Raw genomic sequence first — 72,089 nt, 5'->3', positions numbered from 1 at the left:
GTTCCAGGAGGGCCACTGGAGCTACAGAAAAACAAAAAGAAAATGATATTCTCTACAATAATGTCACAGCCTTGAGTTGGTCAGCAGTCAGGGCTTAGTTAAAATGAACTTCTTCTGGTCCTTCATAGAAGAATTTGTGGTCTTCTGAGGCAGCTTACTTGTAGGCAAAAGAAGCCTTATTCTCAGGTTAGAATAGCTCAGAATAGCTGTTCATGTGAGACCTCCATTCACAGTATGAATAAGTGACTTTCCCATGCCTGTGTTTGTACTTGTGTTCTATGTCCTTTGTGTGAGAATTGTGGCATTGATACATTCTTTAAATATAGCTTTTAAGTTATACATTGTGACCTGTTTCTCTTTTAAATCATGCATCATGATATATTTATATTTAGATCATACTGCAACATCTAAAAATAATTTTGCTCCATAAATCTCCATCTGCCTAAGTGGCTAAACTTGCATTCCCCTGGCCCTATTTAAATTGTTCAATGGGCTACCTCAGGCCAGACTTATGAGAGACTTAAGGATGACAGCACAAGTGGCATGCAAAATCTGTTCCAGACTGGCTTCTCTTTTGACATTAACCACCACTTGATGCATGTTGTTATTTAAGATATTCATGTTCATTACACTTTTAGGTGTGCAGAATAATTTATGCTAGGGGAAGCATATTCTCTAAGAGTAGTACCTCCAGCCTTGTAGAAAAAAAAAATTCTGAGACGCACTTTCTTATGTTGGATCAGGTAGCCATGAACACAATCAATTTCACTGTGTTGTCCTTGTGATTGAACTAACTACAATTTTAGATTAAAGAACTCAATTACCACTGATATTTTAAATTAAAAATTTGGGTTATGTAGTCAACTGTCCATTTGAGTAACAGGAAAAGAATTTTTGTGTGCTTGGAGACTAGAATAGAAAGAGTAGTGTACTGTTTGCACTGATGTTGGAAACAGGGTAGGCAAACAGCTGCAGAAGTCACCATTATGAAATAGGACCTGATTGTGGCAGGATCATTGACTTTGTAATTCCCCAGCATGTATTGATCCATGTCATGTGAGTGAAAGCAGGCTAGATTTTGGGTGGACAATTTGGGAAGGTTAGCTTGAGCCCATGAATATTGAATTTCAAACAAAGAACTCTCCTTTGCATATGCAGATATTTTCAATCCTGCTTGTCATGGTTATTTTCATTAGCTGTAGCTGTGTATGCCAGGTCACAGGTCTCAGCAGCTAACTTTGCACATAGGGGCATGGTGATATGATATCTTATTAATACCATTCCCTCTACCAGAGAATGGTGTTCTCTTTTTGAACACCAATAGAGCCATGTGTTTTTTCAATTCTATTCAAAATTTTGGTCTAATGAGATATCTCAGTGTGTGGGTAAAGGTGCTTGGCCCCCAATCCTGGATCTGCAGGGACAGTGTGGTGGAGGGTAAGAACCAATTTCCATAAGTTGTCCTCTGACAGCTTTATGGACATGTTGACTTGAACCCTGACCCTAATAAAATAAAAATGTCATGTGTTAAAATGTCACCACAAAACTCAGTATTTACACAATCAATGCTAATCAAAATGGTTCAGCCAGGTGATGGTGGCACATGCCTTTAATTCCAGCTCAGGAGGCAGAGGCAGACAGATCTCTTGGTATACAGTCCAAGTACCAGGACAGTCAGGGATACATATAGATACTCTGTCTTTAAAAAAACCAAACCCAACCAAAAATTAAATAAATAAAAGTAAATGTTTCCAAAGTAATAATTTCAGAGTGAAAATGCCATGTTTTGTAACCAGATACCACCCCTAAATATTATGCATGAAGCCCTTTAGGAAACTGGAGAATAGCCACATAGTAAAGCAGGACATGGTGTTCAGGGCCTTGATGAACCTCAACATCAGCACAACCTTGACACTGACTCATGATTCCACAAAGTCAAACCATGGAAAGGTTCTGAACTCTCACCTGGAATACGAAAAGCCTGGGTTACATCTCCACAGGCCTGTGAACACACATGACCAACAAACAGGGTTGGATACAGTAGCCCAAGACCATAATCCCAGCCTTCAGGCAGAAAGAAGGAGGTGGATCTCTGAGTTCCAGGCCTGTAAGGACTATGTTGAAAGACCCTGTCTGGAAAAGAAAAAGAAAACTGCATAATGGAATAATGGTCTTTTTGAAAGCAAATCAAGAAATTCTGCTCATCAAGAAAAAACTGCTGGTTGCAGATGCTGGCAATGGCTGTAAATAAATGCTCAGACAGTAGTGAGAAAATGTCCAACTTAGAAAATATTTGAACAGAAAAGTCAGATATGAGAATATAATGACCAATGATTGGGGCTGTGGAGACACTCGGAGGGTTTGAGCAGTCACTCTGCAATCCTGAGGACCTGAGTCTGAATCCTCAGCACCTACATAAAAACAAATCCTGGATTGTCATGGAAGCCTCTAACCCCAGCAAGGGATGAAGGACATAAAAGTATCCTGAGAGCATGTGGTTCAGTGAAACCCTGTCACAATGAAGATACATGTTATTTCTCTCTGGTATCCATGTTTGCACATAGGGTTATACAATCTGTCATGGTCACACCTGTGTCACACACACACACACACACACACACACACACACACACACACACACAAGATAAGCAATGGGTAGAGGGCAATGCCCACAATCAACTGATGTGGCGATTGAAATTAGAGGAGAAACTGGAGCACCTGACCAAAAGGACTGCTCCAGTGTGCCTAAGGGAAACGGGAAATGGTGTGGCAGTTTGAATAACCACTGGGTAGGTTTGGTGGCAGCCAAACATGGGTCCCTATGAGGCAGCTTCTGGGAGAAATGGAAACACAATACAACCTGAGCACCCTTAATCCAAAACCTGAAATCTGAATTTCAGATCCAGGTGTCCCTGTGCCTCATTATAGGAAGTGCTGCTCAACTGGAAGTGGCTTTACTGAGGGCATGGAGATCAGATCCTCCAAGAATCCTCAACCAGTCAGAGGACTCCACCCTGGGCCAAACCATCTGAGATCCACTCAGCCTCAGGAGAAAGCTGCAGGCATTATCATGACAACATAGACACTCAAGACTCCAGTCAGATCTAGTGGCCACCATCTGGGGCCTGGATGAAACTCAGCTGCAGGGTTCTGTTGATGCACCAGACCCAAAACACTTGCCAGCCAAGCCTTCAAGGCAGCATCAGCAACATGAATAGAAGCAAAGATAATCTTTGCTTTGGGGAAGCTGTCTGCTGAGTGATGTGAAATTGTTTTTCCTCAAGGCAGACATCCAGTCACAACACCACCCTCCCCAAGGCACAGTCTAGGCAGAGGCAAACATAACATTTGGATTATCATAAACCAAGATTCGAGCAGGGGATGATCTTGCCTGTGCTCGGCAGTGAGCCCTAACTTTGCCAGACAACAAGAAAGCCTATGCTCCAGGGGTGAAGTGTCACCATAGGAATACACTTGCAGCTGACTGATCTCTCCAGGACACTCCCTAACCTGAATATGTGTTCCCTATTCTTTCTAAGCATTTCAGCTGAAAATATCATACAGGAAGTTCCAGAAATGAACACAACCAAAGTTGTACATTTTACACCATTCTGGTTGGGATAGCTAAATCTCCCATGCCAGATGTGCTTGTAACCTACACCAAATGCCCACTCTCAGTGCCCATCACTAAGGAGCCTCTTGAGTTACCCAAGAGATGGTGCTGGAGGACAGACTTAACAGAATAGAGGCCCAAAAACCACAGGGCCCACAAATGAGATGCTAGCATACACCATGGAGACTGCCTAATGCTGAGACTCATGACTATGCCCAAACCTGGAGGCCACAGGTTCTTGGTAAAGGTCCAAACAATGTCCTTCTGGATGTGGCTGTGTCTGTCCATGTGCCCTCGACCCCCACCCACTCACAGTGCCATTAGGAGTAAAGGACTCCATTACGTTCTTTGTTTTCCTCTCGTGTTGCCGGAATCTGGACTCAACACAGTGTTTGCCCTAGAACATGCATACTGCACCCTGAAGACACAGAACATGACCAGGATCACAATGGAGAGCTAGGGCCACTGGCTCTTCATGCTCAATGACAGGAAAAGCATCAATCCTTCTGTTACCTGCAGACCGGCTCCTTCAATCTTCCCAGGTATACACAGGGAAGCTACTGTATGTAGTAACCTTTATATGATATTTAGTGTTTACAAGACATCGATAGAATGCCTCTTGTATGCAGGTGCTTGGAGAAAGAGCAAACATCAAGTAAAAGATAGAAACATCCTAGAAAGTGAAAGCTAGGGCCACTGGGATGGCTCATTGAGTAGAGGGATTGATTGGGATGGCTCATTGGGTAGAAGACCTGCCATCAAACCTGACATCCTCAGTTAAATCCCAAGTGGAAGGAAAGAAACAACTACCAACAGCTGTCCTCTGACTTCCACATGTGTTCCCATGGCATCTCCGCAGCACATCACTTCATGTAAATTGGTGTAATTGTTAAAAAGGGGACAGGAGAGATGGCGTGGTGGTTGAGTGCTTGTTGCTCCTGCAGAGGACTGGAATTCAGTTCCCAGCACCCGCATTGAAGCCCACAACCATTTCAGTTCTAAGGGATTGAATGCCCTCTCTGGCATCCAGAAGCATCTTCATTCATGTGCACATTCCCTCACCTTCCACCAAACAACAACAACCAAAAAAACCAAACAACAAAAACTCCACACTATCTCATGTTGACTTCTCCCTGGTAGAGTCCATCTCTATTTTGTGCTTCACCCCTTGTCCTGGTCAGGGTTATTATTGCTGTGATGAAACACAATGAGTGAAAAAACCAAATTGGGGAGAAAAAGGTTTTTGTCCTATACACCTATATCACTGTTTATTATTGAAGGAAGTCAGGACAGGAACTCAAACAGGGAAGGAATCTAGAAGCAGGAGCTGATCCTGAGTCTATAGAGGGGTGCTGCATACTGGCTTGCTTCCTCTGTGGTGACTCTAGCTTTTCTCAACTTGACATAAATCCAGCTAGTGTATCCCTAGTAAAGCTTGGCTGACTGCTGAGATCTTGAATTTCCTGACTTCTTATTCTTTAAATCATCAGAGAAAAAAAGATCTCTTCCTGTCACCATCTGGCCTGGCCCAGCTTGAGGCCAGCAAGACCTAACTATAGCACAGCCTCACCCATGGCCCTTGGATGGCCCTGCTTCACTCATGGTTGCATTCTTCCCCCAACTCTGCAGTCTCTCCCTCATTCCTATTTTCCCTCATCTCTTAAGCTCAGCCCTTCATTCTTCATCAGAATGGAGACTGTCTTGGAAAAAAAGGACTCCCTGCCCTGGGAGACTCTACAGCCCCATTATGCTTAACCCCTGCATGGCCCCTGGGCTCTGGGAAGTCTTGGGCTGCCCCAGCTCCACAGACACTGCTTGCTGCTCTCTTTCACCTGCACCCTACTTCCCTGCTGTGCTTCATATAAGCACTGTAAGATCTCTGCACTCATTGCCTGTTCTCCTATAGCCATTTGCTGCACATCAGATATTATGTTGAACTTTCTGATTATAGCAGGCCCCACCATGGTCCTTCTCCTGAATCCACCAGCCACCAGCAGCATAGATCATGGGGCCACTGGCAACTTTGCCCCAGGACTCAGCACCCCTGCCTCCTTAAATGGTCACTCCAGGCTGAGACACACTGGTTTGCTGCTGGGTCTTTCAAACCCTAGCCCTCAATGTGTCTGAACAATCCTTGGTCCTGCCCCTCGATTCAAACCAGTACCTTCTACTGCCATTCTTGCCCTGCCTCTTCAGGCATAAATGCCCCATCAGAGCAAGCTGGGTCTCTCTGGGTTTCCTCAGATGGATGGGGATGTCTGAAAGCATGATTTTTGGCTGCAGCTAGACATGGATGCAGTGCCTGACTGTGTTGCCCAGGCTGGCCTCACACTCCTGGTTTCAGGTGATTCTCCTGCCTCTCAAGTGCTTGGATGGCAGATATGTGCCACCATGCTAGCTAGAAAATAGGTGTGATCAAAGACGTACCCGATGTTCTCACTACTTCCAACAGTCAGGACCCAACATTCTGAGTGTATAGACATCTTGGACTATGTCTAACAGTGGAGGACTTCATGAAGACATTGTCACCCTGAGAACATGGATGTGTTAAGTAAACCAGGCAACATACATACATGTCAGAGGTTACAAACAAGAATGTCAGGCTGACATCACTCAATGACATGGTCCTCACTTGGCATGGTAAAGGCCCTAGTTTCTTCCCTGCCATCACTGTAAACAAACATCTGCTGGGGATGTAGCTCTGTTAGCATCCTGGAGAAGTCCCATATAAGACCACCATCAATGTATGCAATCATCAAGAATGCTTATTATCTCAAGAAAGTTTCCAGGATGCTGGGGCCTGCCATCCCATGCAAAGGCAAGATGGCAAATATTGTGAGAGAGATGTATTCGCTCCTTTTAATCACAGCTGAAGGTGAGTGTCCAAAGAAGTCATCTCATCTTAGATATGATTGACTCATGCTAGTGGCAATCATGTTAGTAACTTTTAATTTGCCAGGGCTAGTTAGTTGTTGATCAGGCTATAGTTTTCCATTTTGATACAAGCCTGGACAAGTTCTAGGCTTTGTCATTCATCTTCTGTTGAGGATGGCTGGCCTAGTATGCACTGACCATAGGAGCTAGCTCAGTGACCCAGGCCTGATGTGTCCTATCTCCCTTGTCTTTGTGGTCAGAGTCACTAGTAATTAATTGTCCTTTGTTTATGACTTCTCGTCAGAAACTGCCTGCCCAGTCTCAGGAAACTGAAATTAAGGTCTCATCTCTGAGAGGAGATTGATCAGCCTGTTATAGCATCTTCTTGCTCCTCTGATTCCCCCCTTGAGTAGTGCATGAACTCAAATCTTGGAGATGTTTCTAATTGGTAAAAAAAAAAAACAAAAAAAACTTTATTATCAGGGTAGGAGACTATCATGGAGACTCATTGGACCAGGATGCAAGAGTCTTTTGTGTGATTTAAAATCTTAACATTAACATAGGGGGTTTAAGCCAGAAGTATAGCTCATCTGGTATCTTCTAGTGGGATCAGAAAGCTGGATCCCATTGGCCTCTAAGTAAGGTTGCAGAGTTGGGAATAGCCATGCAGACATTGTTCTAAACAAATACCATTTTCCCATTACCAGTGGCAAGATGAGCCTCCCCTTATTTGGTTGTGATGACCTGCAAGCTTGTCATGGGTTTGGTCCAAGGGCTGACATTGGCACTTTAGCATCATCAGTTTGGTGGTACCCAGACAGGAATTATCATTGAGTTAAGGCATCAGTGATGCAAGATCCAAAAGCAATTAACAGAAGTAGAAGGGCCAAAATCCTTTGATGGTTAACAGACTTCCTTATTGAGAAGGAACTTGGAAATGAGAATGAACATCAGTAATTATTATTATTATTATTATTATTATTATTATTATTATTGGTTTTTCAAGACAAGGTTTCTCTTTACTTTTTGTGCCTGTCTTGAATATTGCTCTGTAGATCACGCTGTCCTTGAACTCACAGAAATCTGCCTGGCTCTGCCTCCTGAGTTCCAGCATTAAAGGTAACCACCACTGCTCCATTTCTAAGCATCAGTAATTATTTTATCTCAGGTTCCATATGACAAGAAATTACCTTTTAATGTAACATTCCAAGTGGGGGGGGGAGGTGGAACAAGGGCGATGTATTGGCTTCTGTATTTACTTGCTGCTGACATTGGCACATTATTGTCATGCCCCGCCTGCAGGGCTTCAACAGGTTCTCAACCACCCTAAGGACGGAATGATAGGGATAGGAGATACAAAGGAAATACACTAAGTCTAGATTCTGATCAAGGTGCCACTTTATTTTTCTCCAAGAGGGTTTATATAGTTCCTGCAGGGTGGGGGGAGCAAGAAGCTGTTATTTGCATAAGGTGGGGCAGGCTAACAGGATGTTTGTGTAGGATGTTTACAGGGTGAAAGGGTCAAGGGCTCTGCCTCAATGTCCTGTTGCTAGGCAACCTGACTGTAAGATGATCCAGTTGCCTGTCCTTAGAGATTCTGTCCTTGTCCCTGACATCTCCCCCTTCTTAGTAATAAATCTAAGGGCCAACATAAACCAGGTTTGAATGGTCTATAAGTAGGACTCTGAAAGAGGCTTTGCATGGAGGATTACAGAGGCCCTATCCCTCTAAAGGATGTTATAAAGGGTCCGAGAGGGAATGTTCTCCAGATTCAAGCACCAAAGGCATCCCCATAGTGCAGGAATCAATGGACCGTGCAGTTTATTGAGGGAACGGAAATGGATAAGCGCAAGGCTGTTACTGCACAACCACTATGCAATGGGGCATTTAATCCAGGCTCTCAGGATTTTGGGGTACCATGGTCCCCAGCCTGTGCAGTCCCAGCTGCACTCCAATCATGCCTTGAGTGAGCCTTTTTCCCACACACAGGTGCAGCCTCCCCCGAGTGAAGGGGTTTGTGTGGGGCATCTCTCATCAGGGGAAATTTCAACCCTGGAGTCCTGCATATCAAAGCAGTGGTAATGAACCTGGATCTGCCTGGCCCGCAGGTCTATAATTTGGCTTCAGATTAACCGAGTGAGCCAAGAAAGTGCCCATGGCCCAAAGGCAAGGACCAGGAGCAGGCCAACAATAGGTCCTAGGAGGGAGGAAAGAAGGGTCATTAGCCAAGGGGAGTTGGAAAACCAATTCTGGAACCACCCAAGCTCTTGTTCACCTTTTCTTTTTTTCTTTTTCTAGTCCTTTTCTAATCTACCATACTGTCCCTAACTACCCCGGTGTGGTCTGTAAAGAAGCAACATTCTTCTTTGAGCCCAGTACAAAGGCCACCTTGTTGTAGAAAGAGGAGATCCAGGCCTCTCCTGTTCTGTAAAACTACCTCAGATAGGGAGGAAAGGGATGACTCAAGGGCAGAAATTCCCTGTTCAAATTGGGCAATATCCTCGTCTATGGACAGTCGAAGTTCAGAGTAATGATGGTTGGACAGGACCAGAGAGGCAATTCCTGTGCTTGTTCCCAATACTCCAACCCCCAGAAGGACTGCTAAGGTGATAGCAGTAACAGGCTCCCGTCAAGGCAGTCGTCTCAGAATGCTTCTCTTCCTAGAGGTCTAGGAATTGATCTGAGGAATAATAGGTTAATCTAGGTGGAAGGGACCTAAATGCCCTGAGTGACATCTCTGGTGCTACCCTGTTTGCTGTGCTACCTACCAGCCACAGGCTGTGTCAAGCTGGTCCAACGTGACAACAAGGCCAGCAGGTCCGACAAGCCTTTCTTACACCTTGGATGAAAATTCAGCACTGCCTTTGGAAACATGACCCCTGCTGTCAGACTGGATTTGTGACAAGCAGTGTCCCTGCTCAGCCCAGAACGTAATTGACTATGGAACGTGTATACTGTGTGAAAGGTCTCAAACACAGTTTGCTGTAAAGTTCCCACTGTCCCCCCACAGGAACTCTGAGCAGAGTGATAACAGAGCTAAAGGGCTGGTGGGTGTTGCTGTTGTCAAGGACAACAGCCAGGAGGGCTTGCCTGAGGGACAGCATTTGAAACAGAAGAAGTTTCCTCAGGAGAGGAGTTATCTCTCCTGGGCATATCAGGTATATTTACAGCTCTAACCAGGTGTTCTGGTAACCATCTGGGAGCAGAGTGTATCTGGTCAAGAATGCAGGCTGAACCTCGTCTCCAAATAAGGACCAGATCGGGACCCTTCCAACGCCCCATGAGGAAATCTCGCCACATGGCTGGTGGCCAGATGGCATCTGGAGAAGTGTGCCAGTGCCTGTCAGCAGCAGAGTGCCCTGCAGCATCTAATGTGAGGAAGTTGAGAACAAACAGAGCATGACTTAATTGATTTCTGGGGGAGGTAAAATGAAGGTTAGAAGACTTGAGGCGAGCCAACCAGGTCTTTAGGGTCTGGTGGGCTCGTTCTATTATGCCCTGTCCCTGGGAATTGTAAGGTATCCATGTGGTATGAATAATTTGTAGACTCTCACAAAATTTTTTGAAGCCTGTGCTGGTATAAGCAGGGCCATTGTCTGTCTGTCTTTATCTAAACTGGTTTTCCCAAGGCAGAAAAGGCAAGAATCAGGTGAGAAAAAAACATCCTTTTTGGCTTCCCCAGCATGAGGAGAGGCGAAGATAAAGCCACTAAAGGTATTTATAGAGACATGGATAAATTTTTGTCTGCCGAAATTGGGGCAATGAGTAACATCTGTCTGCCAGATTTGGTTGGGAAGGAGGCCTCGAGGGTTGACTCCCAAGTGTGGGGCAGGGTGAGAACCAACACAAGAGGGACATTGTTTGACAATTTCTTGGGCCTGTTGTTTAGAGATCTTAAAAAGAAGATGGAGTGTCTGAGAATTTAAATGGTGGATCTTATGGGCAGTTTGGGCCTGTAGGACTAAGCCGACCATAACAGGGAAAGTTGGCCTGCTGGTGGCATCGGCCTGTGTATTGCCATTGGTTAACGGTCCAGAAAGATCACTATGGGCTCTAATATGGCCTATAAAAAATTGGTGTTGGTGAGTCAGGACAAGCTGTTGAATCTGGGAGAAAAGTGGAGTGGCGTTGGAGGTAGGCCTTATGGCTGGAGAGGTTTCTAACAAGGGGATGGAAAAGGCAATATACGCACTATCTGTTTAGATATTAATAGGTTGATCAGAATAGGTCTGAAAAACCTTTAAAATTGCTGAAAGTTCAACCAACTGTGCTGATCGGAAAGGCATTAGGAAGGAGGTAGGGTGGCCTTGGGCCACAAAGGCTGCAACACCATTAGCGGAACCATTGGTAAAGACTGTAAGTGCACGAGAAATGGGACCAGGTTTGTAATTTTTGGAAAGATGAAGGGATGTAGCCGGGCAAAATGGAGCAAGGGGTCACCTGGGAGGTGATTATCCAAGGTCCCCATAAACCCTACCAAGGCAACCCCCCACTTATCTAAGGTTTGGAACAAAAACTGGGTTTGATTTTTGGAATAGGGTGTGAGTATGATATCAGGGTCCTTACCAAAATATTGGTGAGAGGTCTGTCGTCCTTTCATAATGAGTGAGGCCACCTGTTCATGGTAGACGGAAATGACTCTCGAAAGGGCAGCGGGCATGTGGACCCAGAGGAGTATCTTGCCTTTAAGTTTTGGTTCTTGAGCATGTTGTAAAAAGACTCCTGTGGGTGTGTGTGGTGTGGGCAGAACTATAAAATATAGAGGTATGGCATAGGAAATCTGAAAGCAAGACTGTTGGTTAATGGCAATGGCTATCTGAATCAAAGCCTCGTTGGCTGCAGGGGAAAGCACACAGGGTGATGAGGGGTCAGGGTTGCCCCAGAGGATCTCGTACAGGGGAAGGAGAGAATCCGTAGGAAGTTTAAGATAAGGCCTAAGCCATTGGATATGGCCGAGCAATTGTTGGAAATCATTTAGGGTATGGAGATGGTCAGTGCATAACTGGACTCGAGGGATGAGGACCCGGTTTGAATGGAGTTCCAATCCCAGGTAACTAAAAGGATCCTGGGTTTGAACCTTATCTGGAGCAATCTGTACTCCCAATCCATTAAGGGCTCTACTGAGTTCTGAAAAACATCACTCAAGGGAGATGTGGTCAGGTGCAGCGAGGAGAAGGTCATCCATGTAATGTAAGATATATATCTGGGGCCAATTAAGTCTGACAGGGTCCACAGCCTGAGCCACGAAATTCTGGCAGAGAGTAGGACTGTTGGCCATGCCCTGGGGTAATACCTTCCATTGCTAGCGAAGCATGGGTCCCTGAAAATTGGGGCGGGGAAGGCTGAATGCAAAGTAGGCTCTGCCCTCGGGTTGCAAGGGAATAGTAAAGAAACAATCTTTAAGGTCAATGACCATCTTGTAAAATTTAGCAGGAATAGTCACAGGCGAAGGCAATCCAGGCTGAAGTGCCCCCATAGGCCTCATTACCTTATTTACTGCCCTTAAGTCTTGAAGGAGCCTCCATTTTCCTGACTTTTTTTTGATAACAAATATAGGTGTATTCCAAGGAGAGTTGGAAGGCTCAATGTGGCCAGCCATAACCTGCTCCTGTACAAGCATAGTGGTGGCCTGTAGCTTTTCTTGAGTAAGGGGCCACTGATCCACCCAGACAGGTGTCTGGGTCATCCAGGTAATTTTGTCTGCATGGGGTACAGGAGGGTCAGTGGCCGATACTAAAAACCCGAATGTCCCAGCCCATGTCTATCCTCCTTGGGAATGGGCTGAATTGGTTGGACTCTCCCCTGAGCTGCCTTGCTCAAGCCTGTGCCAGGGATATAATTCATCCATAGCATTTGTTGTATGACTGTAGAGTTTGGGCTATATAAGATTACTTGCATTTGTGAAAGTATATCCCTTCCCCAAAGATTAACAGGCAGGCCCGGAACCACAAAAAGAGTGACAGTCCCCTGGTTTCCTTCCTCATCCTTCCAGAAAAGTGTCCTTGAACTAATTAAAGGATTATTAGACTGACCGATTCCTTTTAAATCGGTGAGGAATGGAACCAGTGGCCAAGCAGACAGCCAGTGAGACTGTGAAATGACTGTGGTATCTGCCCCTGTATCCAAGATACCCTGAAACTTCTTTCCCTCTACAGTAAGGCTGAGAGTAGGGTGATCCTGAGTAACAGGCTGGACCCAGTAGGCGTCCGAGGAGCCCAATCCAGCTGACCCCCGAGGGGTGTTTGTAATTGAGGGGTTATCAGAGACAGAGGAGGGTAGAGGAACTAGCTGTGCCAAGCACGTACCTTGAGGAATCGTGACCATGACATTTCAGCAGTGGCCAGAATCTTAATTTCACCTGTGAAATCACTATCTATTATGCCAGGGTAGACCTGGACCCCTCGGAGGGCCGCAGAAGCATGGCCAAGGACAAGCGTGCAACATTAGGAGGTAAGGGACCTGTCACCCCTGTAGGGATGACCTAAGCCCCTTAAAGGGAGTTTAATACTGTTTCAGTGATGGTGGCACACAAGTCCAATCCGGCACTGCCTGGAGTTGCTCTCCAGACAAAGGAGAATGGAACTGGGGCGGGAGAATTTGTTGAGGCTGGGGAGGCAGGAGGTGAGTGGACCTCAAGGCTCCAGGGTGCACTCTTGGAGGCATTGGGGCCGGCTGGGCTAAGGGCGGGAGGCTGTGACATTTCTGGGGACATTCCCTAGCAAAATGTCTGGGTTGTTTACAGAAATAACAGGTGCAGGTTCCGGGCTGTTGTAAAGCCCTGAGGGCAGCACCTACAGCTGATCCCATGGCATGGGTGGCGCCAACACCTGAACAGAGTCTCACATATTCAGACAGGTCCGCTCTGTTTTTATGAGGGCGGAGGACTTCCTGGCAGGCAGGGTTTGCATTTTCAAAGGCCAAGTGTTTTACAAAGGTGCTTTCGTGTTCGTTAGGCCCAAAAAGTCTCTCAGCTGCATCATTTAAGCGAGAGACAAATTCACTAAAAGGTTCATCAGGGCCCTGAGGAATCTTTGTTAATGAGGTGGTAGCTGAGCCCTTTTGGGGCAGGCATTTCCAGGCCCGGACCCCCGCATTTTAAATCTGGGCCAGGAGGCCAGGAGGGAATTTTGCCTGTGCTGCATTTGTATCATAAGGGGGTTTGCCGAGGAGTTTCTTTAGTTTCCAAGTTTTTGAAGACGGCTGTTCAATATTTTTTTGAGCAACTTCTTGACAATTTTCTGTAAATTCTATTTTCCAGAGGATAAAGTCACCCCCAGAAAGAGCTGCACAGGCAAGAAAATACCAGTCATTAGGGGTCAACAAATGTTCGCTCTGGTTTTCCACCAAGGCTAAGGTAAAAGGAGCCATAGGACCATACTGAGCACAGGCGGATTTCAGCTTTTCAACAAGGCAGAAATTTAATTTGTAATAAGTCTGTCCTGGCGGGGATCCTCTGGTGAAGGCTTCTCCTCCTCCTCCACCTCCCCTCCTCCCCCTCCTCATTTTGATCTTCCAAACCTCCTGAGGGGCCGCTCTAGGCTGCAGCCTTGGATGAGTCCCCAGATGTCTAGCTTCTGGTAACAGGAAATGCCAGGACAGGCTGAGGCTTACTCTTCGATTTACTAGATTTTTGAGATGGTTTTCGCGGACCAGGAGCCACCACTTCAAGGGCAAGATCTTAAAATTCTTTGTCAAGAGTTTTCAATTCCCTTAAAAGCTCAACATGTTCCCTACGAGCCTGGAGGGCCCATTGCAGTGAGCTGAGATCTGGGAAGGGTGAGTCAACCCATCATGAATGGGCCCGCAAAAATGGGAAGACAGAGAAACATAGGCAGGGGGCATTGCGGAAGGGGGAACTGCTGAAGATTTTTGAGGTGGTAAAAAAGGGCCCAAGACTCCTGTGTTAAAGGGAGATTTTTGCAGGGGGGTCAGTCTGGATTATGGTAACAGGCCACCCCTTTCTCTAGGGAAGCCTCCTCGGTGGGTTCTAGAGTGGAGATAGAGGTCAAATTAACAGAGGGATGAGGATGGGCAGGAGCAGACTCCTGGGGATTGTTAGGTTTAAAAGTCTTGAGATTCCCCTCTTCCATAGAGCTCAGGTCATGAACCAAGGGACAGACTGAAGGCAGACCAGAAAGCACTGGGGGGGGGGGAGTCTTAGGGCAGGTAGAGGGGGAGCAAAAGGCTTCTTTGAAGATTTTTTCTCCTATATTAATAAGCTTTTGTATGTCAGGGGAATATTTATAGATCCTGAGAATGTCATTAATAATCAACAAAGGCTTTAAGGTCTTTTTTTTTTTTTACCCTAGTTCCTTGTATCTTGAGGGGCTCATTTAGTCCTACATATTGAAACTGCAGAATTTATCTCTGATGAGTCAGAATTAACTTTGTTATTTATTCATTTACAAGACATAATCAGAAACAGGAATTATCCCTTATATATAACTCACATCCAATACCATATGAGTCTGTCAGGCCCTTTAGCACAAGAAAATGAGGAGATTGATCAACTATTGATAAGAAATGTACAGGAGGCCTCAGAGTTTCATAAAAAAATCATGTCAATAGTGAGGGTTTTAAAAAAGGATTTTTTCATAACCTGGAAACAAGCTAAGGAATTTATATGGAAATATCCTACTTGTTCATTTTACAATCAGACTCCACTACCCAAAGAATGTAACCCAAAGGGCACTCAGAGGAATGAAATCTGGCAGATGGATGCATTTCATTTTGTAGAATTTGGAAAATTGAAACATGTGCACCACACCATTGATACCTACTCAGGATTTCCATGAGCAACTGCTCTGAGTTTCAAAAAGGTTGATTCTGTAATCCAGAAATTGCTATAAGTTATGGCCATCATGGGTATACCTATATATGTTAAACCTAACAATATCTAGCCTATGTCTCTGGTAAAATGAAACAGTTTTTTGCTTATTATGATATAAAACATATTACAGGTATACCACACAATGCTACAGGGGAAACAGTCATAGAAACATCAAATTGAACTCTAAATGGTATGCTAAATAAACAAAAAGGAGCAACAAAATCCCCCAGAAATAGATTACATAATACTTTATTGACTTTGTCTCAAAGAAAACCAAAAAAAAAAAAAAATTATGGGCTTAGGGATTTAGCTCAGTGGTAGAGTGCTTGCCTAGCATGCACAAGGCCCTGGGTTTGATCCTCAGCTCCAGAAAAAAAAAATTGATAAAAGTTCGATTTGAACAAGACAGACCTCTTAATTAGAACAGGTGATAATTCCTCAACCAGCATGACCATCCAATTTAAAGAAACTTGGCCTATTGGTATTACATCACAAATAAAATTCATAAGTCTTCCTAAATGTTTGTTTTTGTTCTTCTCTACAAACAGTTATCACAAATGATGTTTATGTAGTCCCAGATCAATTAAAAATTAAAGCTGGCTTTGGAGTTGGAAAATGACTCTCTATTTCTTTAAAGCCAAGCATGTTGTTAAAAAGAAAATGCATAATCTCTGTATCATGTCAGAAGAATCAACTGATATTGGGCAGAAGAAAGCCAAAATTAAGGGACGATTCTATTGCCACTGTTCTCATAATACTTTGATGCTATTTTGATTCTTTAAACTTTCCGTAAAGTATGAATTTTATATCAATATATATATATATATGTATATATATATACATATATATATATATATATTTGTAACTCAACATAAATCCAGTTACTCTGATCCTGATTGAAAAGTAAGTAGGAAGTAGTCTTGAATGCATTGCCATAGGAGATCACTTCCTGAATATAACACCAGTATCACAGTCATTGAGAGAATCAATCAATGGGACCTCTTATACCAGAGAAGCTTTTGTAGAGAAAAGGACATGGTCAACAAGACAAAGTGACAGCCTACAGAATAGGAAAAAATCTTCACCAACCCCACATCTGACAGAGGGCTGATATCCAGAATATATAAAGAACTCAAGAAATTAGACATCAAAATGCCCAACAGTCCAATTAAAAAATGGGCTACAGAGCTAAACAGAGAATTCCCAACAGAGGAAGCTCAAATGGCTGAAAGGCATTTAAGGAATTGCTCAACCTCCCTAATCAGCAGGGAAATGCCAATCAAAAGGACTGTGAGATACCACCTTACACCCATCAGAATGGCTAAGATCAAAAACACTGGAGAGAATGTGAAGCAAGGGAAACACTCCTACATTGTTGGTGGGAATGCAAGCTTGTACTTTTCCACTTTGGAAATGAATATGGTGATTTCTTAGAAAATTGGGAATCAATCTCCCCCAAACACAGCTATACCACTCTTGGGCATATACCCAAGGAATGCTCAATCATACCACAAGGGCACATGCTCAGCTATGTTCATAGCAGTATTATTTGTAATAGCCAGAACCTGGAAACAACCTAGATGCCCTTCAACTGAAGAATGGACAAATAAAATGTGGTACATATACACAATGGAGTACTACTCAACAGAGAAAAACAATGACATCATGAGGTTTGCACACAAATGGATAGAGCTAGAAAAAATCATCCTGAGTGAGGTAACCCAGACTCAAAAAGACAAACATGGTATGTATTCACTCATAGAAGCATAACAGATATAAAACGAAGGATGACTAGAGTGCTACTCACAACTCAAGGGAGGCTACCTAGAAAACAGGACCCTAAGAAAGACACAGGGATCACCCAACAGCAGAGAAAGGAATGAGGTCTACATGAGCAAACTAGACATGAGGGTAGTTAATGAAGTGCAAGTTTTGGGAGAAAGAAAGCTTAGGGGAACAGGAGGTCTCAGCTGGATCAGGAACAGAGAGGAAGAACAAGGAAAAAGAGACCAAGATAAATGAAGACCCCATGGGAATAGGAAGAAGAAAAGTGCTAGAGAAGTCTCCAGAAATCAACAAAGATACCTCCACAATAGACTACTGGCAATGGTCAAGAGAAAGCCCGAACTGACCTTCTCTGGTGATCAGATGGCTAAACACCCTAACTGTCGTGCTAGAACTCTCCTCCAATGACTGATGGAAGTGGATGCAGACATCCACGGCCAGGCCCCAGGTGGAGCTCCAGGAGTCCAATCAGTGAGAGAGAAGAGGGATTGTATGAGCAAGAGATATTGAGACCATCATTGGAAAAAGCACAGGGACAAATAGCCAAACTAGGGGAAACACATGAACTATGAACCAATAGCTGAGGAGCCCTCAACTGGATCAGGCCCTCTGGATAAGTGAGACAGTTGATTAGCTTGAACTATTTAGGAGGCCCCCAGGCAGTGGGACCAGAACCTGTCCTTAATGCATGAGCTGTTTTTTTTGGAGCCCAGAGCCTATGCTTGGACTCTTTGCTCAGCCTGGGTGAAGGGAGGAGGGGACTGGACCTGCCTCCACTGAATCTACCAGGCTGAGCTGAATCCTCAGGGGAGTCCTTGCACTGGAGCAGATGGGAATGGGGGGTGGATTGGGGGGAGAGAGGGGGGGTTGCGTAATAGGGAGGATAGGGGAATACATGGCTGATACGTAAAATTAAATTAATTATAAAATTAAAGAAAATGAAGTGCTTCTTCCATCAAAGTGCTAAAAGAAAAAAAATCTGTTTTTGCAAGCTTTGCTAACTCTGATGTCTGCCCCCAGCATGTAACAGGATTCTCTTAAATTCTGATTTTTTTTCCTGTGGAAAAACTTTTACAACTCCCAAACATATTCTGTTACAGTAGTTTATTTAAAATTTTTTCTCCCATTTAAATTGGGGTGGTTCACTTCCACTCAAACAAACAAATGTTCCAAATAAGAATAGCAAGACAGAGAAGAAAATATTAATAGCTGGACTCAATACATACTACATGAGTTATAGTAAGTCACCAAAATTGTTTATGTGCTTTTATTAAAATACAACAATGGGCACAGGTGGCAATTATTTCTTATTAGATTAGCCAGATAAGAATTAGAATTCTGAGATTGGAACAGGCAAACACAACTCTATATTTAGGATCAAACATGTTGATTTCTACCTTCCCTCTCCATCTTCTTTACTTTTAGCATCTGAAAGTGGCTAATCAATAAAGAATAGCTAGCTGGTGAGTCTTTCCAAATGGCAAAGGACAGGAGCCACGCACAATATTTGCTAATGGTCATGAAAAGAAGTGTTATTTTTTTTCAACCAAATGAAGAGATTCTCTGCTCTAAAGCATAATTTTCAGCATTTTTGTAAGTTTAATATCTGATTCTTTTGTTCCCAGAAAGAGATGTTCTCCAGAAATAGATGTGCAGCTTAGGTCATATAAATGCTAGCTTGTAACCCCACACACAAAAAGAAACATGAAAAAAAACAAAGTCCCACTTATGAAGGAAGTGATTTTGTAAGTCATGCCTTGTGACAGCACCCATCTCCATGGTGTATCCCAAACCATCTTTTTCCAGGTAGAAGAAACTGGCATGCAGGGAGGCTAAACTGCCAAGACATAACCAAGAATTTCCTGAGTGTGCCTGCTGTCCTGCCCTTGTTTTGCACTCTGTTCCTCAGACCTGCACTCTAAAGCTTTACCTGTGGCTATTTCAGACCTTATTCTCCTTGGATAACCTTTCATGTAGCTCAAAAGGGCCTGTCCTAGGAAGAGAAGGACAAAATCAAAGTGACTTTCCACATCTGATAAGGTCTATTTACTTTCAAAGGAAGAAATTTGTCAAAGATCCGTTCACAGAAACCTTGTTGAAGAGGCACAGAAGTTAGAGTGATACCAACAAGTTTTCACAGGGATCTACGTACATCAGCCCTGGAGTGAATCTCCAACATAAGGTAACTAGTGGACACATTGCCAGTCATTACTTACACCCCCACTTACCTGGAATTTATGGTGTTACATTGCTCTCAGCTTTAAGGAGCCTCTTCTGACCTTCAAGGAAGGACATAGCATAAGATTGAAATTCATTGTCAAGGCAGTGAATTTAGACCCAGTTCCCCATATCTGAAAGTTCCAATGGTCAGGAAATTCAAGGAAAAATACATTCGTTGAAGTGAAGCTTGTATATAATCCATTAGAAGAATTTAGCATGGTACTTGTTATGGCAAGACAATATCAGGGGACACTTATTGACAGGGTGAAGTGGTTTGTGAGTCTTTGGGTGTCTCGGGGTCTTTGTAAAACTGTGACAGGGAAACACAGGTTGGGTTCAGGAGGAAGTAGAATCTCTTCTTCTGAGACAGATAAGCTGCTGTTGAGCATTTCATGAAACACACATCTCACTGACTTGTGAAAACCCCTCTGTCATATAGTGCTTTCTTAATATCTTTATTGCACTGAATTATCAGGCACAGCAACTTAGAATGGGAGAAATTGATCATTGCCCACAATTCCAGGTAATAGTTCCATTTTTTGAAAATCAGGATAGGAACTCAGCTAATCATATCACATCCACAGCCAAGAGCAGAGATAAACAAATGTACTCATGCTACCTGTTTGCTTATGCTTATGCTCTAGCTTCTTCATACTTACACAGTACAGGTTACAGACAATGAAATGATTCTGCCAATTTTAGGGAGTCTTATCTCAATTAAAAATTAATAAAATCCCACAGAGACAAGTTCAAAGAAAAATCTGATCTATATAATTCCTCACTGAGGGTCCCTCTTCCCAGGTGACTAGTTTGATTCAGTCTGATAATAAGAACTAAGAATCACACTGCCCCAGCATCACTGCCAGGATTTGAGGAGATTTCTGCCTGCATTTAGAGCTGTGGTACTCAACCTGTGTGGGTCAACACCCCATTTGGGGTCACATATCAGATATACTGCACATCAAATATTTGAATTACAATTCATAACAGTAGCAAAAGAGAGATGGAGAGATGGCTCAGAGGTTAAAAGCACTGCTCACTCTTCCAAAGATCCTGAGTTCAATTCCCAGCAACCACATGGTGGCTCCCAACTATCTGTAATGAGATCTGGTTCCCTCTTCTGGCCTGCAGGGATATGTGTATACAGAATACTGTGTACATAATAAATAAATAAATCTTTAAAAAAAGGTAGCAAAATTAAAGTTAAGAAACAACGAAAGAGTTATGTTTAGGGCTCACCATAATTCGAGGAACTAATGTTCATGCTACTTAAAGATTAAAAGGGTCAGAAAATTGGAAAAAAAATAACCATTGATCTAGAGTGTCCAGTGGAACCCAAGTGTCTATGTTGCTAACTATGAAGGGGCTTGCAAAGGATTTTCCTGAATATCCTTTGCTCGACAGGAAACTCATGTTCTGTGTGGAAGACTCCAGCTATCTGGCAATCTTTAGAACCCAGTAATAGCAGACCACTTTGAGCTACTGAACAGAGGGTACAACACCCACTACACACTTGCTGATAACACAGATTTTAGTCACACTGGGCTCCATGACCAAATCACGCTCCTATGAGTGCTTGTTCCTGGACGGTATCAGCCTCTTCCTCTAGCATAACTCTGCCTAGCTGTTTCCTGTAGACTCTTTACCAGGAAGTTGTTCAACAAGTGTCCTTCTCAGTCAGCATTAAGTCTATAATGTCTTGTGGCTAAGGAGATAAAGAGATGTAGGTACTTTTTTTTGATTTTACATCTTTTTAGTATTGTTTTGTTTTTTTTTTCATTTTTCATTATTAAGAAATTTTCTCCTCTCCCCACATACTGTCCACAAAGCCCCCTTCCTCCCTCTACCCACCGCCATCCCTCTCTCCCAAGCCACTCCACATTCCCACATCCCCCAAATTGAGGTCTCCCATGGGCAATCAGCAAAGCCCAGCAAACTGAGCCTAGGCAGGTCCAAACCCCTCCACACTAAACCAAGACTGTTCAAGGTGTCACACCACAGGCACTGGGTTCCAAAAGCCTGCCCATTGACCATGGATAGATCCCTATCTCCTGCCTAGGTGTCTCTCTAACAGTTCGAGCAAAACAACCATCTTCTGTATCCAGAGGACCTAGTCCAGTCTCATGGGGGCTCCACAGCCACCAGTCCACAGTTCATGGGCTTCCACTAGTGTAGCCAGTCACCTCAGTTGCAGGTACTTAGGAAGAACTTCAGCATATATTAATTTCTGTGATATTATTACCTTGTGTACATAAAATTTCAGTAGGAGATAAATATTCAGTTCTACACTGAGAAAGAACTGGAGGATGTTCAATCAATCAGGGAGGGATCTCTGGCTTTGGATCAAGGGGGTGCTGAAGGGCTTCTCTTGTATCCCAGCAGAGGCTCCTGCAAAGGTCAACTTGACTTCTAGTGTAAGGAAAGATCATTAGCAGGGAAGCAATGTCAGTTCCCATGACATCTGAAGCTCTTCCCTAGACATTCTATTGTATCCTGGAGAGCCCTGGCATCCTCTGTGATGTCACTATGTTGTGACAACACCCACTGTCCTTGGGAAGTTTATTCAGTGCCTTCACCATTTACTGATGAACATGATGGCATACTGAAGAGTTTAAATTGGAAAGAAAATGGAGAGGGTAGAGAGAACAGAGAGTGACAGAAGAAAGCTGACCTTCAGCCTCAGTGTAAAACATCAAGGAAGAAATGATCAAGAGAATGGTGCAATGAGTTCTGTACAGGAAAAGGGAAGCTTCCTGGAGGAAGTGGGCTTGAGCTGAATCTTCCAGTAATGGGGAAAAGAAAGTTGGAGTCTCTGGAAACCAACAGAACTTCCCTGCTTGTCATGGCTCTTGAAATTCCAGGATTCCAGGATATAAATTGTTTTCCTTCAGAAGTCAGGAACTGGTAAGATCAGAGCTTTATGCTGGGAACTCTTGGCGTTCATTCCTTTTGGAGGATAGGCATTGGTGAGTCAACATGAGACCAACATTAAAGAGGGAGGGATTAATGAGGTGTGCCCATTTCAAGGCAGGACATCACTCTACTTCAACCACACTGGCTAACTTTAAGTACTTCCCAGCTGCTCTGTGTTCCTGAGTTGTCAGTGAGGAGACTTGTTGAGTTTGGTGACCATGTTCTGCCCTTATATGTCTTCTCCATAAATAGTTATATGGTTAGAGTGACCTGTCAAGATATTTGGGGAACCTCTAAATGACTGGGGTGATTATGAACTATGGCAATTTTTTCCTGACTTGTAAACCCACAGGCTTGTGGACTCTGCAGCCAAGTTGAATTCTGAGTCTACAGCTGTGAATGAGCCTGAAGAGGCTATCTCCTAGGTTACTTGGAGAATGTGCTATGAGGGCAGAGAAAACCAGATAGCTGGGGTAACCACTTCCCTTCAAATAGAGGAGACAGCTGAGTTCCTCAGAGGGGTCATCTGAAGCACAGGACAAAATAATTTGGGGTGTCACCGAGTCACTGGTAAACAAGCTTTCTTAAACATTTGATTAGGACTCAGTGTGGTCTGTCCATTATCTTTGCCTTGTGATACTGCAAGTTTATTTATGTTCATCTACCCACAAGGAGCACCAGAGTGCCACCATCCCACCAAACCTTCCTCACCAAGATACAGGTGAAGCAGAAGGTGCAGACTGACCACTCAACTACAGGAAATGACCATTGAAAGAACGTAACAGTGAGATCGCCTGATCTTTATCACAGAAGAGAGCATGAAGAATAGGTATTCATTCTTTCAAACCGTGTTTTCAATCTCAGGTTCATTCTGTCATCATTACTTAGTTTTATATAAGGTCTGTGTTTCTGGTGGGCTGCATCTTCAGGGTATGCCTTCAGGGTATGCCAAAATCATGTCTCTGAACTTCTCACAAAGGCAGAACCTCAAATGTGGACAGGAATGACATGAGGACAAAGACTATTCTGCTTCCACTAAAAAGAAACAAAAACAGAGCCTGTGGCATGAGTCATAGTACTCACGGACTGAGGCAGTAGTATGAATTCCCAGCATGACTTTGAAAAGATTCTATCAAGTGCTGTCTAGTATGAGATGTTAGTTGCTGTGAGTTTGAGTTAATTTTTTTGTTACTTACTTTAAAAGGCCTTGTGCATTTGATTCTCCAAGCAGCAGTTGGAGAGGCCTGGTCACACATCTAAATGTGTCCATACAGGGACTCAGGCTGATCCCTGGTCCTTTTGTTCCCCTCTGAGAGGACACACCTGCATTCATTTGTTCAGCATCCAATTGATAGAGTTCTCCCACTCTCACTCAGTCTCTCTTTCTCTGCAACCAGAATTAAAGATGACTGTGTGCTTTTATGTGTATGCTGGAAATCAAATTCTTGCCTAGGTCCTCTTTACTAGCTAGCCTCTCTGGAGCTGAGTTGCAACCTGGTTACCCTTTGCTTTACATCTAGTATCCACCTATGAGTGAGGACATACTGTAGATTAACCAACCATCTTATTAAATAAGAAACACAGAGCCAATACAGAGATGAAGCCAAGAGGTCAGAGCAATAGCTAAGAGCTAAAAACCTTACCCTTCACTGTTGCTTTTGTTGTACCTCTCTGAAAAAGAGACCTACTTCCTGTGTCTGTCTTTTTTATAGAGTTTCTGTTCTGCCTTCTCATTGGTTGTAAACCCAAACACATGACCACCTAGTCACTGCCTGCCTATGCAGACCTCCAGGTCTTCTATGGTTGGTATTGAGATTAAAGGCGTGTGTCTCCAATGCTGGCTGTATCTTTGAACACACAGAGATCTTCCTAGCTCTGCCTACCAAGTGCTGGAATTAAAGGCATGTACCACCACCGCCCAGCTCTCGCTATGGCTTGCTAATACCTCTGACCCCCAGGCAACTTTATTAACATACAAATTACATTTCAGCACAAATAAAATACTGTTATAACATACCATGTTTGTCTTTCTGAGTCTGGGTTACCTCACTCAGGATAATATTTTCTAGTTCCATCCATTTGCCTGTAAACTTCATGATGTCATAGTTTTTCTCTGATGAAGAGTACTCCATTATGTATATGTACCACATTTTCTTCATCCATTTTTCAGTTGAAGGGCATCTAGGCTGTTTCCAGGTTCTGGCTATTACAAATAATGCTGCTCTGTTCAAACATGTGTCCTTGTGGTATGATTGAGCATTCCTTGGGTATATGCCCAAGAGTTGTATAGCTGGGTCTTTAGGGAGATTGATTTCCAATTTTCTGAGAAAGCACCATACTGATTTCCAAAGCGGCTCTACAAGTTTGCACTCCCACCAACAGTATAGGAGTGTCCCCCTTGTTCCACATCCTCTCCAACATAATCTGTCTTCAGTGTTTTTGATCTTAGCCATATTTATTTTTGAAAATGATTCTATGGGACCAGTGGCAGACACTTGAAATGACTTTAAGAGGTATTGTATAGTTCTAATTCTCCAGTGCTCATTTCTTTTCTTTTTTTTAAATTATTAATTTATTTATTATGTATACAGTGTTCTGTCTACATGGCCAGAAGAGGGCACCAGATCTCATTACAGATGGTTGTGAACCACCATGTGGTTGCTGGGAACTGAACTCAGAACCTCTGGAAGAACTGCCAGTGCTCTTAACCTCTGAGGTACCTTTCCAGCCCTGCTCCTTTTCTTATATGTAATTCAGTTTTATTCTTTTTGTGTGTGTATGTGTGAGTGTGTGTGTATGTGTGTGTGTGTGTGTGTGTGTGTGTGCATGTGTTTGTGCAGACTGTGGCATAGGCTTTAAAATTCGCAGTGATCTTCCTGCCTCTGAGTTCAGTTTGCTGGCATTATAAGAATGCACTGCTGCTTCCAGCTCAAAAAATAATTTTTATGATCTAAGTCGCCTTTTCTTATGGTGGACAGGGAGGCAAGGAGATGGTGTCAGGACCCCTGATACTGGCGTTGCAGATATTAGTGACCATCTAAATGTACTGGGAATGGAAGCTGGATGCTCTGAAAGAATCTTCAGTGCTCTTAACTGGTGATTCATTTTCCTACTTATGTTTTCTATTCTTGATTATGTTTCCTATCCAAGGTAAACCAGTCAGGGTTACATACTAGATGCTGATGAAAGTGTGGAATTCTCCAGAGAGAATTAACCTCAGGCGAAGATGAGATTGCTAATTGTTTATCCATTACAACATGGTCAGCCCATTCTCTGTCTCTCTCCCTCTCATATATACATATCCAGCAAAAATGGATGCAGCAGGTGCTACTAATGTATTTCAGCCTAATTCACCTAACTTAATAAGTGAGAAATTGGAAAGGACTTGGGAAGTGATAGAATGAAGAGATAAAAGAGGAAAGTGATGTAATTGTTCTTGCGTATTAATTTACGGAAAGAAATTTTAAATTAAAAAGGGGCTAGATTGACCACTCACCAATTGAGAGAACTGAGTGTTTTTATAGAGGACCCAGGTTCCATTCCCAGAACCCACTTGGTAGCTAACCATTTGTTATAATTTTAGTCCCAGGTAAATTCTTCCTTCTTCTGGTCTTGTTAGACACTACGCACAGACACATGCAGGCAAAACATTGTATACATAATTTTTTAAAAAGATAGAAAAAGGAAAGAATAAAATTTTTTACAGTGATGTCATAGCCCTTAGCCATAAAATAAGCCAGGGCTCATTCAAATGAAGTCCTGCTGGTGTAGCATGGAAGCAGCTGTGACCCCCTGGTATGTCAGCCTGCTCAGAGGAAAAACAGGTTTGATCTAAGGTTGATAGAGATCATTATAATCGTCTATCAAGGAGCAAAGTAAACAGTGCTGTTAGGTGACTTTTCCATGAAGATATCTGTATTTGTGTTCTCTATCTTTTGTATCTGTGAGAATTGTGGCAATGGTACAGTTATCTTTTAGATCAAACATCAAGATTGACAGGTCACATTGGCCCCAAAGCAATCTACTTTTTACTGGGTCATTTCCTTCATTTTCATCTAAGACCTTGTGGTACAAGATGAACATGCCAGAGACATTTCTTTCCATCATTTATATATGTTCCTGCACAACTTTGAGGTAGGAATATCCATAAATGTCTCTGCTTTTATATTGTGATCATGATCAGAAGTGGATTTGTTAACTTAGCAAGCTTAAGAATATGCAGAGTGCTACAGGAATGTGTCCAGACTTCCTAATCAAAATCCACATGCTTCCTTTGTTAAGGAATAGCATTGTTTTGGAAATAACTCCCATGCTCTCCTTGCCTCCTGAAGTTAAGAAATCTTTCTCATTTTATCTGTCTTGTCTGGAGTGATTGCTATTCTTAATAGTCAAGCTGACTACCTCTTTAATTAATTAAAACCCAAAATATTTGTGTAAACATGTGAGGAATTTTTTTAAAGGTTTTGAAGTTAAAGACACTTCTTTAATTTGGATCATTTTAGGTGATAGGATCCACTTTTAGCTGCTTGGTGGCAGTGCACACTTTTAACCCCCGGAAGCAGAAGCATTTGGATTTTTTGAGTTTGAGGCCAGCCTGCTCAACAGAATGAGTTTCAGGGATACAATGATAAAACCTTTCTTGAAATCACCAAAATCCCAAAGAATAAGATCCAACTTTAATCTGGGTAGCAACTCTTGGTGTCAGCCTACATATATAAAGGATATTGAAGAAGGAAGTTCTTTCTTCACCTGCTTGCCCTAGCTCTGGTTACCAATTATTTACTTTACTAGCAGTAGAGCCTACTTCCTTAAAATTGTGGTGTATACTCAAGACCAGCCCAGCTGAGATGTCCAGCCTCATGTCCTGAACCACTACTGGACTTTTCAATTTTCCATTGGTAGACAGCCATTGTTAGACTACTCTACCACAGCTTGTGAGACATTCTAATAAATCCACTTTGTACACACATGGAGAGATTCATTCTACCAGTCCTGTTTGTTAATATTCTGATCCTGCCCCTTGTCGGCATTCAATGTCCTGACATAAAAGCTTATTCTTAAGGGAAATTTCCACCCATTTCCCTCTCTCTCTCTCCTGCTTTCCTCCCAGGAAGTGTGTGGACCCTTGGACTCCTCCCTCTCTTTCTCCCCCCACCCTTTTTTCCTCTTTCTCTTCCCCTTCTCTCTTCCTCCACTAAATAGACCTCTTCACTCAGTGCTGTCTGAATGTCATCTTTGTCTGTCACCAGCAGCAGGGCACCTTGGCTCTCTACCTGCCAGAGCCTTCTTTATACAATTCATAACACTGTTCATGTACAGAAGCTTGAATAATGCAGTGGGTTTTTTTGTTTTGTTTCTTCAACTGCCCTAGGAGTAAGATATGCTGACTATTAACAGTGCTTGCAAGCATATTCTTCCTAGCTTCATTATGCTTTAAATATTCAACTTTCCTTGAAGTCTACCCCTCATTATTATTCATTTGCCAAAAGTGTGCTCTAATTTTCAAGAATAAAAATCCTCTAGCAATGAAGCTATTACTGATGGGAGAAAGACCTATTATCTTGTTTGTGATCTACTTTCTGCATTTCTTTCCTGGTTGTATGAAGTCCCTGTGACAACTAGGTAAAAAGAGGGTTCAGTTCACCTGACCTCAACTTGAAGTCACAAAACAAACATCTCCTTTTTTGTCTTTTAATTTCTTTTTAGTTGTTAATATTCTGAGCACCCTTCCACCTGTGTGACATGGAATCACTCCACCCTGACATAGTATAGTGGGCTGTACATGCTAGCCACACTGTGTCCAGGATGAAGAAGGGGAAGTGCCTATCAAGAGCAGAAAGATAGCAGGATCTGCTATTGGAACCAGGGGCAAGTGCTATTGAAATGCAAATGTTTAGAAAAGGTCTGGGTCTCTGGTGGAAGGCAGGATCAGGAACCATTGTGCTGTGACTTTAAGCACAGTGTAACCCTATGGGAGGTGCTCTTGTCACTCAGGCCTCAATAGCTAATCAAGCCCTCCTGGTGACCTGCCAGTCAGAAGTGGTACAGGGTTCTTCCAGCTGCTAGCTTCAAGCTTGACTTTGAAGAGAAGCTGGCAGCAGCAGTTTTGTGTTGTGTGCTGTGCTGTGTGTGCTGGTGCAGAGAGCTGAGCAGAGAACCTGGGAGAGCTGGGAAACCACAGCATTGTGAGTAAGGTTCAGGAGCCAGAGTGGTGGGTCCTTCTCAGATCTGGATGGGAAACTTAAGCCAGAATCCCTGTCTTGTGAGGTCCCAAATGGTCCTTGAAACTTCCTATTCTCAGGGCAGGCCTCTGGATATCTTTGCTCTGTGGGCCGAATCTGTTCACAGAATTGGGAGTAGGGAGGTGTGTATAGAAACATCTTTGTAGTCAACTTCAACATGCTTTTGGTGCACTCATTGAAAGCAGGCCTACTTTGTCCAGTACCTTCTAGAGGTGCAGCACTTTGTATTTAACTTTCATGTGTAAAATCCATTTATAGTTAATTTTGTGGAGGTTGTAAAAGGCCTCTCGTGTGTTGGGTAGCACTCTACAACTAAGGTGTAAGAGAGGAGTTGAAATAATGACATAAAGCATTTACTAATTCTTAAGACATAGTAAGTCTCACAAAATAGAATTTAACTGAGGGAGTTCTGCCTGGAAAAAAAAAAACCTACCAGGCAGTGGTTGCATACACCTTAAATGCCAGGACTCAGGAGGCAGAGCCAGGCAGATCTCTGTGAGTTTTAGACCAACCTGGTCCAGCAAGATCCAAGACAGGCTCCAAAACTACATGGAGAAACCTTGTCTTAACAAACAAAACAAAACAAAACAAAACCACTGAAAGATTTGTATTGTAGCCAGGCCTGTTAGAGATTAGGACAATAGGATACACATTAGTTCACCAGGATTGTCCAGTCATTTGGCTGTAAATCATGACAAAGGAGCCACCTCTGATTTACAAAAAGCCACTAGGCCTAACACTATATCAAAGGATGGGAATCTAACAAGCTGCTCATTGAGGCATTACATGGTCATAACAACCTTAAGTCCTGGCATGCCATAAAGTTCCAGTTTTCTTCTTGAGAAAATCCTAGTTCTGACAGATGGGCAATATGACACCAGTTGACTACTACTTGAAAATTAAAACACTAGCAGTTCAGTGGTGGTGGTGCTCGACTTTGCTTAGCACAAACTCAAGAGGCTCATCTCTGAGAGTTTGGGGCCGGCCTGGTCTACAGAGTTATGTCCAGGAAAGGATCCAAAACTACACAGTGAAAACCTGTCTCAATGAAAAAAAAAAGAAAGAAAAGAAAAAAAGGAAAGTAGAACAACACTCTTATATTAAGTTCTGTACTGATCAAGCAATGCTTTCCTTCAAGCCCTCAGGCAGGGATTAGGAAAATTCTTGGGAGAGCTAGAAACAGCCTGGGGCCTAGACCTTGGGAGCTTTCCCTAAAGGCATAACATATTGACAATGAAACAGCGTTCCTTCCCTAAAACCAGGAACATGCTTTGAAGAGCTGGCAATGGTCTTAAATCAGGGCCTTTGTAGTGGGGTTGCTTTAGATCCCAAGAATCCAACTCTTTCACCAAATATGGCTATGGTTATCCATGCACAGATCACTGTGGGCTTAGTCAGTAATAGTCTTGAGATATCATGTTTCTCCATGTGCAGCATGGTTTGATTAGCCTCCTCTCTGAGTCTGTCCTATTGTATCATACTTTCTGCTGACTTCCTAAAGATTTCCCATTTCCTTCCATGTTGCCCCTAGAAGTATTATAAAGCTGCTATTCTTCTTAAGATGCATAATTGACATGAGACATGCCTTGTGCAAGATTTCCCCATCCCAGCTTTTATCTTTTCTTCCTTATACTTTTCCTCTCTTTCTCATCCCTTGTGATCTTCACCTTAGGATCCTGTCACTGAAGAAGGTCCTGCTGTTTCACATCACTGGAGTACTTAAGTAATAAGTTTGAAAATGTCTTTACTGTGTAAGTTTCCCATCTGTCCAAGTGGAAGACTTGCAGTCTTCTGTCCCTATTTAAGTTGTTCAGTGTGCGACCTGGAGCCTGAACCTAAATGTCACAAGGTTCGCAGAATATGTGGAATGCAAAATTTAACCACAGCAGGATAAAAGCAAGTTAGAACAAAAAATGGAGCACCAAAGGTAATTTTGTTGGTAGGTAGAACCTAAGAATGTTGTCTTTTCAAAGAATGTGGAAGATGTCAGGACTTTAGGTGGCAAAAATTATAGAAAGTTTCACAGAGAGCTTTACTGACCTGTCATGTATGACCAGGAAGATAGGAATGTTAAAAGGAATAGCAGAAAGTGAAGACTGAGAGTATAGGATTTCAGTAGGAAATAGACTCATCAAAAATTAAGCAGTCAGGCAGTAGTGGCATATACCTTTAAGCACAGCACTTGGGATGCAGAGGCAAGTGGATCTTTGTGAGTTTGAGGCCAGCCTAAGCTACAAAGTGAGTTCCAAGATAGTCTCCAAAGCTACACAGAGAAACACTGTCTCAAAAAACCAAAAAATAAAACCCATAAATTAAGCCAGGCTGTGGAGGTGCACACCTTTAATCTCAGCACTCAGGAGGCAGAGTCAGGTGGATCTCTGTGAGTTTTAGACCAGCCTGTGCTACCAAGTGAGCTGCAGGAAAGGCATAAAGCTACACAGAGAAACCCTGTCCTGAAAAACCAAAAAAAAAAATTAAGCTAGAGGTCATTTGTATGATATTTTGACTACAAAATTTTATTTGGCTTTTACTCATGGAAGGATTATACAAGGTAATTCCTACTCCTAGAAAGCAATTTCATACAAAACTTGCTGCACCTGTGGACCAGCATGTCAGTGTTCATCTGAATTAAGAAGTCAAACTTTGCAAGATCACCCATCATCTACTGGTCCTGGAAATAAGAAAGAATAAATATTTAAGGTCATGGATTCTTACTCTGGACGTTCGGTTCAGCATTGTTGCAGGCTTCTATCATTGAGAGTCAGAAACCCAGTGAGGAGACTGGGAGATACCATTGCATGGAGTTGTGAAGATAAAGCCCGGTGTTGCTGGTTTTTGTTTTTTAATTCTCTACTCTTTGGGGGGACTGCCACTCAGCTCTCAAATAAATCATACACAGGGAGGATTACTCTTTCTTATAAGTGCTTGGCCTTAGTTTGGCTTGTATCTAGCCGTCTTTTCCTAACTTATGTTATCTCATCTACCTTATGTCTCTAGGCTTTTATCTTTCTCTATTCTGTATACCTCTCTTTACTTTTGATTCCATGGTTTGCTGTGTAGCTGGGTGGCTGGCCCCTGGTGTCCTCTCCTTGTCTTGCTCCTTCCTTTTTTCTTTTCAGTTTTGTCCTCCCATGTGTTTTCTCTGCCTGCCAGCCTTGCCTAACCTTTTATGCCAAGCTATTGGCTGTTCAACTCTTTATTAGACATTAGACATTTATTGGTATTTTAGACAGACAAAGTATCACAGCCTCACAGAGTTAAACATATGCAACATAAAAGAATACAACATATCTTTGCATTTTTAAAACAATTGTTCCACAGAATAGACAAATATAACACATCTTAAAATAATATTTCACAACAGCCTTGATTACATTTTGTGACTACATGATGTTGGGATACCTAAGGTATGGGACATCTCCCATGGAGCACTAGCTGCATATATAGAGATGAAGTAAAGAGAGAATTATATGAGAAGTTGCATGAATAGGGCCATCTGAGCCTGTTGATAATGAATCCTCATGCATCTGAGATAGAGATAGAGAATTTTATGTCTGTCTTGCTCTATTTTAGTACTGTCTTTGCCTAATCTTCCCTTGCTATGTTTCCATTTCTCTATTTTAGATTTTAAATGGTTTTCTATGACATTGTATTTTGGAAAGTTATAATCCATTTTCTAATTTCACAAATGTAACCATCAAGAGACCATCTTGTATGTCAGAAAAGACTTTGAACTTTCAAATAGTGTAGGGGATGTTGCAAACTATGAGGATCATTGAAGTGACTAGATGCATTTTTTTTCATAGATGATCATGAGCCTATAGGTACTTGGTTTAAAACATCTTTGATTAAATGAAAAACCTCTCAGACACAATGATATATGTGAACATGTGTCTCTCCTTGGTGACTTTCTTTTGATTGCTTCTTTAGTAGGAGGATCCGTTTGGGAGAAAATTCCTCACTAGTTGTGTGATATGCATCTCTATAGCTTCAACTGATTTCCTGTTCTTTGTGTGTACTGAGTTGTGGTTGAAACTAATCAGCCAGCTTCCATGTATTGTCATGCCTTCACCATCATTAGAGATTCTATCTCTATTTCCCATAAGATAGAGTAGAAGTAATTGCTATTCAGTGCTAAAGCAGTTTGTTAACCTGGTGTTTTAATATTGTTGGTTATTTTTGAATACAAAATTTGTCTGTGTAGCCCTGAGTGTCCTGAAAGAAGTTCTTTTCACCAGGCTGGCCTGGAACTCACAAATCCCCCTGATTCTGGCTCCCAATTGTACAGATTAATGTGGGAAATTAACATTCCTGGCTGTTTTGTTTTTATATTATTGGATGATGGGCCTGGGATGTAGGCTTTTGTAAATGTCAAGCATATGCTGTTGTACTGAGCTCCACACATATCTTGAATTTTTAAATTTGATATAGGTTATCATTCTATTTCTCTATTTGGCATGTATTCATGATATTAACATTCTTGAGCCTTCTGAGTCATTGCATTGCAGGTGCATGAACTTCCTCCTGCCTGTTACATTTGTTTTGAATTTTTAAATAAATATGAGTATTTTATCTGAATGCATGGATATGCACCATGTGGGTACCTGATCCTCACAGTGATCAAAAGATGGTCTCAGTAATCCTGAACTTGGAATAATGAATAGTTGTGTTCCCTTGTAGAAGTACTGGCAATTGAGCCCACCTCTATGCAAGACCAGCAAGAGCTCTTTACTAGCTTGCCATCTCTCTTGCATAATGTGTTGATTATCTATGATTAACATTTATATGGCTAATTCTTTCATATTTGCCTTTATCACTATTTAAACATGCACTACTTTTTAGTAAATTTTTACTTATGTTATAGTTTGAATTGTGGCACTCAGGATTCTTGAGGAATACAGAACTAAAGTAAATGCATAACTCTTTGTAGGAACTTCAGTAAAAACTTCTTAGTTCTTTCTTTCTTGTTCTGCTGACTTTTGCTTGGGAGACAGGGTCTTAACATGTACTATAAGGCTTTCCTAGACCTGATTGCATAGACTAGACTGGGATTCAACTCAGACTCAGATATACCTGGCTCTGCCTTCTGAGTCCTGCCTTTAAAGGCATGAGCCAATACATCCAGTTTGTCTATCTTATTTTTCATTATAGTTAGGAATTGTTGATACAATTTCTCTCATGTATACTCTGTACTATTGATCTCTCTATATTTGTTAATAAGCATTTCTCTTGCAAGGTGATGTCCCATTCAAAGGGTACAGAAATGACAGAAGTGATCTTCCTATTCAGCTTCCTTATAAAGTGACTGGTTGATTACATATAATTTGAATGTCATGAAGTAAATGTGGGGAGCATCAGAATTATATGACTATACTCTCAAAGAAGTATACATTTATAATGATGTAAGTATTAATAAAGTGGAATAAGATGAGTGTGAACAATGATAAACCTTAAGTTCTGGTTATTCTTTACAATGGAACCAAACTGTAAAATTAATTCATACAGATATAAAAATTAAAGAGTGTATTAGATGTCATAATGCTTTTACATGTCCCATTATTTTTGCATAGATGAAGAAAATCAAGCTGGAAAGAAATATATTTTAAATATTCACTGTGTTAAAGACCTTGCATATCTGAGTACTCTTCAAATGCATGAAAAAGCACATACTGGAGAGAAACCCTATGAATGTAATCAATGTGGTAAAGCCTTTGAATTTCAAAATCATCTTCAAGAACTTAAAAGAAAGCATACAGGAGAGAAACCATATGAAAGTAATCACCCTGGTAAAGCTTTTTCATGTCAAAGTAGTCTTCAAATGCATAAAAGAACACATACTGGAGAGAAATCCTATGAATGTAATCAATGTGATAAAGCCTTTGCAAGATTCAGTAGTCTTCAAAAGCATACAAGAATCCATTCTGGAGAGAAACCCTGTGAATGTAATCACTATGGTAAAGCCTTTAAATGCCAGAGTAATCTTCAAATGAATAAAAGAACACATACTGGAGAGAAACCCTATGAATATAATCAGTGTGGTAAAGCCTTTGCACAATTCAGTCATCTTCAAACGCATACAAGAACCCATTCTGGAGAGAAACCCTATGAATGTAGAGAATGTGGTAAAACCTTTTCACATCAAAACAATCTTCAAATGCATAAAAGAACACATACTGGAAAGAAGCCCTATGAATGTAATCTGTGTGGTAAAGCCTTTGCACAATTAAGTCACCTTCAAAGGCATAACAGAACACATACTAGAGAGAAACCCTATGAATGTAATCACTGTGGTAAATCCTTTGCATGGCGTAGCAATCTTAATATACATAAAAGAACACACACTGGAGAGAAACTCTGTGAATGTAATCAATGTGGTAAAGCCTTTGCATGTTACAAAGTTTTTCAATCACATGAAAGAAAACATACTGGAGAGAAACCCTATGAATGTAATCAGTGTGGTAAAACCTTTGGACATCTAAGTAATCTTCAACAACATAAAAGGAAGCATACTGGAGAGAAGCCCTATGAATGTAATCACAGGTAAAGCCTTTACATGGCACAGTAATCTTCAAATACGTAAAAGAACACATACTGGAAAGAAACCCTATGAATATTATCTTTGTGGTAAAGCCTTTGTATATCACAATAGTCTTCAAAGGCATATATGAACCCATTCTGGAGAGAAACCCTATGAATGTGAACAATGTGGTAAAGCCTTTACATGTCAAAAAAATCTTCAAAGGCATAAAAAAACACATACTAGAGAGAAACCCTATGCATGCAATCAGTGTGGTAAAGCCTTTGCCCAAAACAGTACTCTTCAAATGCATAAAAGAACACACACTGGAGAGAAACCATATGAATGTAATGAGTGTGGTAAAGCCTTTGAATTTATTATTAATCTTCAAAAGCATAAAAGAAGACATACTGGAGAGAAACCCTCTGAATATAATCAGTGTGGTAAAGCCTTTGCACAAAACAGTACCCTTCTAATGCATAAAAGAACAAATACTAGAGTCAAACCCTATTAATGTAATTAGTGTGGTAAAGCCTTTGCATGTCATATCAATCTTCAAATACATAAAAGAACACCTACTGGAGAGAAACCATATGAATGCAATCAGTGTGGTAGAGCCTCTGCAGAACTCAATTGTCTTGAATGCATAAATGAACACATACTCAAGAGAACCCCTGTGAATGTAATGCATGTGGTAAAGCCTTTGCATATCACAGAAGTCTTCATATGCATTACAGAACACATACTGGAGAGAAACTATGAATGCAATCACTGTGGAAAAGCCCTTGCTCTTCTGAGTACTCTTCAAAGGCATGAAAGAACACATACTGGAGAGAAACCCTATGCATGCAATCAGTGTGGTAAAACCTTTGCACAACTCAGTATTCAAATGCATAAAAGAACACACTGGGGAGAAACCCTATGAATGTAATAAATGCAGTAAAGCCTTTGCATGTCTCAAAATTTTTCAAGTGCATAAAATAAAGCATACTGGAGAGAAGCCCTATGGTAAAGCCTCTGTATGTATCTTAAAAATCTTGAGATTTCTCAAACTCATGCTGCAAAAAAAAAAACGTACAGGCATAGTCAATGTAATTAAGTTTTGCACATTATACAGGAATAATATTTTTGTGTGTAATTAGTCTGTTAAAGTCTTTTCTTATATTACAATAGTCATTGGCTATATGAAAAAGTTATGGTGGCCATCTGCTTATAAAGGGTTTGGTAAGGTCTTTAGGCAACACACTTGTGATCAATTACAGAAGAGTATGTCTTCAATTGAAAAGTATTTGACAGTGTCAAAAAATGTTCAAGCATTATGGTATCTGCTTTTATATTGTTTACAGCAGCACATTCATGGGAAAAACACTTATTTATGATTTATGAGGCCTTTTGTATATGGTAAATGAGGCAGCCACAAAAACAAACACTGACCCTGAACATAGGGCCAGTGAAAGACACACCCTTTGGCCCTGAAATCAGAGTGAAAAACATCCTGACACTGAAACCAGAGTCAAAGAAACACACTTTGTTCCTGAATCCAGAACCAGTTATAGAAACACTCTGATCCTGAAACCAGAATCAAAATTTTAAAAGAGGGCATTAAAATAAACACACTTTGGACCTGAAACCAGAGCTAAAGAAACATACTGTAAACTTGACCAAGTAAGCACAAATCCAACCATTCCATGAGCCTGAAATCAACCAATTCATGAGCGTGAAATCCACGCAATATTTCAGTTTTTTCAAGCTCTGTGTCTGTTCATTTGGCAGCTGCCTGGGAGATTCTGGAGCTCTCCTAGATTCCTTCCTACCAAATATATATCTTGAATGCATTTTGCATGAAGACTTTTTTACTGGAAGATGAGAATCTGATTATAGGATTGGATTAGAGAAGCAGTGAACCCCTCTGCTGGCAAACTCCCTTAAAAGATTAGAGCAGAAGTAACAACTTTTCACCAAAGACTGCTACATTTCTGCAGCATTTCACATCTTGCTTGTGTGAAGCATAGAATTAAGAATTTGAGCTCTAGCTGAGAAGAAATGGACATCTTTGTTAGAAACTCTAATAGAGCAGAACAGAAAATGAATTGACAGCTCTGTTGAAAAACTCCCTCATGGGAGTGGAGGAGAGCAGCATTGGACATCTCTCTTGGGAAACTCTTAGCAGTGTGGAGCAGAGTCCAACTGTAAGGGCTCCCTTTTGGAGAGAAGCAGGATTAATATCTTTTGCTGGGAGACCATTTTCCACTGAAGCACAACATCAGGTGTAGCCTGATTTCTGAATATTCAGGTTACCTTTTACCTCACAGCAGTAGACATCCAGGATATCTTCATAGCTCTAGGTAAAAGCTGACTTCTGTCATTTGGGGTATCTCTCCCTCCAGAACTGTAAAAACTTGCATTATTTTTATTTATTTATTTATTTTTTGAAACAAGGTTTCTCTGTGTAGTTTTGGAACTTGCACTATTTATTTAAATGGTAATGTAACTGTTTTAGATTTTGTACTTCTTTTAATTTGCATTAAATACCTATTTCAGGTATAATAATTCATCTATTTGTATTCCTTTTCTGTTGTGATATAATGTCCAAATCAGCTTATAAATTAGTGTAATTTGGCCCCTGATCCAGAGAGATACAATATCACCATGAAAGTGGCATGGCAATATGTGTCAGACATGGCAGCTAAAGCAGGAGGCTATGAACTCATGTCCTTAAACTGCAGCCTGAAGCAGAGAATGGGATCTAGAAATGGTGTGGGGATGTAATTTCTTAAAGCCTACCCCCAGTCACTTATTTGCTCCAGCAGGGCAGCATTTCCTAAAATTTCCCAAATGATACCACCAACTTAGAAAGTTTGATTTCCCTGGTTCAAGCCTACATGCTAGCTATCTGTTACATGAACCAATTCATGATGAAGAAAAACCTCTAAAAGCGATTAGATGCCACAACACCTGTTACAGTAATTAATGCTTAAAAGAAGAAAAACTTTCATGTAAAATTGTTTCTTTAAACAGTTATTGTATCTGTTATTATGTGATGTCTATGTTTGTATGGGTATGTGATCATGCAATCTGGTTCCTGAAAATGTTAGATCATTTGATATTGTAGATGAATAACAGGAAGTTGTCAAAAATCAGACCTTGGTCCTGGGAATGTACATTTCTTAACTGCCCAGTCATATCTTCAGTGCTGTAAATTTTTTAAAGTCTATTTATATCATTTTGAAGTGTGGAAATGAGGACGAAGTCATACAAGAGAAAAACCCTATTCATGTAAACAATTTGGTAAAGACATCACAGTTGCCTTCAGCTTCAAGAAAAAGAAATCATGTTTTATTTATTTTTCATCACACTCTTTTTTTTTTTTTTTTTTGGTTTTTCGAGACAGGGTTTCTCCGTGTAGCTTTGCGCATTTCCTGAACTCACTTTGTAGACCAGGCTGGGAAGTGGAAGGCTGAGGGGAGACTGCCAGCCGCCATCAGGACAAGGAAGATGTAAGGTACCAGTAAGCCATGAGCCATGTGGCAAAGTAAAGATTAATAGAAATGGGCTAAATATAAGAGTAAGAGCTAGACAATAACAGGCCTGAGCTAATGGCCAAGCAGTTTAAATAATGTAAGAGTCTATGTGTTTATTTTATAAGTGGGTTCTGGGACTGGCGGGACTTGGTGGCGGGAGCTGGAGAGAAATTCTCCAGCAACACCACACCATCTGAAATTCACTCAGCCTCAGGGGAAAGCTGCAGGCGTTATCATGACAACATAGACACTCAAGACTCCAGTCAGATCCAGGGGCCACCAGCTGGGGCCTGGATGAAACTCAGCTGCAGGGTTCTGTTGATGGACCAGACCCAAAATTCCTGCCAGCCAAGCCTTCAAGGCAGCATCAGCAAAATGAATAGAAGCAAAGATAATCTTCGTTTTTGGGAAGCTGTCTGCTGAGTGATGTGAAAATGTTTTTCTTCAAGGCGGACATCCAGTCACAACACCATCCTCCCCAAGGCACAGTCTAGGCAGAGGCAAACATAATATTTGGATTATCATAAACCAAGATTCGAGCAGGGGATGACCTTGCCTGTGCTCAGCAGTCAGCCCTGACTTTGCCAGACAACAAGAAAGCCTATGCTCCAGGGGCGAGGTGTCACCACAGGAATACGCTTGCAGCTGACTGATCTCTCCAGGACACTCCCTAACCTGAATATGTGTTCCCTATTTTTTCTAACCATTGCAGCTGAAAATATCATATAGGAAGTTCAAGAAATGAACACCACCAAAGTTGTACATTTTACACCATTCTGGTTGGGATAGCAAAATCTCCCATGCCAGATGTGCTTGTGACCTACACCAAATGCCCACTGTCAGTGTCCATCACTAAGGAGCGTCTTGAGTTACTGAAGGGATGGTGTTGGAGGACAGACTTAACAGAATAGACACCCCCAAAAGCAAAAGGACTCACCAATGAGATGCCAGCACACATCATAGAGATTGCCTAATGCTGAAACTCATGACTATACACAAACCTGGAGGCCACAGGTTCTTGGTAAAGGTCCAAATGGTGTCCTTCTGGATGTTGCTGTGTCTGTCCATGTACCCTCCACCCTCACCCACTCACTGTGTGATCTGGAGTAAAGGACTCCATTATGTTCTTTGTTTTCCTCTCATGTTGCCAAAATCTGGACTCAACACAGTGTTTGTCCTAGAACATGCATACTGCACCATGAAGACATAGAACATGACCAGGACCACACAATGGAGAGCTAGGGCCACTGGCTCTTCATGCTCAATGACAGGAAAAGCATCAACCCTTCTGTTACCTGAAGACTGGCTCCTTCAATCTCCCCAGATATGCACAGGGCAGCTACTGCATGTAGCAACTTTTACAGGATACTTAGTGTTTACAAGACATTAACAGAATGCCTCTTGTATGCAGGTGCTTGGAGAAAGAGCAAACATCAAGTAAAAGATAGGAACACCCTAGAAAGTGAAAGCTAGGGCCACTGGGATGGCTCATTGGGTAGAGGGATTGATTGGGATGGCTCAGTGGGTAGAGGACTTGATTGGGATGGCTCATTGGATAGAGGACTTGCCATCAAACCTAACATCTTCAGTTCAATTCCTAGAATGCAAGTGGAAGGAAACAAACAACTCCCAAGAATTATACTGTGACTTTCACGTATGATCGCATGGTTTCTCCCCATCACATCACATTGATGAAACACAATGAGCGAAAAAAGCAAGTTTGGGAGCAAAAGGATTTTGGCTTATACATCTATATCACTGTTTATCCTTGAAGGAAGTCAGGACAGGAACTCAAAGAGGCAAGGAAGCAGGAGCTGATACAGAGTCCATAGATGGGTGCTGCATATTGGATTGCTTCTTCTGTGGTGACTCTAGCTTTTGTCAACTTGACATAAAACCAGCTAGTGTATCCCTAGAAAAAATTGGCTGACTGCTGAGATCTTGAATTTCCTGACTTCTTATTCTTTAAATTAGCAGAGAAAAAAAGATCCCTTCCTGTCACCATCTGGTCTGGCCCAACATGAGGTCAGCAAGACCCAACTATAGCACAGCCTCACCCATGGCCCTTGGATGGCCCTGCTTCACTCATGGTTGCATTCATCCCCCAACTCTGCAGTCCCTCCCTCATTCCTATTTTCCCTAATCTCGTAGGCTCAGCCCTTTAGTCTTCATCAGAATGGAGACTCTCTTGGTAAAAAGGACTCCCTGCCCAGGGAGACTCTACAGCCCCATTATGCTTAAACCCTCCAGTAACTCTTGTGCTGCCCCAGCTCCACAGATACTTCTTGCTGCTCCCTTTCACCTGCACACTACTTCCCAGCTGTGCTTCATATAAGCACTGTAAGATCTCTGCTCTCATTGCCTGTCCTCCTATGGTCCTTTGCTGTGCTTCAGATACTGTGTTGAACTTTCTGATTATAGCAGAATCCACCATGGCACTGATCCTGAATCCAGCAGCCACCAGCAGCATAGATCATGGGGCCAATGGCAGCTTTGTGCCCTGCACTCAGAGCTACTTCCTTCTTAAATGGTCACTCCAGGCTGAGGCACACTTATTTGCTGCTGGGTCTTTCAAACCCTAACCCTTCATGCCTCTGAACACTCCTGGGTCCAGTCCCTCAGTGCAAACCAGTACCTTCTGCTGCCTTCTTTGCCCTGCCTCTTCAGGTACAAATGCCCCATCAGAGCAGCTTGTGTCTCTCTGGGTTTCTGGTGTGCCATATGGCTTTCCTCCCATGGTTGGGGATGTCTGCATGCATGATTTATGGCTGCAGGTTCACTATGACAAGAAATTACCTTTTGATGTAACATACCAAGTGGGGAGGTGGAACAAGAGTGATATTTAGCTTCTGTAATTACTTCCTGCTGACATTGGCACATTATTGTCAGGGCCTTGGAAGGCTAGAATGTTAATCAAAGGTAAGGAGGCAATTTAGAAACCTCTGGTTCATTGACCAGCTGAAGAAACAGCATTTGCATCAGTTGGATTAGTTTATATCAGCTTTCATGAAGTTCAGGGCTCATACTCATATAGAGCAGGTTGTCATTAACAATTGATGCTTGGATGTGTCTGTCAGCAAAGTGCAAACCTGTGGAGACAGATATAAACTAGGAACAGAAGTTAAAATTTATGACCTTATTTGGAACTTTTAGACCCATATAATGCAAGCCTTTATGTCATCAGACCTTTCTATTTCTCAGACCCTTGTCAGAACCATCCAACCTGTCAAACAAGACCTGATTGGGGAGTGTGGATTAAGAAGAGACAGATAGAAAAAACAGAGACATACAAGAAAGAAAAAGACATAGGATAGATTTTGGAGGACTGTCACTGAATACTGTTGTATCCAGTTTACTCTGCCCATTGCTTATATAAAGCTGAGCAATAGACAAGGGAGCATCAGCAAAGCATACTACATTGTTACAGACTTCTTTATCTTAAGGTTGTTTGGGTTCAAGGAGCAGTTAAGCCACTTCCCTGCAACACAGATCTTAAAAGGTCTTATTAATAAAAAACCTAGAGCCAGATATTGGGGTATAAGCTGAAAGATTAGAGAGGTAGAGAGAAAGCTACTACATCTTAGCTCTATGAAATCCTCTGCCAAAAGAGAGAGTTAGCTCCTCTCTGCACCCTGCCTTATCACTTCCTCTCTTCAGAACCTCTCAACATAGTTACTGACTCTCTGTATGCAGAAAAAGTGGTCCTACATATTGAAACTGCAGAATTTATCCCTGATGAGTCAGAATTAACTTTGTTATTTATTCATTTACAAGAAATAAACGGAAACAGGAAGTATCCCTTATATATAACTCACATCTAATACCTTATGTGTCTGTCAGGCCCTTTAGCATGAGAAAATGAGGAGATTCATCAACCAATGATAGGAAATGTGTGGGAGGCCTCAGAATTTCATAAAAAAAATAATGTCAATAGTGAGGTTTTAGAAAAGGGTTTTTTCATAATCTGGAAACAAGCTAATGAAATTAAATGGAAATGTACTACTTGTTCAGTTTACAATCAGACTCCACTACCCGCAGGATGTAACCCAAAGGACACTCAGAAAAATGAAATCTGGCAGATGGATGTGTTTCATTTTGTAGAATTTGGAAAATTGAAACATGTGCACCACACCATTGATATCTACTCAGGATTTCCATAGGCAACTGCTCTGACTTTCAAAAAGACTGATTTTGTAATCCAGAAATTGCTAGAAGTTATGGCCATCATGGGTATACCTGTATAAGTTAAACCTGACAATGATCTAGCCTATGTCTCAGGTAAAATGAAAGTTTTTTTGCTTATTACAATATAAAATATATTACAGGTATAACATGCAATTCTACAGGAGAAGAAGTCATAGAAACATCAAATTGAACTCTAAAGGGTATGCTAAATAAACAAAAAGGAGCAACAAACCCCCTAGAAATAGATTACATAATTCTTTATTAACTTTGTATTTTCTCAATGCTAATGAGAAAGGAACAATAGCTGTGAAGAGACATTAGACAATAGAAAAAAAATACAGAGTTAAATCAGCCTGTATATTTTAAGGATGTGCTAACCTCAGAATGGAAACCAGGATATATATGTCTTACATTTGGGATGAGATTTTGCTTTTGTTTCTACAGAGAAGATAAGCTATAAATACCATCAAAATTGATAATGGGCTGGGCGGTGGTGGCCCATGCCTTTATTCCCAGCACTCCGGAGGCAGAGCCAGGCAGATCTTTTTTTTTTTTTTTTTTTTTTTTGGTTTTTCGAGGCAGGGTTTCTCTGTGTAGCTTTGCGCCTTTTCCTGGAACTCACTTGGTAGTCCAGGCTGGCCTCGAACTCACAGAGATCCGCCTGGCTCTGCCTCCCGAGTGCTGGGATTAAAGGCGTGCACCACCACCGCCCGGTGCCAGGCAGATCTTTGTGAGTTCAAGGCCAGCCTGGTCTACAGAGGGAGATCCAGGAAAGGCACAAAGCTACACAGAGAAACCCTGTCTCGAAAAAAAACAACAACAACAAAAAATTATGGGGTTGAGGATTTAGCTCAATGGTAGAGTGCTTGCCTAGCAAGAGCTAGGCCCTGGGTTCGATCCTCAGCTCCACAAAAAAAAAAAGATAAATGTTTGATTTGAACAAGACAGACCTCTCAATTAGAAGAGGTGATTGTTCCTCAACCAGCATGACTAACCCATTTAAAGTAACTTGGTTTAATGGTATTACATCACACTTAAATTTTATGTCTCCCTAAATGTTTGTTTCTGCTCTTCTCTACAAACACTTATCACAAATGGTGTTTATGTAGTCCCACTTCAATTAAAAATTAAAACTGGCTTTGGAGTTGGAGAATGTGTCTCTCCTTCTTTAAAGCCAAACATGTTAAAAAGAAAATGCAAAATCTCTGTATCATGTCAGAAGAATCAAATGATATGGGACAGAAGAAAGCCAAAATTAAAGGACAATTCTATTGCCACTGTTCTCATAATACTTTGATTCTGTTTTGATTCCTCAAACTTTCCTTACAGTATGAATTTTATATCAAAATTTATATATATAATATATATAACATATATATATATATATATATTTGTAACTCAACATAAATCCAGTTACTCTGAATCTGATACAAGAGAAAGTAGGAAGTAGTCTTGAATTCATTGGCATAGGAGATCACTTCCTAAATAGAACACCAGTATTACAGTCACTGAGAGAAGCAATCAATCAATGGGACCTCAAACCGGAGAAGCTTTTGTAGAGCAAAGGACATAGTCAACAAGACAAAGCAACAGCCTACAGAATGGAAAAAGATCTTCACCAACCCCACATCTGACAGAGGGCTGATATCCAGGATATATAAAGAACTCAAGAAATTAGACATTAAAATGCCCAACAGTCCAATTAAGAAATGGGCTATAGAGCTAAACAGAATTCTCAACAGAGGAAGCTCAAATGACTGAAAGACATTTAAGGAATTGCTCAACATCCCTAATCAGCAGGGAAATGAAAATCAAAAGGACTGTGAGATACCACCTTACACCTGTCAGAATGGCTAAGATCAAAAACACTGAAGACAGCTTCTGCTGGAGAGGATGTGGAACAAGGGGAACACTTCTACATTGTTGGTGGGAATGCAAGCTTGTACTTTTCCATTTTGGAAATCAAAATGGCGATTTCTTAGAAAATTGGGAATCAATCTCCCCCAAGTCACTGCTATACCACTCTTGGACATATATGCAAGGAATGCTCAATCGTAGCACAAGGGCACAGGCTCAGCTATGTTAATAGCAGTATTTGTAATAACCACAACCTAGAAACAACCTAGATGCCCTTCAAATGAAGAATGGATAAACAAAATGTGGTACATATACACAGTGGAGTACTACTTAGCAGAGAAAAACAATGACTTCATGAGGTTTGCAGGCAAATGGATGGATCTAGAAAAAAATCATCCTGAGTGAGGTAACCCAGACTCAGAAAGACAAACATGGTATGTACTCACTCATAAGAGGATAATAGATGTAAAATGAAGGATGACTAGAGTGCTACTAACAACTCCAGGGAGGCTACCTAGAAAACAGGACCCTAAGAAAGACACAGGAATCACCCAACAACAGAGAAATGGATGAGGTCTACATGAGCAAACTGGATGTGAGGGGGGGTAATGAAGGGCAAATGTTGGGGGAAATAGAGCTTAGGGGAGTGGGAGTTCCCAGCTGGATCAAGAACAGAGAGGGAGAACAAGGAAAAAGAGACCATGATAAATGAAGACACCATGGGAATAGGAAGAAGCAAAGTGCTAGAGAAGTCCCCAAAAATCCACAAAAATACCCTCACAATAGACTATTAGCAATGGTCAAGAGAAAGCCCGAACTGACCTTCTCTGGTGATCAGATGGCTAAACACCCTAACTGTCATGCTAGAACTCTTCTCCAATGACTGATGGAGGTGGATGCAGAGATCCAAGGCCAGGCCCCAGGTGGAGCTCCAGGAATCCAATCGGTGAGAGAGAAGAGGGATTGTATGAGCGAGAGATATTGAGACCATGATTGGAAAAAGCACAGGGACAAATAGCCAAACTAGGGGAAACACATGAACTATGAACCAATAGCTGAGGAGCCCCCAACTGGATCAGGCCCTCTGGATAAGTGAGACAGTTGATTAGCTTGAATTATTCAGGAGGCCCTCAGGTAGAGGGACAGGAACCTGTCCTTAATGCATGAGCTGTTTTTTTTTTTTTTTTTTTTTTTTGAGCCTGATGCCTATGCTGGGACACTTTGCTCAGCCTGGGTGAAAGGAGGAGGGAACTGGACCTGCCTCGACTGAATCTACCAGGCTGAGCTGAATCCCCAGGGGAGGCCTTGCCCTGGAGCAGATGGGAATGGGGGGTTGATTGGGGGCAGAGCAAGGGGGGTAACCAGAGGAGGGAGGAGAGGGGAATACATGGCTGATATGTAAAATTAAATTAATTATAAAATTTTAAAAAATGAAGTGCTTCTTCTATCAAAGTGCTAAAAGAAAAAAATCTATTTTGCAAGCTTTGCTGACTCTGATTTCTGCCCCCAGCATGTAACAGGATCCTCCTAAATTCTGATTTTTTTCAATGGAAAAACTTTTACAACTCCCAAACATATTCTGTTACAGGAGTTTATTTTAAAAAAAAATTTTGTCTCATTTAAATTGGGGTGGTTCACCCCTACTCAGACAAACAAACCTTCCAAATAAGAATAGCAAGAGAGAATAAAATATTAATAGCTGGACTTCATATATACTACATGAGTTCTAATAAGTCACCAAAATTGTTTATGTGCTTCTATTAAAATACACCAACGGCTGGGCAGTGGTGGCGCATGCCTTTAATCCCAGCACTCAGGAGGCAGAGGCTGGCGAATCTCTGTGAGTTCGAGGCCAGCCTGGGCTACCAAGTGAGTTCTAGGAGAGGCACAAAGCTACACAGAGAAACCCTGTCTCGAAAAACCAAAAAAAAAAAAATACACCAATGGACACAGGTGTCATTTATTTGTTGTGAGATTAGCCAGATAAGGATTAGAATTCTGAGATTGAAACAGGCAAACACAGCTCTATATTTAGGATCAAACATGTTCATTTCAAACTTCGCTCTCCATCTTCTTTGCTTTTAGCATCTGAAAAGTGCTTAATCAATAAAGAGTAGCTAGCTGCTGAGTCTTTCCAAATGACAAAGGACAGGAGCCACACACAATATTTGATAACAGTCATGAAGTGAAGTGGTAATTTTTTTCAACCAAGTCAAGTGATTCCCTGCTCTAAAGCATTATTTTCAGCATTTTTGTAAGTTTAGGACCTGATTTTTCTGTTCCCAGAAAAAGACGTTCACTAGAAAGAGATGTGCAGCTTAGCTCATATAAATGCTAGCTCATCACCCCCATCCCCCCAAAAATGTGCAAACAAACAAAAAAACAAAGTCCCACTTATGAAGGAAGTGATTTTATAAGTCATGCCTTGAGATAGCAATCATCTCCATGGTGTATCCCAACCCATCTTTCTCTAGGTAGAAGAAACTGACATGCAGAGAGACTAAACTGCCAAAGACATAACCAAGAATTTCCTGGGTGTGCCCACTGTCCTGCCCTTGTTTTGCACTCTATTCTTCAGACCTGCATTCTAAACCTGTACCTCTGTTTATTTCAGACTTTATACTCGTTGGATAGCCTTTGATGTAGCTCAAAAGGCCCTGTTACAGGTCCTAGGAGGAGAAGGACAAAATCAAAGTGACTTTTACAACTGATAAGGTCTATTTACCTTTGAAGAAGGAAATTTGTCAAAGATCTGTTTACAGAAACCTTAATGAAGAGGCACAGGAGTTAGAGTGATACTGAGAAGTTTTCACAGGGAATTGTATACATCAGGCCTAGGCTGTGTCATCCATCTCCAACCTAAGGTAACTAGTGGACACATTGCCTGTCACTACTTACACCCCCACATACCTAGAATTTAAGGTGCTACTTTGTTCTCAGGTTTATGGAGCGTCTTCTGACCTTTACAGAAGGACATAGCATAAGATTGAAATTCATAGTCAAGGCTCTAAATTCAAACCCAATTTCCCATATCTGAAAATTTTAATGGTCAGGAAATTCAAAGAAAAATACATTCATTGAAGTGAAGCTTGTATATAACACATTAGAAGAATTTAGCATGGTACTTGATTTGGCAAGACAATATCAGGGCACTTTTGTTGACAGGGTGAAGTGGTTTGTGAGTCTATGGGTGTCTCTGTGTCTTTGTAAAACTGTGACAGGGAAACACAGGTTGGGTTCAGGAGGAAGTAGGATCTTTTCTTCTGAAACAGATATGGTGCTGTTGAGCATTTCATGAAATACACATCTCACACACCTGTGAAAACCCCACTGTCATAGAGTACTTTTTTTTTGGAGTACTTTCTTAACATCTTTATTACACTGAGTTATCAGGTACAGCAACTTAGAATGGGAAGAATTGATCATAGCCAACAATTTCAGGTAATAGTTCCATTTTTGGAAAATCAAGATAGGGATTCAGCTAATCATATCACATCCACAGCCAAGAGCAGAGATAAACAAATGTACGCATGCTGCCTGTTTGCTTATGCTTATGCTCTAGCTTTTTCATATGTACACAGTACAGGTTGCAGACAATGAAATGATTCTGCCCATTTTAGGGACTCTTATCTCAATTAACAATAAAATCCCACAGAGACCTGCTCAAAGTAAATCTGATCAATATAATTGCACATTGAGGGTCCCTCGTCCCAGGTGACTAGTTTGATTCAGTCTGATAATAAAAACTAAGAATTGCCAGGAGGTGGGGCTGCACGCCTTTAATTCCAGCACTTGGGAGGCAGATGTAGACCAATCTCTGTGAGTTCAAGGCCAGGCTGTTCTCCAAAGTGAATTCCAGGAATGGCTCCACAGCTACACAGAGAAAGTTTGTCTCAAAACTAAGAATTACATTCCCCAGCATCGCTGACAGGATTTGAGGAGATTTCTGCCTGCATTCAGAGATGTGGTTCTCAACCTGTGTGGGTCACCACCCCATTGGGGGTCGCATATCAGATATAATGCACATCAAATATTTGAATTACGATTCATAACAGTAGCAAAATTAGGACTGGAGAGATGGCTCAGAGGTTAAAAGCACTGCTTGCTCATCTAAAGATCGTGAGTTCTATTCCCCACAACCACATGGTGGCTCACAACCATCTGTAATGATATCCAGTGCCCTTTTTTGGCCTGCAGGGATATGTGCAGACAGAATACTGTATACATAATAAATAAATAAATCTTTTAAAAAACAGTAGCAAAATTAAAGTTAAGAAACAATGAAACAGTTATGTTTAGGGCTCACCACAACACGAGGAACTACTGTTCATGCTATTTAAAGATTTAAAGGGTCAGAGAATTGGAAAAAAATAACCATTGATCTAGAGTGTCCAGTGGAACCCAAGTGTCTATGTTGCTAACTATGAAGGGGCTTGCAAAGGATTTTTCTGAATGTCCTTTGCTCTAAGGGAAACTCAAGTTCTGTGTGGAAAACTCCAGCTATCTGGCCACCTTTACTACCCAGTAACAGCAGACCACTTTGAGCTACTGAACAGAGAGTACAAAACCCACTACACACATGCTGATGACACAGATTTTAGTCACATTGGGCTCCCTGACCATATCACGCTCCTATGGGTACTTGTTCCTAGGCTGTATCAGCCTCTTCCTCTAGCATAACTCTGCCTAGCTGTTTCCTGTAGATGCTTTACCAGGAAGTTGTTTAACAAGTGTCCTTCTCAGTCAGCATTAAGTCTATAAAGTCGTGGCTAAGGAGATAAGGAGATGTAGGTACTTTTTTTTTGATTTTACATCTTTTTGTATTGTTTTGTTTTTTTCATTTTTCATTATTAAGAAATTTACTACTCACCCCACATGCTGTCCACAGAGCCCCCCTCCTCCCTCTACCGACCCCCATCCCTCTCTCCCAAGCCACTCCACATTCCCACATCCCCCAAATCAAGGTCTCCCATGGGCAATCAGCAAAGCCCAGCAAACTGAGCCTAGGCAGGTCCAACACCCTCCACACTAAACCAAGACTGTTCAAGGTGTCACACCACAGGCACTGGGTTCCAAAAGCCTGCCCATTGACCATGGATAGATCCCAATCTCCTGCCTAGGTGTCTCTCTAACAGTTCGAGCAAAACAACCATCTTCTGTATCCAGAGGACCTAGTCCAGTCTCATGGGGGCTCCACAGCCACCAGTCCACAGTTCATGGGCTTCCACTAGTGTAGCCAGTCACCTCAGTTGCAGGTACTTATGATGAACTTCAGCATATATTAATTTCTGTGATATTATTACCTTGTGTACATAAAATTTCAGTAGGAGATAAAGATTCAGTTCTACACAGAGAAAGAACAGGAGGATGTTCAATCAATCAGGGAGGGATCTCTGGCTTTGGATGAAGGGGGTGCTGAAGGGCTTCTCTTGTATCCCAGCAGAGGCTCCTGCAAAGGTCAACTTGACTTCTAGTGTAAGGAAAGCTCATTAGCAGGGAAGCAATGTCAGTTCCCATGACATCTGCAGCTCTTCCCTAGACATTCTATTGTATCCTGGAGAGCCCTGGCATCCTCTGTGATGTCACTATGTTGTGGCAACACCCACTGTCCTTGGGAAGTATAATCAGTGCTTTCACCATTTACTGATGAACATGATGGAATACTGAAGAGTCTAAATTGGAAAGAGAATGGAGAGGGTAGAGAGAACAGAGAGTGACAGAAGAAAGCTGATCTTCAGCCTCCGTGTAAAACATCAAGGAAGAAATGATCAAGAGAATGGTGCAATAAGTTCTGTACAGGAAAAGGGAAGCTTCCTGGAGGAAGTGGGCTTGAGCTGAATCTTCCAGTAGTGGGGAAAAGAAAGTTGGAGTCTCTGAAAACCAACAGAACTTCCCTGCTTGTCATGGCTCTTGAAATTCAAGGATTCCAGGATATAAATTGTTTTGCTTCAGAAGTCAGGAACTGGTAAGATCAAAGCTTTATGCTGGGAACTCTTGGTTTTCATTCCTTTTGGAGGATAGGCATTGGTGATTGAACATGAGACCAACATTAAAGAGGGAGGGATTAATGAGGTGAGCCCATTTCAAGGCAGGACATCACTCTACTTCAACCACACTGGCTAACTTTAAGTACTTCCCAGCTGCTCTGTGTTCCTGAGTTGTCAGTTAGGTGACTTGTTGAGTCTGGTGACCATGTTCTGCCCTTATATGTCTTCTCCATCAATAGATATATGGTTAGTGACCTCTCAAGATATTTGGGGAAACTCTAAATTACTGGGGTGATTATGAACTATTGCAATTTTCTGCTGACTTGTGAACCCACAGGATTGCAGACTCTGCAGCCAAGATAAATTCTGAGTCTGCAGATGTGAATAAGCCTGAAGAGGCTATCTACTTGGTTACTTGGAGCATGTGTTATGAGGGCAGAGAGAACCAGAGAGCTGAGATAACCACTTCCCTTCAAATAGAGAAGACAGCTGAGATCCCCAGATGGGGCATCTGAAGCATGGAACAAAATAATTTGGGGTGTCACCAAGTCATTGGTAAACAAACTTTCTCAAACATTTGATTAGGACTGAGGGTGGTCTGTCGATACACTTTGCCTTGTCATACTGCAAGTTAATTTATCTTCATTTACCCACAAGGAGCACCAGGGAGCCACCATCCCACCAAACCTTCCTCACCAAGATGCAGGTGAAGCAGAAGGTCCAGAGACTAACTGGTCAGCTACAGCAAATGACTATTGAAAGAAATTAGCAGTGAGATCGCCTGATCTTTATCACAGAAGAGAGCATGAAAAATACGTATTCATTCTTTCAAACCCTGAGGTTTCAATCTCAGGTCCACTCTGTCATCATTAATTCATTTTATATAAGGTCTGTGTTTCTGGTAGGGTGCATCTTCAGGGTATGTCTTTGCCCAAAATCATGTCTCTGAATTGTTCCCAAAGGCAGAACCTCAAATGTGGACAGGAAAGTCATGAGGACATAGACTATTCTGCTTCCTCTAAAAAGAAACAAAAACAGAGCCTGTGGCATGAGTCATAGTACTTATGGACTGAGGCAGTAGTATGTGAGTTCCCAGTATGCATTTGAAGAGATTCTATCAAGTGCTCGCTAGTGTGAGATGTTAGTTGCTGTGAGTTTGAGTTAATTTTTTGTTACTTGCTTAAAAAGGCCTTGTGCGTTTGATTCTCCAAGCAGCACTTGGAAAGGCCTGGTCACTCATCTAAATTTGTGGATACAGGAACTGAGACTGATCCCTGCTCCTTTTGTTCCCCTCTGAGAGGACACATCTGCATGCATTTGTTCAGCATCCAATTGATGGAGTTCTCCCACTTTCACTCAGTCTCTCTTTCTCTGTCTCTCTAAGTATCTCTTTCTCTGTCTCTCTGTCTCTCACATACATGTGTATATGTTGTGTATTTTTCTATGTGTTTGTGCATGTATCTCCCTCTAGTCCCTGCAATCAGGGATCTGAGGTTGGGTATGAGCAGTTCCCTATCTCACAGTTCCCAGGTGATACCTTGGTGAAAATTGGGAGCACCACTTTGAGTATTATAGTTCTGCCAGTGTACTTTCTTTAGTGGCACATAGATATTCACTTGGGGAGTTTATAAATCTGTCATGATGTTGAGTCCCATCCACAAAACTGTTCATGATGTTACTTTGGTCTCCATTGTGACAGGTCCCATCATTGAGAATTTCATTTTGAAGATAGGAGAAACGTTTTCATCGACTCTGGAGAATACACACCTGTGGAGTAGACACTAGGGAAATTCTTAGACAGCTATTTTGGCAAGCCTCCTGAGAGAGCTCATGCAGCTCCACCTCCCATCATCTAAACAGCCTGCCTCTACAGGTGTAGGCTCAGAATAGGTGTAAGTAAATTGTTTGCAAATCTGTGGGTTCGTCCTGGGTTTTGGTAAGAACAATATAAGTAAATTTGTTGCACCAACTCTGGGGAAAGGTGTCCTGACTACCTGGGGAGTCAGGCAACACCTTGATCTGCTTAGGACAGCTCTGATGGCTGGAACTGCAAGGAGACTGTTTAGCCCTGGAGGATGAGGTACCCCACACACCTTGAGCTGCTCAGAACAGCAGCTCTGCCCTGAAGGTGTCCTGGACACCTGAAGTTGTTTAGCACAGCTCTGATGGCTGAAACTGCAAGGGACTGTTCAGCCCTGGAGGGTGAGGTATCCTGGACACCTCAATCTATTCACAACAGCTCTGCCCTGAAGGTGTCCCAGAGACCTGGAGCTGTTGTGCACTGCTCTGATGGCTGGAACTGCAAAGAAGCAGCCCGACCATGGAAAGGACAATTTTCTGAATTTTTGGGAAATTCAGGCCTGGAACTGATGGGGGATGATCTCCCTGAAGGATACAACAATCCTACTCTTCTCCTGGAGAGCTGCTACAGCTGAGCTTTGCTCAGTCCCCTCTTAAGGGGGCTTCTGAGCTGAGCTCTGCTTCTCTTGCCTATGCTGTGGCTTTTTTTACTTCACTCTGCAAAAGGGAAAACCCCTGGAGAAATGTAGCAATATCCTCTGGCACTGGAGAAAAGTGTCACTTTTTAGCTCTTTATGGCTCTGTCCACTGAGGGACGTCTCAGCAAAGATCTTCTGTTCAGTTCCTCCTTGCTCTGCCCTTTCAGCTCCCTCTTGCTCTGTACACTGGGGGACATCTCAACAATGATCTTCTCTATGCCAGTGAATGAAGACCATCACACCCAAAATTCTTTTGAGAAAGATATTTATTTGGGAAGGAGGAGTCCAGGAGAGTAGCTGCCTCTACCAGGGTGGACAGAAAAGCCATTTTTTTTAAACTGACCAGGCAGGGCGGTTTATACTGGATGTTTTGGAGGTGCAGTCAACCTCGGGTTGACTTGGGGCCCACAGTTCTACTGTTCTGCTCTGTGATTGGTTGATTTCACAAGTCAGTTGGCCAGGGGCAGAGACGGCTCTGATCTGACTGAGACAAACTGTATTTCTTTCTGCCCTGATCTGAGTCTTTCCTCCCTAGTTCTGGGCTCCAGGGTCAGGGTGGGTTTCTTTAGCCAGCTCCTTGTCCCTACAATAGCAAGTTTAATAAGTACCAGAAGTTCCCAGCACTTAGGAGACAAGATGTGACATCCCGTGACATCCAGTAGTCTAGAACACACCCTGAATTCCTGTGATACTTGAGGACTATGTTCATGGAGTTCATTACCTCTAGGTCCAGGACCTACTACCAGGCAAATTCTTTCTATGAAAAGCTCAAGATGGGGCATGAGCAGGTCATGTCACACATGCAGAGCTTAAAGAATGAGAACACCAAGGCCTCAGAGAAATTAAATGGTCTGGCCGAGGATTCAGTCTTCCATTGTTAAGTGCCTGCATTTCAGGGGACCACAACATTGTGCAATGGCCATCTCTGGCTTTCCTTGTTGCTGTACTGCAGAGTCTGAAGCTCTGGCTCCAGCCTTTCTGCCTCTTAGCAAGCTTCCTTAGCAAGTAGTGCTTTGTCTTATGCTTCTCATTCTCAGCATTGCCAATAGTGAAAGAGACTGTTAGCTACTCACAACCCCATATTGTCATACTTAATAGCCTCCAGAACTACTATTTTTAACCTTCCTAATGTCGTGAACATTGAAGTATAGTTCCTCATGTTTTGACATTTCACCATAAAATTATTTTTCTTGCTATGTCATAACTGTAATCACTACTGTTATCAATCATAATGTAAATATCTGTTATGCAGAGTATCTGAGATGCCTCCACTTTGAAGGAGTAATTCCATCACCAAATGAGTCATGACACTTAGAAATCCAGTTTGCAACACGAGATGGATATCATGTACGGTTTTGTGCAGGGGTTTATTGCCATAGGATTGCTACACCACTAGTGTCTCCTACCCTCACTCAGATGGGATTTGTCCTCTTCTTGCTGATATTTTCCCATTTCCATGGTCAGAGAAGAGTAGATGGGGAATCTGTTTTCTTACTATAGGTTCTTGGATTTCTTTTGTTGTTGGAGTTTTCAGAAATAGTATGATTCCTTCGGGAACTCCCTTTTCTCTACCATTGGACAAGAGGAAAATGTCAGAGACCCCCAGACACAGAAAGAGCAGGTAAGAACAAGCAGCTGGGTCAAGGTTAGGTCCAGCACCATTTCCTCCTGTAACATTAGCCTGTTTAACATTTAACCCACTTGTGTTTACTTTATCAGTTTACTCATACACATCCCCCCACACACACACACATTCAACCCCATCACCATTTTCATGACAGTCAATTGTTTATTTATTTTGTCCATGCACCAGTAGTTCTGGGAAGTGAGTCTTTTGTGAGAATCATTTGACAATCAATCCCTGCTTCTCTGCCTGAAGCTGAAATCCAATGATGGAGAAGGATCAGTCACACATCACACACCTTCACGTCATTATGAGGAGAGAGGTGCTATGAACAGCCTTGAGGGAGTAAGTTCAAAGTCCAGCACCATTTGCTTTTTGCACATTTGCTTTCCAGGGTTTATATATGATCACAGTGGGGATAGCAGCTTGCAAGTAGAAGAGCCCCCTGCAAAGGTCAAGTGAGTCATTCTCTTTGTCACCTCATTGGGTGGCATGTGGCCTTCTTCCTCCCATTCTCTGCATGCCAAGGTGGTCTCTTCACTTTGACAAGCTGTTGGTTCACACTTATAGAGACCTCAGTGGGAGTTAGGCAGCAGTGTTTACTGTGTGTTCTGTTCTCTTTTTTTTTTTTTGTCCTCTCCCATCATTGTTCACCAAATTCCCTATCTGATACTCTCCAAAATGTTGGAACCACAGTGTCAATAACACTAGGGAAGACTGAATGTATTGTCACTTTTCAACGTGATGCCCATATCATAGCTGAGGGACTGTTTTACTCTCCATGTCAGAATGTAGCTCTGCCATGCTGAGAGGTCTTGAGCTCTGCCCCCTCACCCAGCATCAGTGATTTTTGTTTCTGAAGCTTCTGGTCCCTGACCCAGCTAATTGTGAGGTTCCATTCATCCTTCCATTTGTGTGGTCTTTTAACTTGAAGTGGTGTCATTCTTATTAGAGGAGTGTGTTATATACAATGATCCTTTTATAGAACTGAGTGTTTTACTGGTTCTTTGGTATGATTTGTCAGGTTTGATTTTATTAGTATTGGCTGAGTATTCTCTTGTGCTGTATGGGTTGAGATTCAGAACTCATTGACTTGAGTTCTAATCCTTCTTGTTTCTTTCTGACTAATAATATTTCATTTTTACATTTTCAACACATAGTTATTTGTGAATGAACTCACACACATAGTGTTCACTCAGTTGTGCACACACTATAACTCACATGTAGATGGTGGATGGGAATAGTTTACTAGTGTTCAATGCCTTTATTCTACCATGTTTCCCAGGAATTGAATTCAGACTTGTTGGCATGTACCTTTACTTGCTGAACCATCTACTAGTCCCTAATTTTTAAATGTATACCTTTATATCAAATAGACTTCGACTTCCCTTTTGCAACACTTTATTTTTTGTAGATTCCAATGCGCTGATATTTTCATACATTTCAAGAATGTTATACTCTATTCCTACCACCATTTGTGTCTAAAAACTTTGGAATCCACTCCCAATTTCTTTAGCATCTCACCGATTGTTCAGTGTTTTGTTTTCTAGCCTCCATGTGCTTACATATTTCCTATAGTTCATTTTTGTTCTATTTTGTATTTTTTATATTGTGATCTTATAAAAATAAAAATTATTTCAATTACCTTGTTTTTGAGAAGATTTGCTTTGCATAAAACCATTTTGAAAAGTAACTGCTCAGGCTGCTGATAAAAATGAATTCTGCTACTGTTCCATAAAAGTTCTGTAAATGTTAAATCAGTCCATTTATTTGTATATCAGTTGTTCATTGCTTTCCTTTTGTTTTGATAACTGATATAATCATGTATTGAAATCACCCAAAATAATGATGAATTCTATCTGTTATCTCATATTTTGTAGTGAGTGCTTTATAAAATTGGGAACATCAATGTCACAAGAACATATGTTTATGGACTCTTGTTGAATTTCTCACTTTATCAATATGTAGTGCCCTTCATTTTCTCATTCACTAATTTAACTTTAAAGTGTACATTGTGGACTATCAGTATGGTTATACCTGTTTGTTTCCACATGTGATTTTTTGCCTATTACTTTGGCACTGAAGTTCATTTGTTGTAGGTACCAAATAGCTCTATGTAATAGAATATTATTTTAAGGTGTACTGCTTTTTTCATGTTGAATTTGTTTAACTCTGTGAAGCTATGTTACTGTGACTGTGTAAAACACCTGATGATTTAATAAAGAACTGGCCAATAGCAAGAAAGGAGAAAGGATAGGTGGGACTTGCAGGCTCAGGGTATATATAGGAGAAAACTGGGTAGAAAGATCTAAAATCAAGGAGTCAGAGGAGGAGGAGGAGGGCTCCAGAAGCCAGCCACCCAGCTACATAGCAAGCCACAGAGTAAGAGTAAGAATTACAGATTTTAGAGAACAAGAAAAGCCAAAGGCAAAAGATAAAAGGGTTAATTTAAGAAAAGCTGGCTGGAAATTAAGCCAAATTAAGGGCTGGGTACTCATAAAAAAGAATAAGCCTAGATGTATGATTTACTTAGGAGCTGGATGGAGGACCATCAAAAGAGCAATAACCTCCAAAAACTGCTCTCTTTCACTTACATAGTCTATTCTGTCAGGCTATTTCTTCTAATTGGAATGTAAGACACTTAAAAGTCAGAATTATCTCGTTATAAAATAATTACTATCAGTTTATTATATCTCCTTTACAATAAGTTTTAATTTTTTAAGATAGTTTTTACTTAAATATTTTTAGTCTAATGATGTACTTGGACTCTCTCACATACATTTATACTCAACCTTCCCAGTTCTCTTCTTCTTGCTTTGGTTTTGGGAATGCTTTCTTCTAACTTATTATTTTTGTCTGTTTTTATAGGATACATTTACAGGATACATTGCAATCTTTGTGTTTAGCTACCGTAAGTGCACCAAAGATGAATACATTCTGAATGAAAGGATTCTTTTCTATTATTCAATACAAAATTTTTTTAATAAATAGAGTTTTCAAGATAGCAGTACTCAATTTCACCCATGGAGAAAAATGACATCATTGTAGGCTATGACAGGCAAAACCGAAGGGTGTTAGAAAATTTAAGCTGCCTTATCCAAGCTTTTAAAATTCTAGTTTTATCCATATTCTGCAAAGCCTTTAGATAGTACTGCATAATTTATTTGTGGCATAATGACATTATAATTTACTCAAATTATTGATATTTGAATGACTGATGTAATAGTAAAACTTACTCTAAAGGTTTCTCTTTTAATCACCAGTAACGTCATATGAGAAATTACTGCAATTATCAGTGATTTTTAAAAACTTAATTTATTCATAATAGACACACAGTCTCAGGGGGAAAAATATTAACATTTAAAAAGGGGTATAGTAACAAAGGCCTGAGAAATTAATGGGCACAAGAGTGGGGTTGTTTTCATTCTCCTGATATGAGAAGTAGATTATATGGACCATGTCTTAATGTTCAACAAACTACTGGGATAAAAAAGGATGCCTTTAATAATGCTTGGTTTACTACAGCCATATTAAAGGTAGAAGGAAAAATACTTATAACTCACAGAGAGACTTGTGTTTTCACGAGTAGAGAAATGAGGATATAAAGTGAGGTCATGTTTGGGAGAGGTTGATTTGCCATGGGGCTATTGTGACAGACTGTGAGATCAATATTGTTGCCTGGCAACCCAGGTGGGATTCTCTCTGCCCAGATCATGGCACAAACAAGCAGGGAGCAGCTGAGATACAGTGTTTTCTTAGGACACTTTATTATCCAAAATATGTGTACCATACAACCTTTATTGTGCACAAAGTGGGAGGTGATTCCAATCAGGCCATGGCAAAATCCTTTGAAATTACCCTTACACCTGGCACTAGTACTTAATAAAGGGTACCTAATCCCACTGAATACTGCCTGAGCAAAAGATGTTCAGAGCCTTTTCTGGGTGGATGTTCCACTAACTAAGAAGTAAACTATGGAATAAGAAATAAAAGCCTCAGAGTTATCTTCCAGGGTAACAGTTGTTCTATTGTTACCTTCTTTCTACAAGGTTTTAAGCCATTTCTTTTAGTAGATTGAGATTGAAGTGGGAGTTGCGTTTCTCTGAGACAGGTGCCCAACTTAACCTATCTGATGCACTGTTAAACCCTAGATGAATGGGGACAGTACCATCTGTGAAAGGTGAGGGCCTTTTGTGTCAGTTTTGGACTTGGGGTCTGAAGATAGGTGAGGTTCCTGCCACACTGTTCAAGCTAGGATGCTATTGTTACTTATTGAGAAGTCTCAGTCTCTGGCTCTAGGCCAATGTTGACAATATTTATTGTGATGTTTCTGGACCCTCTTACTGCTAATAATGGGGTTACATTAATTTTTCAATATTTATAGTTACTGTAAATTGTGGAGCTTCCATTGACACTAGAAGAGTGACTCTTGTCTTAGAATCAAGTGAGTAAACCTATGTTTATTCTATGGAAATTCTATGCTGAAACCGAGTTGTCTTAGTAATACACTCAGGTTTATTTTCCTTTGACTTCATGTGAGAGATTGCAAGTAATGGAGTCTGCATTCTCCAGGACATCCAAGGGGATTTAAGATCTGTGGAACTGGTGGACAGTGTACATTCCCAAAGCATGCAGGGCTCTTGAATTCTTGACCAAACAGAAAGAGAAAAACAGTCTTACAGTTATAATAGTTGTTGTATATAGCAGGAAATCAAAAATTATCACCCAAGGAGTCTACAAATGGAGCTTAGGTAAGAAGAGAAGCTGCCTGGGCTTTCTTTCTTCACACTTGATAGAAAATGGAGATACAAATTTACAGAGCCACAGTCAGTGTCCCTAGCTGTTCTTTGGTTCTTTAAACTAAACCATTCCACATTTAAAGAGAACCCAACATATCCAGGTTGTTCTTCTCTCTTCCCATGAAGTTGAAAGAATACTGGTATTTCTCCTAGTGTTTGTTTTTGTTTGGCCATTGAGATTATTATATGATTATGTTATGTCCCCTTGATTTGTGGATGCACAAACATCCCATTTATGTTTTTATGTTCTATCCATTTGATAAAATTTTAACAATATGAATACCCAAACAGGAGCTAAATAATCCAACAATTGCTATGCCAATTTGCATGAGAAAAAACCCAGGAGGCCACAGTCCTACATAACAATCTAGCAGAAACTCAGGGATGTTGGGCATGGGAGAAATATTCTTTCCAATGGAATAGGAAAATATGGTACCTGATATAGTTCTTTTTTTTAGATTGCATTACACTATATTAAAATCCTCTTTCTATGTGTGAACAATACCACATATATCACTTTGTTTATACATTCATGGCTTCTTTTATTAGTCATTTTTTAAATAAAATCTAAATCATTTATAAGCATATACATTTCTAATATCATAAATATTATCTTCTCAGTTATCTGTTCTAGCTGCCTTTCCTTTCTCCTTCCTTGATTCTTCTTTCCTACCTACTTTCCCTCACCCACTTTTCATCCATTATCTGTTATTATTACTCACTATACTCATATTCAATTTATTTTCCTTTTCATATTTTTCTTTCTTTTTACTTTATTTCCTCCTTCCTTCCTTTATTCTTTCATTCTTCCTTCCCTCTTTTCTTCCTTTCTTTCATTTTTTTCTATGAAATGTTCTTCTTTACAAGAGCTGAAGATTTAGTTCACAGACTAACCTCATGTCAGGAAAAATTACTACAAGTGAACCTCGTACACATTATTAATAGAAGATGGTGGAAAAATTGTAGCTTGCTTTGCTTGCTGGCATCTGGTTTTGCTAGTGGATTTGGAGTATCAATGAGCAGAAGGCAGTGTCTTTTCTCTGGGTGAACATTATTAGGAGATGTCTATACTATAATGGAATGTTGTTTCAAACCAGTGAAATTAGAATAGCTTCCTTTGTCCATTTTCCATTACCTTTGTGGCTTACCAGCAAAGATGCACCTTGAAAGGATTGTTTCTTTTTAACTTTGATGGCATTATACACCAACATGCTAAAAATCCCGTACGGGTCTTGCAGGGTCAAAATTTAAAAAGTCTTCCATCCATGCTCTTCCATACATAGAGATACTGTCTATTTAATATATTTTATGATCACAGGTGCAATAATGAGGAGCATAAGGCCTACTTATAATCTAAGATTGGTTTGAACTCAGAGAGCTCATGAATTGGGAAAGAAGATAACATTCTGTATACTATAGAAATATTTATTCTTGTGAGAGAACAGGTAAGACTGTTGGCTCAAAAGCTTAAAATTAGATTCTCAGAGATTTGAATTATATAACAAGCTGCTTTTTATACCTTACAGCTTGCCCTCATGAATAAAGAAGATTTGTCAGCAACAAAAGGGATTCCTAGACCTAGTTTAGTAAAGAGTGAGGATCTCATGTCTCCAGTCATGATGTAAAGCAAAGGATAACCAGAATACAACCCACAGCTCCAGAGAAGCTATCTAAGAAGACGGACCCTAAGAGAGACACATAGATAGCCCTGCAAAGAAGAAATAGATGAGATCTACATGAGCAAACTGGTATTAATGGGGTAATGGAGGGCAAGGAATGGGGAATGGGAACACAGGGGAATGGGATGGTCAAGCTGGAAAGGGACAGAGTGGGAGAGCAAGGAAAAAGATACTATGATAAATGAAGACATCATGGGAATATGGAAAAACAGGGTGCTAGGAAAGTTCTCAGGAACCCACAAGGATGATCTCACCTTAGAGTACTGGCAATAGTCGAGAAAGTGCCTGAGCTGGCCTACTCAGGGACTGGATGGTTAAATACTCTAACAATCATCATAGAACCTTCATCCAGTGACTCATGGAAGCAGATCAACAGATCCACAACCAGGTGCCAGGCCAATTTCCAGGTGTCCTATTGATGAGAGAGACAAGGAATTCTATGACTATGATGGAAAAAAGTACAGAGACAACTAGCCAAAGTAGTGTAAATGCATGAACGGTGATCCAAAAGCTGAGGAGACGCCATGGTACTGGACTAGGCCCTCTTGATAGGTGAGACAGTTGTTTAGCTTGAATTGTTTAGGGGACACCCAGGCAGTGGGATCAGGACCTGTCCCTAGTGCATTAGCCAGCTTTTTAGAGCCTAGTTCCTATGGTGACACACTTTGAGAAGCCATGGTACAGGGAGAAGGGGCTTGGACCTGCTTCAACTGAATATACTAGGCTCTGCTGGCTCCCCATGGGAGACCTTGCCTTGGAGGAGGAAGGAATGGGGTTGGGTTGGGTTGAAGGCTGGGAGGTGGGAGAAGGGAGGACAGGGAAATCTGTGGTTGGTATGTAAAATGAATAGAAAATCTCTCTATAATAAAAAAAAAACTAAAAAAATCTTATTGCTATTACATTATCTGGCATCTCTGGAAAATTCCCTTACAGGGCAATACTTCAATATGATGTGCCAAGTGAATAACTGATTGGGAAAGGAAGATGCTCAGAACTTCAAATACATATATATATATATATATATATATATATATATACATATATATATGTATGTATATATGTAATAAAGCTATGATATAAGATAAACAACTGATTGCTGATTATCCTACTTTATTACATTTCTACCAGACACATGAAAATATCTCTTTGAATACACACATAAAGTATTTAATGTTTCTGCTGTGGGATGTTCTGTATGGCAAATGTGTTACTAATTAGTCAATAAATAAAACACTGATTGGCCATTGGCTAGGCAGAAAGTGTAGGCGGGACAAGGAGGAGAATAAAGCTGGGAAGTGGAAGGCTGAGTCAGAGAGACACTGTCAGCTGCCACAATGACAAACAGCATGTGAAGATGCTGGTAAGCCACGAGCCATGTGGCAAGGTATAGATTTATAGAAATGGATTAATTTAAGCTGTAAGAACAGTTAGCATGAAGCCTGCCATGGCCATACAGTTTGTAACCTATTTAAGTCTCCGTGTTTATTTGGTCAGGTCTGAGTGGCTGTGGCACTGGTGGGTGAGAGAGATTTGTCCTGACTGTGGGCCAGGCAGAAAAACTTTAGCTACCAATGGCGTCCAACGTGGTGGCAAGAGTTTCCACCTAAAACCTGAGAAAAGATTCTAAAACGGAGCTAAAAACAGTTTCTAATTCTCTCTCTCAAATGAGCCCCAGCTGCCGGTTTGAGCTACTGGTGAGTTCCTAGCGCGTGTGCTGGACCTGCAGTATGGCAGGAATGAGGCCTCTGCAATTGGCACATTAAGCTGCACGGTGGATTTAGACTTTGCTAGTACAAAACAAAAAAAAAAGAGGTTTCTGGGCTACATGCTGCTTGGATAAATCATAGACCCACAATAACTCCCAGAGCTAGCGGTAAACTACCACCGCCATGTTGGGAAGCTGAGGTGGGCGGAGCCAGCAGCCACAGCTGCTGCAGGTTAAAGCAATAGATTCACAATAAGACAGATTCAGATGTAATAGTTTACAATGTGTGTAAAAGATACGTAGGCTTGAAAGAGTCAAAAAAGGTGATATATACAGTCAGTGAAACAAATACATAGTTTTAAAAAATAAAGTCTTTAAAGAGACAGTAAAATTAATATAAATAATATAAGCCACGTAAAGATGAATATTACACAGAGAATCTGGATTGTGTTGTCTTTGGGATTCTTAACTTCAGAGAGATATTTGATTGTAAAGGAAGCTGAGTTAAACCAATATGCATATTTTAAAGATATCTTGACTTCAAAATTTGGATGTAAGGATATGTTGCTTTGGAAAGGAGACTCTGCTTTTGTTCCCACAGAAAGCCAAAGGCTATGGATTTGTTCCAGATTAAGATACATCAGGTGTGACCAGCCAAGACCCCCTGAAAGGTCTCCGATGACACCAGGGCCCAGATGATCCAACATCCAGAATGATTTGAAGGCAACTGGCTCAGACAATACAGCCTCATGGACTATTCCATAATCCTAAAATTTTCTTTGTGTCCTCATAAGATACAGCGCCCCCCTCCAGCAGGAAGTAGTAAGAGAAGCTATGCCCAAATTCCCAAATTATATGTAATTTTACTTTGTTAAGGTTAAAACCTTCCTTTTGAAAAAAAAAAGGGCGGGAAGTGCTGTGGGATGTTCTGTATGGCAAATGTGTTGCTAATTAGTCAATAAATAAAACACTGATTGGCCATTGGCTAGGCAGGAAGTGTAGGCGGGACAAGGAGGAGAATAAAGCTGGGAAGTGGAAGGCTGAGTCAGAGAGACACTGCCAACCTCCATGATGACAAACAGCATGTGAAGATTCCGATAAGCCATGAGCCACGTGGCAAGGTATAAATTAATAGAAATGGATTAATTTAAGCTGTAAGAACAGTTAGCAAGAAGCCTGCCGTGGCCATACAATTTGTAACCAATATTAAGTCTCTGTGTTTACTTGGTCGGGTCTGAGGCTGTGGGACTGGCAGGTGAGAGAGATTTGTCCTGACTGTGGGCCAGGCAGGAAAACTGGAGCTACATGTCTCTAGTAGTTGTGTGTGCTGTGCTATGAGTGTTGCTGTTGCAAGCTGAGCAAAGGGCATGGCCCAGCTGGAGAACCACAATATGATGAGTGAGGGGTTGCTGTCCCTAGACTGGGAGAAGTGCTCAGTTGAGAAATGGGAGTAGGTGTGTCAGGTCCTTCCCTTGCTGGGTGGGAGGAAGTGGTCAGATGCAGAGTTCTGCTTGTTCTTGTCCTGCATTTTCTAGCATGGTGCTGCTCTTCCTGCCTTCTCCAGTGTGGATCTTCATGGTCCTGCAAAGTCTTTGCAATTGTTGAGATTGGCTGGCAGCCTCTGAATAACTTCACTCTGTTGGCTGCATCTGTGCAGAACACTGAGAGCAGGACTGTGCTTTGAAATGTCCTTGTTGATATCACTGTGAAATGCCAGCACCGTGTGTGTTGTTTCTACGGAACATAGATTTCCAAACTCAAAGAGAACTGGTCCATCCCTTATCTTCCAGAAGTTCTACACTTTCAGCATTTAACATTAAGATTTAAAATCCATGTGGAATTAATTTTAGGAGCTTGTAAACAGTATTTCCTGATTAAAGTTGCACTCTAATGTTCAACTGTGATGTAGAAGAGTAAAAATGATGGTAATAGAACTGATGGTACATGGTCTTCACAGTTCTTAGTGTGGAACCAAATAAGACCAAAATACTTTCAACCCAAAACTAAAGGCCTAAGACTGCTCCTTTTTAGCTACAGGGCATAAGTTACTGGAACAGGCCAGAAGTTACTGAAACCAGTCAGTTCAGATTCCAGAAATCAGGAAGTGTAAATGTACAGAGCCACAAAGTAGTCAGGAGGTAAAGGCTGCTGGAGTATGGAATGTCCTCTCCCTGGCCCCCTAGGCAACTGCTAGATCATAGAATGTCCCAACCCTAGTTTCCATAGGGACTGTGTAATCACCAGATGCCCCCATCTGGGGGCAGCCAATGAGAAATGGTGGCAGGCAACCACTCCCTTAGAAGTAATTTCTAGAAGTCCCTAGAAGCGAGCCAATCAGAATTGTACCCATACTAGCACCCCTAAATGATGTAACCTTGTGATTTTTCCCTTTAAAAGCTGAGCTTGCAGATAAGTGGGCACTTCCTCCAGCCTCCACTGCATTGGATCTGTTTGACAAAGTCCCTGCCTAGGCTTGTATTGCATTTGGATATCCCGAAATTAAACCTTGCTTTTGCATTCCGGCTTGCTCGTCCTTAATGGTCTCTCTGGGGGTCACAATCTGGGCACAACACTTAGGAGACATTAATTCACAAAATAGAATTTAGGTAAGATAGGGCTGCATCACAAATACCCCAAAGATAAGTAGTATGGTAACCATGCTGATGAGAAATTACTAGGAAAAGATGTAAAAGTTTGTTCCTCAGGATTAACCAGCTACATTCCTTAACATGGGAGACAACCCTTGTTTATAACCAGTAGAAAGGCCCATCCTTCCACTAAAAACCGGGTCTCTAACATGCTGTTCAAGAGACCATTACAAGGTCACAACCAACATTAAGTCCTGGTATGCCATGGAGGTTTATTAATTCTTGAACAGGGAGTCTCCAGTCTTTTTGAAAAGCAGTTTTGAGTCAAGTTCTCCTACATTGGTTGAGGTGGACTTGAACCCTGTCTGTAGCCCCACATAGCATTGCCTTTGTTATCCCCTGACTAATCACCCTAAATTCTATATTACATGTCTGCACCACCACAAGGTTCTAAAATTACCAGTTTGAGTCACATAGTGAATTGTCCACTGCACAACAAGGAAAGGAAATGTGTGTGAAAAATGGCTTCTCCAGACCAGAAGAGGAAGAAGAGTGGAAATGGCCTGCAGAGAAGTGGTGATGACTGTAGACAGGAGAACAGACCACTGTGTACACAGCAGTGGGCATTAGACTAGGCAATAGCTTGATCACAGATTGAAGTTGAGTCTAGTGAGCTGAATGGGTCTCCATTACAAAGAAGGGATGATGGAGCATGGTGAGTGACTTTCTCTATAATTTCCCTGCATGTATTAATTTCTCCCATGTGAATGAAGATGGACACTATTGTGTGGTGTACAGTTTATGGAGGATAGCTTGGACTGTTAAGTATTCAGTTTCCAAATAGCAAACTCTCCTATGGAGATATGTGCAATCCTTACTGATACAGTGAAGTCAGCTGAGATATTTGAGATACAGGCCTTTGGCCATAATTCCATGTGTTAGCTTACAACACTCAGTTGCTACCATTTTACATGTGACAAAGTCATTCAGTCTCTTATAAATGGTATTCACTCTACCATGGGGGTGCCTACTCTGATTCAAAGTCAGTATAGCTACGTACGCTTTCAATCACTTTTGTTACTTTAAAATATCTATTATTGGTATCACTTTTAATATTCATTTTCTTTTAATGCATTACTGATAATTTTTTCTATGTTTCCCAGTTTAAGAATTTTATTCCATTTTTTCCTTAACTGGTTTGTTTATGTATTTATTTATGTCAGTTTATAGCAGTGCTTCTCATTCTTAGAGGTCATGGCTCCCTTTGGGGGATCAAATAACCCTATCACAGGACAGGTCTAAGACTGTCAGAAAGTGCACATATTTATATTATAATTCTAAGAGGAAAAAATATAGTTATGAAGTAGCAGTGAAAATAATTTTATAGTTTGGGTGTCACCACATCATGAGAAACTGTATTAAAGAGTCACAGCATTCGGAAGGTTGTGAACCCTTGGTTCAGGTCAAAATCTCTTGTAGCTCAGGCTTGCCTCACATTATGTAATTGAGAATTTGCTTTGAACACCTAATCCTGCCTCTGTCTCCCAGTGCTGGAAAGCAAGTCCTGCAACTCCTTCCAATATGAGCCTTGACTGATCTGTGGGAAAGAAAAATAGACCAGTGAATAAGTATCCTCCAACTTCTCTAGATTTTATTTTGCATATACAAATGAGGTGGAACTTGTGTAAGAATTGAGTTCACTGGCCAACTATAAAGCACATGTAGTCACAGCAGAGAGAGAGATGAGGAAGAAAGAGGGTGAAAACTTTCCTGCTGTGATAGTAGTTGACATTAGCAATGAGTAGTGAGGTTATCAATGTTACAAGATCAATAAATGTTCTGACTGGCCATTTCATGGGTCCACAGACCAGGCAATCAAGAATCTGGATACCAAAGAACTAAAATTTTGTAAAACCAAATTAGAGTAGTTACACCATTTGAACCTAAGAAGTAGAACTGAATAGAATGGTGTGGCCCTGCCTAACATGACTGTGTTTTCCAGGTTTAAGATGTATACCCCAAGAGAAATGGTGTGAATAGTACTTGGTGTCCTCTAATACAAATCCCTGGTTTCTGGAGCACATGGCCATAAAGCCTGTTTCAACTTTTTAACAAAATTATTTGGGATTATATTTACATTATTATCACAATGTCTTCCTGTTGTGCCCAGATCCTGACCCCCAGAGAGACCACCAAAGATGAGCATGCCAGAATGCAAAAGCAAGGTTTAATTCTGGATATACAAGCCTAAGGAGGGACTTCGTCCAATATAGTCAACACAGTGGAGGCTGGAGGAAGTGCCTGCCTGTCTGCAAGCTCAGTTTTTAAAGGCAAAAGCCACAAGGTTACATCATTTAGAGGTGCTAGTACGGGTACAATTCTGATTGTTTCGCTTCTAGGAGCTTTCTAGAAGTCATGGCTTAATCTTACTTTTAAGGGAGTGGTTACCCGCCACCATTCCTCATTGGCTGCCCTCAGGTAGGGACATTTCTGTGGTCAGTTACCCTGGAAACCAGGGAGAGGACAATCCATAGTCCAGCAGTCATTACCTCATGACTACGTTGTGACTCTGTACTATTACACTTCCTCGTTTCTGGAATCTAGACTGACTTGTTTCAGTAACTATTGGCCTATTCCTAGAAGGAGAAATCTTAGGCCTTAGTTTTTGGGTGAAAGCATTTTGGTCTTATTTCTAAGATGGATCATTTTGGTCTCACATTCCCTGCTTTCATACCCTCCCATAGACCCTTCATTGTGTTCTAATCCATGGTTTCTTTTTGTTTAAGAACAGTTACTGTTTGAATGTGACCTGTATTTGGTTGCAGGATTTCCCAGTTGTGAAGCAACAGTTTGGTTGCACTGGACTTTGATTATGTAATGAACAGTGCACCCATAGAAGCATGTGCCTTGGAAGAAAAACAGGAAGTGCTCTAGAGATTAGAGAATTTTACTAAAATACCAAATCTTCTGGTTAGTGTCCTATCCAATCAAGTGTGGAAGGACCCACCTGGGAGGGTTTATTTTCTCTCTGAGGCCTTTGAAATCTGCTTACCCAGTAGGGAAACTGCTAATATCCTGAAGCCCAGGTGAAGTCTCTGATGAGGGACTCTGGGGAGTGTTAGCAATTAGGAACACCAGTAGGAGGTAGCTTCCAGTTTCTTTCCAGGATTCTCCCCTTGTTCTGCTTTAGGGATCTGTAAGGAAGTCCACAAGCCCATGCTGTGGTGAGTGTAGCACGTTCAGTGCAGGTCTGTTGAGCTTTCTTTTCTGCTGGGACTAGGATGAACCATGATCCAGACTGTGGTTTTGTTGGTCCATGTGTTAACCTCGGCACTAGTGCTTGTCCTCTGAGCCTTCCTGTGTATGGATTTCTTGAGTATGTAAGTATGTAGAGCCTCTGCAGCCCTGCATGGGAAGATAGGATGCTTGTAATATCACTGACCAGTATGTGCCCATGGCCCAGTTTTTAGTGTGTGGTGGATAGCAATAATGCCTGCTCTGCCACCATCCTTTCTCCATGTTCTAGCAAGAGGCTGTGGATCAAAAAACAGAGACAAGAGACAGCAGGTCATTCGCCTCAGCAGAATGCCAAATGTCATTTATTGAAGGAGGAAGGAAACCTTAAATACAGTCTTACAGCACAATGGGAGAACCCCAGAAGGCAGAAGTTTCCTACTGATGTTTACAATCTTGCATCTAAGCTCTTAACACCCAATATGCAGGATACACAAACAAGGCACTTCCCTTAAGCATTGAGGAGGGTGGAAACTGGCAGGGAATTAGCATAGGGAGGACATCAAGGTCAAAGTCAGCAAGGAAGGCTGGAGAAATTTCGCAGTTGTGCATTGTGTTGTGTGGGTGGATAGGGCAGAATCCACATCTTGTGCCATAATCCATGTGACAGGAATCATTCATAACTAATAAGAAGTCTTTGTGTCATGATTTGAGAGCTGGTTGGTGGTCTAAATGAAAGCCTGCTACAGATTCACACTCACTCTTTCTCATAGAGGGTTTCTCTTCAGATATTACTATTGCATATATATTTGTATGTCTATATTCATAAATAAATATGAGCTGCTGAGTCCATTTGGTATTTTTTCTATTTATATGATTTTAGTGCAGTCCACTTTGTTTTGGATAACCAACTATATCTCATCCCTGGGAAATACAATTCTGCCTCTCAATAGTCATTAGTTTCCCATAGTTCTTGGTCTAGGGAGATGGTTCATTAGATCTCTTCAAACCTTCTATGTTACTATGTCTATTGGCCATGTTTTCTCTTCCACATGAGATCTTCTTGCAGGGCTCAGGATCTGTCTACTTTGTCAGCTTTGGCTTTGTGTTCCCAGCTCCTGTATGAATGCAGGTCTGGAGTAGGTCTCCTCTTCCTGAGCCCTGTGTTTGTAGTGGATGGGCTGCCCTGTTGTCTCTTCTGGCCTTGATCTTAGAGCAGCTCTCCAGTTTAGCTGCCAAGCACTCCCCATTCTGCTACTTACCAAAAAAACTAATGTCACCACAGGATTCCTGTATCCTCTGAGTCAGGCAAAAAATAGTGTCTAGGAGGTTATTTCCAGGGAGGAGGAATGTCTGTGAGCACATTTTCTGGGTGTGTCTGTGAGGGACTTGCCTGGGGGATGCATCTGGAGATTGCAGTGAGGAGAGAACTAGAGGAATTTCTGTTGAGATCGTCTCAGGGATAAGATATGTTTAGTAGGTGATTTGTGGGCTTGGCCCAGGGAAATAGGAATGCAGGGCTGTAAAAGTTCACAGGCCATGTGCACCAACACTGCTCTCCTCTAGCCTATCTCAAATATCTATGGAACTGAAGGAGGTGTTCATGGAGTGTCACGTGGCCTGATAATTTGAAGTCCTGGAAACCACAGAACCTGAATCTAGCTGGACAAGCATCCAACCTAGGCTGATGATGAAACCAAGAGATGTGAAGTTCCCTATTGTGCTGTTGTAGTTGCTAGGAGTAGCTGGGTGCTGGGAACAATGCAAGAATTACTTGCCATGGTCATAGAGGTGAGAACCTGATGCAGGAAAAGTGAGACAGAAATCCATCTACATTTTTAAAGCATCTTCCTGCCACCAGGTTGTCTTCTGATTCTTTAGTCTATAAGCCAATCTCCAGAGCCTTGTTTGAGTCCATATGCCTTCCAAATACTTCTTGATTGCTTAGCTGCCATACTTAGCTTTCCAGGAGCCTCCATTGTCTCTGAGACTTCAGATACTGCTAGAGTCTTGGATGTTCCTGAGACAGCATGGGTGATCCCCATTGGTGAGCTCCTTGGTAAAACTGGAAATGTTATAAGGCAAATAATCTCATTACTGTTGTTTTGTAATCAGTGTGTTAAAGCCTTTGCATATCATAGTAATATTCAAAGGTATAAAAGAACACATACTGGGGAGAAACCCTATGAATGTAATCAGTGTGCAACACTGTACTCTTCAAAAGCATGAAAGAACACATTCAGGAGAGAAACCCTATGAATGTAATCAGTGTGTTAAAGCCTTTGCACAACATAATACTCTTCAAAAGCATGAAAGAACACATACTGGAGAGAAACCCTATGAATGTAATCAGTGTGCTAAAGCCTTTGCACAATACAGTACTCTTCAAAAGCATGAAAGAACACATACTGGTGCAAAACCCTATGAATGTAATCAGTGTGATAAAGCCTTTGCAAAACACAGTACACTTTAAGTACATGAAAGAACCCAGTCTGGAGAGAAACCCTATGAAAGTAATCAATTTGGTAAAGCCTTTGCAAAACATTGTCAGCTACAAATGCATTTAAGAACACATACTGGAGAGAAACCTTATGAATGTAATCAATGTAGTAAAGCCTTTGCATATCACCAAACTCTTCAAATGCATTAAAGAACACATACTGGAAAGAAACTCTGTGAATGTAATCAGTGTGGGAAAGCCTTTGCACAACATGCTCATCTTCAAAGTCATAAAAGAACACATAGAGGAGAGAAACCATATGAATGTAAGGAATGTGGTAAAGCCTTTGTACGATTCAGTAGTCTTCAAAGGCACACAAGATCCCATACTGGTGAGAAACCCTATGAATGTAATCAGTGTGGTTAAGCCTTTGCACAACACGGTAATCTTCAAGTACATAAAAGAAGACATACAGGAGAGAACCCCTATGAATGTAATCAATGTGGTAAAGCCTTTGCACATCACCAAACTCTTCAAATGCATAAAAGAACACATACTGCAGATAAACTCTATGAATGTAATCAATGTGTTAAGGCCTATGCTCATCACAGTACTCTTCAAATACATACAAGAAGACATGCTGGAGCAAAATCCTATGACCATTATTAACATGGTAAAGCTTTTCGTCATCACAGTCATCTTCAAATGCATGAAAGATCACATACTAGAGAGAAACCCCATGAATTTAACCCATGTGGTAAGGTCTTTTCACACACAGTACTCTTCAAATGCATGAAACAACACCTATTGGAGAGAAACCCTATGAATGTAATCTGTGTGATAAAGTCTTTGTATATATCAGTAGTCTTTGAAATCATTAGAAAAAGTCATACTGCAGAGAAACCCTAAAAATATACTCAGTGTCATACAGTTTTTTTCTTTATACACAAATAAACCTTTTTCTGTGCAGTCAATCTC

At 41.4% G+C, this 72,089-nt stretch overlaps 1 long non-coding RNA gene across 1 annotated transcript; it reads left to right on the top strand.

Moving 5' to 3' along the window:
* The first annotated feature begins 50,048 nt into the window (after nt 1–50,048).
* Nucleotides 50,049–52,458, top strand: LOC131901083 (uncharacterized). Its single transcript, XR_009376344.1, has 2 exons — nt 50,049–50,522; nt 52,244–52,458. It is a non-coding gene; the product is annotated as an uncharacterized LOC131901083 (long non-coding RNA).
* Nucleotides 52,459–72,089: the final 19,631 nt, after the last annotated feature.

The sequence above is a fragment of the Peromyscus eremicus genome, unplaced genomic scaffold (genome assembly GCF_949786415.1).
Source record: "Peromyscus eremicus unplaced genomic scaffold, PerEre_H2_v1 PerEre#2#chrX_unloc_2, whole genome shotgun sequence".
NCBI classification, from domain to species: Eukaryota; Metazoa; Chordata; class Mammalia; order Rodentia; family Cricetidae; genus Peromyscus; species Peromyscus eremicus.
Note: the sequence above shows the minus strand (reverse complement) of the source record. Positions and strands in the feature narration are given on the sequence as shown.